Source organism: Lolium perenne, chromosome 3 (assembly GCF_019359855.2).
Source record: "Lolium perenne isolate Kyuss_39 chromosome 3, Kyuss_2.0, whole genome shotgun sequence".
NCBI classification, from domain to species: Eukaryota; Viridiplantae; Streptophyta; class Magnoliopsida; order Poales; family Poaceae; genus Lolium; species Lolium perenne.
Genome location: NC_067246.2, coordinates 175,251,858 through 175,323,946, shown reverse-complemented (window position 1 = coordinate 175,323,946; position 72,089 = coordinate 175,251,858). Strand labels below are relative to the sequence as shown.

General features: G+C 43.2%; 3 protein-coding genes across 3 annotated transcripts; 2 read left to right on the top strand and 1 right to left on the bottom strand.

Annotated features, from left to right (window-relative positions):
- Nucleotides 1–23,294: 23,294 nt before the first annotated feature.
- On the top strand, nt 23,295–32,241 carry LOC127342666 (aminopeptidase P1). The gene is made up of 16 exons (XM_051368653.2): nt 23,295–23,513; nt 23,641–23,704; nt 24,434–24,573; nt 25,038–25,322; nt 25,432–25,554; nt 25,694–25,954; nt 26,694–26,780; nt 27,846–27,913; nt 28,384–28,450; nt 28,944–29,078; nt 29,160–29,240; nt 30,040–30,094; nt 30,749–30,853; nt 30,950–31,021; nt 31,167–31,291; nt 31,864–32,241. The coding sequence occupies exons 1-16, from the start codon at nt 23,400–23,402 to the stop codon at nt 32,029–32,031; spliced, it is 1,950 nt and encodes a 649-aa protein (XP_051224613.1). The 5' UTR covers nt 23,295–23,399; the 3' UTR covers nt 32,032–32,241.
- Nucleotides 26,788–27,832, top strand: LOC127342667 (transcription initiation factor TFIID subunit 8-like). Its single transcript, XM_051368654.2, has one exon. The coding sequence runs from the start codon at nt 26,908–26,910 to the stop codon at nt 27,610–27,612; it is 705 nt and encodes a 234-aa protein (XP_051224614.1). The 5' UTR covers nt 26,788–26,907; the 3' UTR covers nt 27,613–27,832.
- A 1,456-nt stretch (nt 32,242–33,697) lies between the features above and the next one.
- On the bottom strand, nt 33,698–35,600 carry LOC127342665 (probable xyloglucan endotransglucosylase/hydrolase). Its single transcript, XM_051368652.2, has 3 exons — nt 35,209–35,600; nt 34,924–35,117; nt 33,698–34,321 (listed from the first exon to the last, which is right to left on the bottom strand). Exons 1-3 carry the CDS (start codon nt 35,506–35,508, stop codon nt 33,922–33,924), a joined length of 894 nt encoding a protein of 297 aa, XP_051224612.1. The 5' UTR covers nt 35,509–35,600; the 3' UTR covers nt 33,698–33,921.
- Between the last annotated feature and the right edge of the window lie 36,489 nt (nt 35,601–72,089).

The following is a 72,089-nucleotide window of genomic DNA, read 5'->3' as shown; positions in this document are numbered from 1 at the left end:
ATCCATGCAAATTAATTAAGTTCTCATCATCTCTAGATACAAACGAAGTGACACCGGCCGCCGCCTACACTAGGATGAAATAGAGTACCGCCGCGACGATGGTGAGCAAGAGCGAGAGCACAAGGAAGGTCTTCATCTTGGTCTTGTTCGCTTGGTGCGCCCTCCACTTGGCAACCGCCTCGTGTCTAGTCGGGTACCCTTTGTAGCAGTTGCCGCTGAACTTGTGCACCTGTTTCTTGCACTCCTCCCACTCCTCACTCCTGGAACCCGCCCCTCGAACACGACGTAGTACGTCATCTCTATGGACACAAGGCATATTAGTATATAACGCAATGGAAAGAGTTAGAGGGTTCACATGCATACATATTCACAAGAATTAAAGCAAGGAAATAATAATAAACCTAAAAGACATATAGCATCGGTATCACATAAGTAATATGGTTCAACGATAACGACTACAATAGTAATTGAAGTCCAACAACGACGACCACCGTTTCGAGCAAATTAATCAAGTTTAGTTTACAACACGGTACAAATTGTCCATCGATTCAAAGTAATGCTAGGCACACCGGCCTCGGTCAACGAGACGTCTTCTTGAGCGGCTTCGGGAACGGCTTGTACAAGTCCTTCGTCGTCCACGTCCTTCCATCATCCTGCCTATGTAGGCGTTCTTCGATATCCCTCTTAGACAACCCTCTGAGTTGGTGTAAGAGCCCCGATGCGTTGGATACATCTTGTAAGATAATTTCCGAGAGCTTTACTTGGATGCGATGGAAGTCTTCTCTAAGATCATCATCATTGATTTGCCTCGACATTTTAATGGGGTCTCTCTTACTAGGTGGCAAAGACATCATCTCTGCATCCTCGACAAACCCTTTAAGGTGATGGAGGACATAGAAGACCTCCTTAATGCTGCCAGCTGGCTGCTTGATACAAGGGAAGTCGATCACGTGCTTGAACCCGGGCTTTTTAGTGTCCGGCCTGATATATTGCCCATTCTTGTCGAAGGTGCCTCCATTTTTGGAGTAGCCAAGGACAGCCTCATCGAGAACACCCCTTATTCTCTTGTAGTCTTTCTTCGTCGTCGTACTCGACGAGTCGAAATACTGGGCTAGTGACCACTTCGGATCTAGGATGATGAGTGTGCAGTATTTGTCCCTGCTCAACACATGCAATTGAAATGGAATGTTGGAAATGATCGGCAATGGAAGAAATATATAAGAAAGCATCAGTTACGACGGCCGTGAGCGGATGTGTACTTACTCGGGAAAGACAGGCAGAAGAACGATGTTGCTCTCTTTGTACATGAGCATGAAGTTCTGGAGGTATCGCACCGCCTTAGTCCGTGTCCTTGAGCCGTCCTGGAGCTGGCTATCGCGCATGTAGTAGGGATCCGCTACCGCGATGTGGCGGGGTCTCTCTCTGTTGATCTTCATCTGAAGATTGATCGCGTATAGGCGGACCAAGTTATAGTCGAGCCGTTTCGAGTGAAATAGGTTGAAGACGTCCTCGAACGCTATGAAGAAGATATCCGCGGGGTCTTCATTGACGAATTTCTGGTCGGACGGCACCTTGACCGAGAACACCGGGTAATTTGGATCCTTTTCTTGAAGAAGGACGCTCTCTAGATAATTAATAGTGTTCTGCAAAGGGAGCATTGGTCCACTTGCGAGGTGTTCCATGTCCGGAGGCAGTATCGGTTTACCAGCTTCATGACACCGGGGCAAGCCATCCGATGTAGGTGGTACCATGTCGTCGGCCCAGATCCTCTTAGGAGCAGGCTGGCTCGAAGATGCGCCCTTCTTGGCTCCTCTCTTCCTTGCCTTCTTCACCTGACCTACTGGGGGTGCTGGTGGTGCTTCGGGTGCTGGAGGTGCTTCTGAGGTCGCTGGGGTTGATTTGGGTGGCTCCCCGATGATCGTCTTACGCAGCGTGTTAGGGCTGAAAACGGTAGCAGGCTTGACTTGAGCTGGATTGCCAGCCTCCGGAGGAGTGTCTTGAGAAAGACCCGTGAAGACCAGGCGCTGCTTCGTCACTGTAGGGGGACGGCCAAGTTGATCGCTGTGTGTGCGGAAGGCTTGTTCATCCATAGGAGGCATGTACATATCTTGGCTGCAGGCGCCAGTGTTGATGTAGGCATCGATGTCATCATCATCATCTGCATCGTTGCCATCAAGTGGCGCCATGTCCTGGACCTTAGGTGGTGGCGGTTGCGATGCCGCCGCTTGGCGTACCGTGCGTCTAGTTGACGGTCGTTGCGGTAGCGCTCCCAACAACTGTTTGTGGCGTGTGGTGGTGGCGGCGATCGTCGGTTCCTTCCGGGTGGCGGCAGCGACCGCCGGTTCCTTCAGGGTAGTGGGGGCAGCGACCGCCGGTTCCTTAAGGGTGTCGTTGGCGCTGGCGATCTTGGGCCGGATGATAGGGGAGGTGGCGCCGGTGCTTTTCTTAGCACTCGGAAGACCCCCCCAGACGAATCTGGTTCTTCGGCCATTTCATAACCCATGAGGTGCAATCCCCAAGGGGCAAAACGTCGCCTTCATCTGTGCCCGGAGGTTGAAAAGGGAGCATGGCGTAGCGGTACTCCGGCACTACCATTACCAACTTGACCTTCGCCACGTCTTCCGCCAATCTAGCGCCGTGCATAACGCGGGAAGCCATGACATGGTCGCTAGCAACTTCCACCAACTTGCCGCCGGGCTCCACCGCTTGCAGAAATATGCATTGTTCATCCTGAGTCAGGGGCGCCATGTTGGGCATCGTGAGATGGCAGTCACGAAAGGCATATATAGTTAAAGAAGATGACGCGAAGGAGTAACTAATGAGTTTACCTCCTTGATGGCGTCGATCTCGGCTACTGTCGATACAAGGGCGGCGGTTGGGGGCGTCGATGCGACCAGTTGGAGCTGCGGTGTCGGGTGGAGCGGCGGCGTCTGGTGAAGCCCCGACGCCGGCGTCGGGTGGAGCGGCTCCGTCAGCGACACGTGGAAGCTTGAGTTGCTGCCGCTGATGCTGGGCACATGTATCGGCCCCACTTGACCTCCCGCATTCCAAGCAGCTAACCCCTCCATCAACCCAGGGGGGATGATCTGCCGGATCTTCTCGTCCAATAACTTGTTCATCATCTCCGTGTTCTCCACAGGCTTTTCGGCCACCAGCTTCTCTAGTGACTCCACCTTCTTCTTCAGCTCCTGAACCTCGGATTTATCCTTAGCCGACAACCTCCTCTCCAGCTTTCTCGTCTTGGCATCCGATCTGTAGTACTCGGATAGCTTCATACTTGTGCCAAAGCCGGACACACGGCCACCCGACGTCGGTGGCTTGTCCAACTCCCTCTCCTTGTATTTGTTCATCGCCCTGTTGAAAGGCGTGTCCCACGGTTCCGTCGACCCCTGGGACGACGGGCCAGCCTTCGTCAACTCTTCATCCTTCAGACAAAGGAACTTAAGGTTAGTGCATTTGGCTTCATTGCCTAATAAGATGAGCGAAATAATATAGAACTATCCTTACCAGGTACTTCTCGAAATCCCTCACGTCTTCGTGATCCGTAATAAATTCCCCCGTCTTCCAGTCTAAGTAGTAGCGGGACCAGACAAAGTTCCTAGCCTGTTCATCCTGGATTTTGTGCCAGGGGTTTTCTTTCCCCAGACGTACCATCTCGGCATCCTCCTTGTCCCAAGTGGGCTGTTTTCCTCGGTAACCGCCACTTCCGCAATGGTGGGTCCCTAAGTTCAAGTCCCGCATTTTCTTCCCCCAGGTGGTCCATTTTTTAACACTGTCAGTCTGTAAGTAAGACTTGAATGCATTAAAGTCTTCTAAGGAGATCGACGGGTCTTTGGTACTTATCCTCTCCCAGCTTTCACCGACATCGATCTTTTTCTTCAGCCGGTTCTTCCAGCTGCTCAAGGCGGTGCTCATCTTCGTGAGAGCTAAAGAGTCCACCTTCTTATTGAACGGCTCCGGGAACGTGTATCGTTGGTGAAGCTTCTGGAGGAGGGATTGGGCGAGAGCCTCGTTCTCCTTGCTTCTGAGGTCCTGAGTTAGGATCGGCACGGTTTCACGGACGATGCACCCTAGTTGCATGCCGTACCCTTTGGCAACCCACGAAGGCTCCAAGGGTAGGCCACTTTCGAAGACTACCTTGACAGCATCGGTGACGTTGGCGAGCACTTGCGGCCTCCGATCCCTCCTTGGCCTCCTCGCCATCCTCTTCTTCTTACCCTCCTGAGGGTTGCCGCCGCTATCACCTTCCGTGCAGTTGGCCGCGTTCTCTTCACCGGTCGTCTCTTCACCGGTCTCGGCGGTGGCGTCCCAGGTATCGTCATCATCGCCGGTGTCGGCGGCGGCCACCCGGCCCTCTCCCTCGGAGGCGGCGTCCCGGCCCTCGTCGGTGTCGTCGGCGGCCTCCCGGCCCTCTCCCTCGGAGGCGGCGTCCCGGCCCTCTTCCTCATCGTCGGGCGACTCGGCGGCGGCCTTCCGGGGCTGCTCGTAGCCCTCCCAGAAGTCCTTGTTGGCCTCTCTCGCTTCTTCGTTCTGGCTCCTGGGCTTAGAAGTGCTGCCCGACATGTTTATTTGCACTTCATTAAAAAGAGGCAAAAGGTTAGTACAAAAGTCAACCAAAAAATTCGGCATGACCTTTGCTATTTTTTCTACGTAGGAGTGCCCATTTCTCAACCGAAACGGAAGTTAATCAACGCTTCGGGAGAAATGGGCAACTCAATGAAATCCCTGCAAAAATATCCACCATATATCCACCATATCCACCATATACACCATATATCCACCATATCCACCATATACACCATATATCCACCATATCCACCATAAACCAGAAAACCTGGACATATATTGCTGGACATATATAGTTCCTATTTTTTTAACCTGGAGCACTACAACAAATTAACCTGAAGCATCTACAATACATCAAACAAAACCTGGAGCATCAATACAGCATGCATTATTAACCTAGAGCATCAATACAACAGATATTATTAACCTGGAGCATCTACAACAAATTAACCTGGAGAATCTACAATACATCAAACAAAACCTGGAGCAATCACCTGGAGCACTACAACAAACCTGGAGCATCTTTTTAACCAACTGTTAGCATATTTAGTGCAGCCAAGGCAGCTAATGACTTAGAAAAATGACTTCAATAGTAGGCAGTAGCATTTCATTCAAAATCAACTAGGCAGTATCATTTCATGATTAGCTTGTTCATTTTTTCATTTGTATTAAAAAACCTAACAAATCCTAGCTAGCAGTAGCAATAAAGAACATCAACATATAAAATTCCAGAGATAATTAAATAGCAGAAGCTTGAGCATCATATGGAAATGCTAGTGACTTCAAATGAAAATGCTATTACTCATAATTACTTAAATTTTTGGTAGATAATTACTTTAATTTAAAAAGGCAGTATATGCTTCTTCATAACCAAGAATACAAGCTTATAGAGCAAGCCAACCAGTAGCTACTGCCAACATGTGAGCATGAGCATCATTTAGCCTTACATTACATACATTATATAAACCCTTTTATTCATCATTGCATGGAAGCATTACATCAACCCTTACATTACATAATTATTCAGACAACCTAGGACACACTAAAACTAGATGGTTGAAACTACAACTAACTACAACAAACTAGGATACCAAATCTTTGATTTTTTTCATGCCCTTCCTCAGCCAGCACAAGATAACTCCAGCTTTAACCTTTTCTTCAAGATTTGGTTCTACATAGTAGGGCAACACCTCTGTGGGTCCTCCTTCCCTCAACTGATGCTTATACTTTTTCAGTTTGATCATGCCCTTAGGTCTGGATTTTGGAGCTGGGAGAACTTGTGTAGTGTATGTGAACACACCTAGCTGGTTCAAGCCATCTGCTGCTTCTTCTTCCCTGAACACAGCGTGAAGCTTCCCTCTCTTGCACACTTCTCCTATGATACACTAGCAACTCCTTGTCTGCCCTACCCATAGAAAAAGTCTTGGAAAGAGTGGCATCCCTAGAGCCAGAGGCACCAAGGGAGCCAGTGCTCCTCCTCTTTGCACTCCAGGACAGGTTGTCCATGTTTGGTGTGGTTTTCAGGTTCACTACACTAGGCATTTATATAGGATGGAGGGCATGCACAGAGGGTATGAGAACACAAGCTGAATAGTTGTGTTACATAGGACAATGCATCAGTTTCTTTTTTTGAATTGTGATGTCAATCCACAAGAGGGATAATATTCTCCAAAATGGGTCAGAGACAAGCCATTGGGAATATTCCCCAAAATGGGTCAGGAGAGCCTGTCCATTTTTGGTTCAGGAATATTCTTCAAAATCTGTCATATTTGGTCAGGAGAGACAATGCATGTACTGATGGTTCTTGCTAGGCGGAGGCATTTTTGGTTCAGAGGAATATTCTTGCTAGGGCAGAGGTGGCCAGAGGTGAACTAAATCCTAGGCAGTAGTAATTGGCAGAGACAGAGAAACAACAACAACATTAGCTTGTTCATTTTTATTTTTATTCCCAAATAGTAGGTTGTAGCTTGTTCATTCAAATAGTAGGCAGTAGCTTTTTTATCTCTAAATTCAAACAGCAGCATTTCATGTACTAGTAGCATTATTATCTTGAAACCCCAAGCATTAATTCAAAATCAACAAATCCTAGGCAGAAATGGTATATCATGACATGTGACCAGTAGCTACTGCCAACATATTCATGAAAGCATCATCCACTGCATTATTTGGGGGAAGCAAAATTGGGCTGCTATAGGATCATAGACATTCATAGGTTTGGGAAGTGGCCCCTAGCATCACCAAGCTATTAAACCACAACCAAAGCATCAATCATCATAATCTTCTAAGATTCAGATTATAATGGATATTTACCAACAATTACTTGGCATCCATTCATTCTATGCAAACAAATTGAATCATTATGAATACATAGTTCATCAATAAATAGTTCCAGAAATTCATACTGACTCTCTGTTAACCCTCTTTTAAACATTGTCAAAATTCTTATCATCTGTCTAAATCAAAATTCATACTGACCATCAAATTTCTATTTGACTAACACATCAAAATTCATAAATTGAATGTCCACATAAGCTATAGCAGCACTACATCAAAATTCATACTGACCATCAAAATTCTATTTGACTATATGTATATGCAACATTGTCAATTGCTCAATCAAAATTAACTACATCACCAGCAAGAAGTTAAGAAAATTGAGAACCAAATTGAGAGGCATAGGGGAGAGGGAGGGAGGCATAGGGGAGAGGGAGGGGCCGGGGCACAGGGGAGAGGGAGGGAGGCACAGGGGAGAGGGAGGGATCTCACCGACGGCGGCGCTAGGCGGTGATGGCGAGCGCAGGCGATGGTCCTCCTCCTCCTCCTGCTGCTCACGGCGCGGGCGGGGTGGTCCTCCTCCTGCTCGCGGCGTTGGCGGGGTGGTCCTCCTCCTCCTGCTCGCGGCGTGGGTGGGGTGGTCCTCCTCCTCCTCCTCTTCCTCCTGCTCGGTGGTGCTAGGCGGCGGTGGCGAGTGCAGGGAAGCGCTAGGGTTCGTCACGCGATACGAATGGGGAAGAGAGAGATGGGGGGAAGAGCGAACCGCTCATTTCACCAAGTTAGTAAATTCTGTGGCGCACCTAGAGGCACATGCGCCATAGAATTCCTTAATTCTGTGGCGCACCAAGTGAGACATGCGCCACAGAATTAAGGAATTCTATGGCGCATGCAGTACTAGGTGCGCCACAGAATATCCACACTTGGTAAACAAACTGGGCTAATGCTGTGTTCTGTCAGAAACACAGCATTAGCCCAGTGGTTAAGCCCACTGGTAGGCTTGGGTAACCCAGGTTCGAACCCTGGTTGCCCCTACTTTTTTCCCTTTTTAAAAATGTTTTTCTTACATTTTCAAGAAACAACACAACATTTAATAATTATTAGGGATTTTCAATTACAAAAATTACTTGTCTCACACATACATGTTCTTGTCTCTCTCACACACACATGCATGTACTTGTCACACACACATACACCAAAAAAAGATCTTCGTCCCGGCTCCGAGCTCTAGCGTATGTTCGCAATGTTCTTGCCCATTCTCACACACACATGCATGCATGTACTTTTCTCATACAAACATTATTTAGTAATTAGTAGAGAATTATAAATTACTTGTCTCATACAAACATGTTCTTGTTTCTCTCACACACACATGCATGTACTTGTCTAACACACACACACTCACACACATGTGATAGACCAAAAAAAGATCTTCTTCGTCCCGGCTCCAAGCTCTAGCGTCTCTTCGCAATCTTCTTGCCCTTTCGGTTGTTGGCGGTTGAATACTTTATGCCGGCCACCTTGAGATTTCTTCGCGTGAACGGACAACCTTTAGAGGGTAGGGAGGTCTTCCTTCTTACTTTACTAGTAGTAGGCATGTCGAAGTGCCTGTCGAATTCCTCCTCAATCTTCGGGTCACCGTTCTTGTCCAAGTCTTCCTCGTTGGCGTCTCCTTGCATTCCTATGATGCTCCTCTTGCCCCTCCTCACGACAACACGGCTAGGCCTCGACGGATCGGTGATGAAGAAGCATTGGTCAACTTGGCTACCGAGTACCCATGGCTCATTTTTCGCGGATGCGTTCTTCGATTTTGCATCGGGTATAACCATGGTTGTGAAATATCGGCCTTCTTTTTCGACCTTCTTGGCCCATCTCACACGAAACATTGGCACCGTCTCTCCACAGTAATTGAGCTCCCATATCTCCTCGATCCTTCCAAAAAATCTTTCCTTGACATTAGTCTCGTCATCGGCGTATGACAGCATAGTTACTCCTGAGTTTTGATTTTCACTATTTCTGTCCTTTTCCTCGGTGTAGAATCTGTAACCGTTGATGTCGTACCCCTGATAGGTCCTTACGTTATGCGCGGGACCCTGTGATAAGGTGTATATGAGTTTTTCATCTTCGGTAGAAGGACTTTTTCTCTGTGCTTCAACCAGTTGAGTTTGCTTGAACCAACGCGTGAAGCTGGAGTTGTGCTTTTTGGTTACGTCTCCCATCTTCCTCGGCCGGCCCATATTGATGTAATTCTGCTCGACCATGCTTTTGTGCTCTTGCACGAAAGGTTCGATCAGTTTTAAGTGTTGTAGCGCGACCTGGTGAGCCCTGTCAAAGTCATCGCGTCGATTTTCAATGCCGACATGGACTGAGCGGTAGCCCTCGCGGTGACCGACTCCAGCGAGCCTCCCGAGGTGCGTCCTTGGGGTAGACCAACATGATCCTCGTCGTCCTCGGTGCTTAGATAATTCTGGCAGAAGGAGATGCACTCGTAGGTTAGAAACCCCTTGGCCATGCTTGCGTCTAGACGGGCCCTATTGCGAACGTATCCTTTCATGACACCGTTCTGCCTTTCGAAAGGCATCATGTTGTGGAGGAACGTTGGGCCGAGCTGCTTGATGTCTTCAACGACATGGAGAAGGAGATGGACGCATATATCACAGAATGCAGGCGGGAAGTAAATCTCGAGCTCACATAGTATCACCACGATCTCATCCTGTAGCATCTTGAGCTGCCTCACGCCGATCGACTTCCTGGTGATAACGTCAAAAAAGTTGCAAAGGCCAAATAGCGTATCACGGACGTGCTCGTCCATTATGCCTCGGATCGCAACGGGAAGTATCTGCGTCATTAGCACGTGGCAATCGTGAGACTTCATCCCGGTGAACCTCTTCTTCGCTACGTCCAGATATCTGCTTATATTCCCCGAGTAACCGTGAGGAACTTTCACTCCTAGGAGGCACCTGAAAAACTGCTCGAGCTCCTCCGGACTCGTTGTGAAGCAGGCAGCGGGAAGCTGCACCGCGTTCTTCTTAGCCCTTTTGCGGAGACATTGAGTCCCTTCCGTCTGATCATCATCATCATCATCATCATCGTCGTCGTCAGTATCGGGGGCTTGAAGATCTTTCCTGACGCCAAAATGTTTAAGATCGTATCTTGCTTTCGGTCCATCCTTGGACTTTTCTGAGTTGCAAAGAGTGCCAAGCAGACTCTCGGTAACGTTCTTCGTAATGTGCATGACATCGAGGCTGTGGGGCGTGTGGAGGACCTTCCAGTACTCGAAGTCGTGGAAAACAGACCTCGCTTTCCATACACCGAGCAGCGGCTCTGGCTTCGGTCGCTTCTTTCTCGGCGCTAGGCACTCCTTCCAATTTTTCAGAAGATCATCGATTTATGCGCCGCTCCTCGGGCGTGGGGGTCCATCGGGCTCATCTTTACCATTGAACAGATCACCGCGTTTCTCCACGGGTGATCCAAGCGAAGCCACCTTCGAGCACCTGGGTAGACGGTTTTCGAGGAACCGGGATCCCTTGGTAGTTGTAGATGCGGGGTCTCGTCCATGCACTTCACACAGCCGTTGAATCCGTGGCCGACACAGGCGTATACATATGCGTAACCAGGATAGTCCGTGACCGTCGTGATCAACGCGGCTCTCATATCGAAATAAGTTCTAGTGTAGGCGTCCCACGTACGGGGTGGCGTCTTCCACAACGTGTCTAACTCCTCTTTCAGCAGCCCGAGATAGAAATGCATGTCGACACCTAGTTGTTTCGGCCCCTGAATGAGAATACTCAGGTGTATGTACCTTTGCTTGGTGCACAGCCACGGGGGTAGGTTGTAAGGCCATACAAACACAGGCCAGGTGCTATGTGATACGTCTCCGACGTATCGATAATTTCTTATGTTCCATGCCACATTATTGATGATACCTACATGTTTTATGCATACTTTATGTCATATTTATGCATTTTCCGGCACTAACCTATTAACGAGATGCCGAAGAGTCAGTTGCTGTTTTCTGCTGTTTTTGGTTTAAGAAATCCTAGTAAGGAAATATTCTCGGAATTGGACGAAATCAACGCCCAGGGGCCTATTTTCACACGAAGCTTCCAGAAGACCGAAGATGATACGAAGTGAGGCCACGAGCTGGCGACACAGTAGGGCGGCGCGGCCCAAGCCCTGGCCGCGCCGGCCTAGCGTGTGGGGCCCTCGTGTGGCCCCCTGACCTATCTCCTCCGCCTATTTATAGCCTTCGTCGCGAAACCCCCAGTACCGAGAGCCACGATACGGAAAACCTTCCAGAGACGCCGCCGCCGCCAATCCCATCTCGGGGGATTCAGGAGATCGCCTCCGGCACCCTGCCGGAGAGGGGAATCATCTCCCGGAGGACTCTTCACCGCCATGGTCGCCTCCGGAGTGATGAGTGAGTAGTTCACCCCTGTACTATGGGTCCATAGCAGTAGCTAGATGGTCGTCTTCTCCTAATTGTGCTTCATTGTCGGGTCTTGTGAGCTGCCTAACATGATCAAGATCATCTATCTGTAATGCTATATGTTGTGTTTGTTGGGATCCGATGGATAGAGAATACTATGCTATGTTGATTATCAATCTATTACCTATGTGTTGTTTATGATCTTGCATGCTCTCCGTTATTAGTAGAGGCTCTGGCCAAGTTTTTACTCTTAACTCCAAGAGGGAGTATTTATGCTCGATAGTGGGTTCATGCCTCCATTAAATGCAGGACGTGTGAGAAAGTTCTAAGGTTGTGGATGTCTTTGTTGCCACTAGGGATAAAACATTGATGCTATGTCCGATGATGTAGTTATTGATTACATTACGCACCATACTTAATGCAATTGTCTGTTGTTTGCAACTTAATACTGGAAGGGGTTCGGATGATTACCTGAAGGTGGACTTTTTAGGCATAGATGCATGCTGGATAGCGGTCTATGTACTTTGTCGTAATGCCCAATTAAATCTCACAATACTCATCATATCATGTATGTGCATTGTCATGCCCTCTCTATTTGTCAATTGCCCAACTGTAATTTGTTCACCCAACATGCTATTTATCTTATGGGAGAGACACCTCTAGTGAACTGTGGACCCCGGTCCATTCTTTTAATCGAATACAATCTACTGCAATACTTGTTCTCTTGTTTCTGCAAACAATCATCATCCACACTATACATCTAATCCTTTGTTACAGCAAGCCGGTGAGATTGACAACCTCACTGTTTCGTTGGGGCAAAGTACTTTGGTTGTGTTGTGCAGGTTCCACATTGGCGCCGGAATCCCTGGTGTTGCGCCGCACTACATCTCGCCGCCATCAACCTTCAACGTGCTTCTTGGCTCCTACTGGTTCGATAAACCTTGGTTTCTTACTGAGGGAAAACTTGCCGCTGTACGCATCACACCTTCCTCTTGGGGTTCCCAACGGACGCGTGCTGTACGCGTATCAAGCTCTTTTTCTGGCGCCGTTGTCGGGGAACTAAAGAAAAGTTGCACCACAGAGATCTCTAACTCCCACGTCAACTGCACGCCAGCAATCTTTTTCTAGCGCCGTTGCCGGGGAGATCAAGACACACTGCAAGGGGAGTCTCCACATTCCAATCTCTTTACTTTGTTTTGTCTTGCTTTATTTTATTTACTATTTTGTTTGTTGCATTATATCAAAATACAAAAAAATTAGTTGCTAGTTTTACTTTCTTGTTTGCACTCTATATCAAAAACACAAAAAAATTAGTTACTTGCATTTACTTATTTCATCATGTTTCCTTTTAATTTTACTGTAAAAGATATACCGGTGGGACAAGGGTCTATAATTGGAAGAGATAATATAGAAGAATTTTTCACCCATGTTAGTATGCATGAAGATCTTAAAGATATACCCCTTGCAAAAGCTGTCCCTACTTATGAAGATGCCTCTGTTTATCTGGTACGCATGATGGAAGCTAGATTTATTAGTCTCAACCCCATGATACAACACATGTTTCTTACACTTTCTGATATGGAGAGGGGAGAGAAGAGAGATTTTGTTCTAAAAGTCCTAGTGCGAGAATTTGAGGATATAGCCAAAGAAGCTAGAAAAGTTTTTAGTAAGCATGATAGGCTTGGTATGATTACCGATTTTAAAAGAACACTTGAAAAGATGGATATGGATAGAATTAAGTACACTAATAATGTTAATGATGGTGGGGAGATTAAAACACCAATACCTTGTAAGCTCCTAGCTATGCATGAAGCTCTAGATGATAATTATGCTTGGCTTATTCCTGAAAATTTGTTTGATGAGAGTAGCAAGCCCAAGACTAATGAAAAGGGAGCCGCTGAAACTTATGTATCCAAAATACAATGCATGGTTGAGAAAACTCCAAACCCCGCTGTAGATGCATCACCTCTTGATAATACTTGATACACACTTTCTGCGCCTAGCTGAAAGGCGTTAAAGAAAAGCGCTTATGGGAGACAACCCATGTTTTTACTACAGTACCTTTTATTTTATATTTGAGTCTTGGAAGTTGTTACTACTATAGCAACCTCTCCTTATCTTAGTTTTGTGCATTGTTGTGCCAAGTAAAGTCGTTGATAGTAAGGTTCATACTAGATTTGGATTACTGCGCAGAAACAGATTTCTTTGCTGTCACGAATCTGGGCCTAATTCTCCGTAGGTAACTCAGAAAATTATGCCAATTTACGTGCGTGATCCTCAGATATGTACGCAACTTTCATTCAATTTGAGAATTTTCATTTGAGCAAGTCTGGTGCCTCTTAGAAATTCGTCTTTACGAACTGTTCTGTTTTGACAGATTCTGCCTTTTATTTCGCATTGCCTGTTTTGCTATGCTTGATGGATTTTTCGATTCCATTAACTTTCAGTAGCTTTGTGCAATGTCCAGAAGTGTTAAGAATGATTGTGTCACCTCTGAACATGTAAATTTTAATTGTGCACTAACCCTCTAATGAGTTGTTTTGAGTTTGGTGTGGAGGAAGTTTTCAAGGATCAAGAGAGGGAGATGATACAATATGATCAAGGAGAGTGAAAGCTCTAAGCTTGGGGATGCCCCGGTGGTTCACCCCTGCATATTTCAAGAAGACTCAAGCGTCTAAGCTTGGGGATGCCCAAGGCATCCCCTTCTTCATTGACAACATTATTAGGTTCCTCTAGTGAAACTATATTTTTATTCCATCACATCTTATGCACTTTGCTTGGAGCGTCGGTTTGTTTTTGTTTTTGTTTTGTTTGAATAAAATGGATCCTAGCATTCATTGTGTGGGAGAGAGACACGCTCCGCTGTTGCATATGGTCAAATTTGTCCTTAGGCTTTACTCACAGTATTCATGGCGAAAGTTTCTTCTTCGTTAAATTGTTATATGGTTGGAATCGGAAAATGATACATGTAGTAATTGGTAAAATGTCTTGGATAATGTGATACTTGGCAATTGTTGTGCTCATTTTTAAGCTCTTGCATCATATACTTTGCACCTATTAATGAAGAAATACATAGAGCTTGCTAAAATTTGGTTTGCATAATTGGTCTCTCTAAGGTCTAGATAATTTCTAGTATTGAGTTTGAACAACAAGGAAGACGGTGTAGAGTCTTATAATGTTTACAATATGTCTTTTATGTGAGTTTTGCTGCACCGCTTCATCCTTGTGTTTGTTTCAAATAACCTTGCTAGCCTAAGCCTTGTATCGAGAGGGAATACTTCTCATGCATCCAAAATCCTTGAGCCAACCACTATGCCATTTGTGTCCACCATACCTACCTACTACATGGTATTTCTCCGCCATTCCAAAGTAAATTGCTTGAGTGCTACCTTTAAACAATTCAAAATTTATCACCTCTGATTTGTGTCAATGTTTTATAGCTCATGAGGAAGTATGTGGTGTTTATCTTTCAATCTTGTTGGGCAACTTTCACCAATGGACTAGTGGCTTCATCCGCTTATCCAATAATTTGCAAAAAGAGCTGGCAATGGGATTCCCAGTCCCAAATTAATTAACAAAAAAATAGACACTCCTCCATGGTATGTGATTGTTGGACGGCACCCGAAGGATTCGGTTAGCCATGGCTTGAGAAAGCAAAGGTGGGGAGGAGTGTCATTATAATAAAACTAAAATAAAAAGGCACTCCTTCATGGTATGAGATTGTTGGCAGGCACCCGAGGATTCGGTTAGCCATGGTTTGTGAAAGAAAGGTTGGAAGGAGTGCCACACAAAAATAAAATAAAATGGGAGCCGCTCTTTGAAGGTTTGTCTGGCAAGGGGGTTAGAGTGCCCACTACCATTCGTTGATAACAACAAACACCTCTCAAAATTTTACTTTTATGCTCTCTATATGTTTTCAAAACCAAAGCTATAGCACAAATATAGCAATCAATGCTTCCCTCTGCGAAGGGCCATTATTTTACTTTCATGTTGAGTCAGTTCACCTATCTCTCTCCACCTCAAGAAGCAAACACTTGTGTGAACTGTGCATTGATTCTTACATACTTGCATACTGCACTTGTTATATTACTTTGCATTGACAACTATCCATGAGATATACATGTTACAAGTTGAAAGCAACCGCTGAAACTTAATCTTCCTTTGAGTTGTTTCAATACCTTTACTTTGAATTATTGCTTTATGAGTTAACTCTTATGCAAGACTTATTGATGCTTGTCTTGAAGTACTATTCATGAAAAGTCTTCGCTATATGATTCATTTGTTTACTCATTGCATTACCATTGTTTTGATCGCTGCATTCATTATATGTGCTTACAATAGTATGATCAAGGTTATGATGGCATGTCACTCCAGAAATTATCTTTGTTATCGTTTACCTGCTCGGGACGAGCAGAAACTAAGCTTGGGGATGCTGATACGTCTCCGACGTATCGATAATTTCTTATGTTCCATGCCACATTATTGATGATATCTACATGTTTTATGCATACTTTACGTCATATTTATGCATTTTCCGGCACTAACCTATTAACGAGATGCCGAAGAGCCGATTCTTTGTTTTCTGTTGTTTTGGTTTCGAAATCCTAGTAAGGAAATATTCTCGGAATTGGACGAAATCAACGCCCAGGGGCCTATTTTCACACGAAGCTTCCAGAAGACCGAAGATGATACGAAGTGGGGCCACGAGCTGGCGACACATTAGGGCGGCGCGGCCCAAGCCCTGGCCGCGCCGGCCTAGCGTGTGGGACCCTCGTGTGGCCCCCTGACCTATCTCCTCCGCCTACTTATAGCCTTCGTCGCGAAACCCCCAGTACCGAGAGCCACGATACGGAAAACCTTCCAGAGACGCCGCCGCCGCCAATCCCATCTCGGGGGATTCAGGAGATCGCCTCCGGCACCCTGCCGGAGAGGGGAATCATCTCCCGGAGGACTCTTCACCACCATGGTCGCCTCCGGAGTGATAAGTGAGTAGTTCACCCCTGGACTATGGGTCCATAGCAGTAGCTAGATGGTCGTCTTCTCCTAATTGTGCTTCATTGTCGGGTCTTGTGAGCTGCCTAACATGATCAAGATCATCTATCTGTAATGCTATATGTTGTATTTGTTGGGATCCGATGGATAGAGAATACTATGCTATGTTGATTATCAATCTATTACCTATGTGTTGTTTATGATCTTGCATGCTCTCCGTTATTAGTAATGGCTCTGGCCAAGTTTTTACTCTTAACTCCAAGAGGGAGTATTTATGCTCGATAGTGGGTTCATGCCTCCATTAAATGCGGGACGATGTGAGAAAGTTCTAAGGTTGTGGATGTGCTGTTGCCACTAGGGATAAAACATTGATGCTATGTCCGAGGATGTAGTTATTGATTACATTACGCACCATACTTAATTTAATTGTCTGTTGTTTGCAACTTAATACTGGAAGGGGTTCGGATGATAACCTGAAGGTGGACTTTTTAGGCATAGATGCATGCTGGATAGCGGTCTATGTACTTTGTCGTAATGCCCAATTAAATCTCACAATACTCATCATATCATGTATGTGCATTGTCATGCCCTCTCTATTTGTCAATTGCCCAACTGTAATTTGTTCACCCAACATGCTATTTATCTTATGGGAGAGACACCTCTAGTGAACTGTGGACCCCGGTCCATTCTTTTAATCGAATACAATCTACTGCAATACTTGTTCTACTGTTTTCTGCAAACAATCATCATCCACACTATACATCTAATCCTTTGTTACAGCAAGCCGGTGAGATTGACAACCTCACTGTTTCGTTGGGGCAAAGTACTTTGGTTGTGTTGTGTAGGTTCCATGTTGGCGCCGGAATCCCTGGTGTTGCGCCGCACTACATCTCGCCGCCCTCAACCTTCAACGTGCTTCTTGGCTCCTACTGGTTCGATAAACCTTGGTTTCTTACTGAGGTAAAACTTGCCGCTGTACGCATCACACCTTCCTCTTGGGGTTCCCAACGTACGCGTGCTGTACGCGTATCACTATGCGTGCTACTCTGGTTGCCGAACGGATTGAGTCCATCGGTGCTCATACCTAGCCTGATGTTCCTTGCGTCGCCCCCGAACCTAGGGAAGGCGATGTCCAATGCTTGCCACTGTCCAGCGTCTGAAGGGTGTGTCAGCATATAGCCCATCTCCGGATCTTCTTCGGGCTTCTGCCTTTCCGCGTGCCATTGCATGAGCTTTGCTTCCTTAGGGTCCACGAAATACCGCTGCAGACGGGGAGTGATAGGAAAGTACCATACCACTTTTTGAGGTACCTTCTTGTTCCCAACCTTGTACCGTCCGTGGCCACACACCGGACATGTGGTTCTGTACTTGTACTCGCACCTATAAATCACACAATCATTAATGCAGGCGTGGTATTTTTCGTGCGGTAGGTCAAGGGGACACACGACTTTCTTGGCCTCCTCGGTACTACTTGGCAATGTGTTCCCCCCCGGGAGACGATCGTGCCAGAATTTTAAGTTCTTGCTGAAGCTGGAATCGGTCCACTTGTTTTGCGTCTTCATCTGCAGGTAATCAAGCGTTACATGCAAGCGCGTATCCTGCGGACGACACCCAGGAAAGATCGGAGTCATCCCGTCTTTCTCCATTTGCGACAGCTTGGCTCTCTCTAGCTGCAACTCTATCGTTGCTCGTCTCCTGGAGGAGAAGATCTTGAACATGAGAGTCCCGCAAGGCCGAAATTAGCGGGGTCGCACCGGAATCTTCTTCTTCATCATGATGATCTTCTCCGCCGGCATCTTCTTCTTCATGATGATCTTCTCCGCCGACTTCTTCTTCATGATGATAGTCCCCGTCGGCATGATGATAGTCTTCTTCATGATGATAGTCATCTCGCTCGACATGGTCTTCATGCGCACCATTTGATGGGGCCGGCCGCGCCTGGTTGTCTTGCATGAAACCGCGCCTCGGCAGTGCTCCTCCGGTTGTCCGGAATCAGGGTTGATCCAGCGCTCGAGTTTGCATGATCGACACGGACATCTTATCTGGCGCCTATTGTTCCGAATCATGTCCTCCTTCGCGTCTATCTTGTATCTAGAGATTCGAGCGGAACTCATCGAGAGGACCATGCTTGCCTGCAAATGGTATACATAGAACAGGAAATTAGAACTGCAACAAATGCACACACATGCATGGGCCGTACCTCTCCTCAAGGTATTACATGGAGAGGAAAAATTCGGCATGACCTCTCCTCAAAGTAGGACATATGGGTAGTGCAAAATTTGCCGAAACGGAAATGAATTAACATTTCGGCAAACATCCATGCACCACACCGGCACACACACAAGCGCTTCACCTGCAACAAGCATCCATACACACGACGACCACACAAGATTTACAAGCATATGCATGTCTCCTCCAAGCATATGTATGTCTCCTCCAACTACTCACCTTGTAGATTCGATACCGAGACGAGACCGCGATCGATGAGTTCGAGAGGAGGAGAGAGTATGGAGACCCTTCTCCTCAACTCCAATTATGTATCAACCAAAGTAAGTGCAATAAATACCCAATCAAGTGAAAAGTAGAGCCAAAATGGTATGAGAGAGAAGGGGGGGACGAGCTAGATGGAGGAAGAAGAATGGCTTGTGTAGTGTGGTAGGTGGGAGGTTGGCTCACTTTTGTATATCTGGTTCGCTAATTCTGTGGCGCACCGAGCACGGTGTGCCACAGAATACCTTATTTCTGTGGCGCACGGTCGTCGTGCGTCACAGAATAAGGAATTTCTGTGGCGCACTGGGGTACGTGCGCCATAGAAATAGTAAAACCAATGATTGGGTGTGACAGGTTGTGGGTCCCACCAAGTTTCTGTGGCGCACGGTTCGCTGGTGCGCCACAAAATTAAGCTATTTCTGTGGCGCACCTTGCCTGGTGCGCCACAAAATTAGTTTCTGTGGCGCATTTTTAACGGTGCGCCACAGAACTAAGCTCCGCCTATAAGGGTTTTCCTACTAGTGTCCCTTGCGGCCAGATCCGTTGGTCTCTCGTGCGATGCCGCCGGCCATCTCTTCGTTGTAGATAGCGGGGTGGAGAGTCCAGGGCGTGGTGGTGGGGTGCTACTGTCGTCTCGTGGTCGTGTTTCCGTGCAAATTTCCCCTTTCTACTACATCAAACCGACATAACCATCCACGCGTCTCCCTCCTGCCGACCTTGAGATTAGCCGCCGCAAAAAGGTTGACGCAACCCGAGCCCAACAAGAGCAACGGGCGAAGCGAACCAGAAGACGCAATCTTCCCAGCGGGTGGGGCCCGCGAAAGAGACTGGACGAACGCTCACGAGCTCTCCCAACACTGGGAGCTTAGTGCTCTTTAGAGATATTATGATATAGATAGAGTTGTTGGTGATGTGTTGTGGGGTTCAAAACATGACGGCCGCCACAACAGTCAGTTTGATTAACCACGATGTCGCCTGCTTCTTCAGACGCACGAAGAATACCTCAGTTTTTTTCATTTGAGGGAGAAGAAGACCACGGTTTTTTTTTGAAATTTAAAACCACTCTATTAAGCAAGCAGCAAGCCGCCTCATTAAAAACCTTCCAGCCCCCTTAGGAACCCTGGAAGGAAAAGAGTGGGTTTGGAACCTGCTGCCGCGATCACAGTATAGTTACATCATCAAGGAGAGGTTGGAGGAGGAAGCTTGGGGGTTCATCGACCCAATTACAATCATCTTTAGAATTAAAATACTGCCTAGCTATAGTATGAGCTACATTATTCATCTCATGTGGATAAAACTTGAACTCCACCTTCCCAATGATACCAACTTTTGCTAGGCAATCCGCATAAATTGCAATAGTGTCATTCCACATCCAACAGTAATGGATTACCTCAGTGCAATCAGACTCGGCTTCAACAAAATTACAATCTTTTTGAATTGCGAGCAAAAGACCCTCTTGCATTGCCATCGCTTCTGCCATAGATGTCGATGGAACTTGTGCAATAAACTTGCTAGAAGCAGCAATAAAATTCCCAGTGTGATCTCTAAGGATAGCACCAGTGGCACCAGTCGAATCATCAATATTGAAAGCTGCGTCTACATTAAGTTTAATATATCTTGATCTTGGTTTCTTCCATACCTTCTTCTCCGGCACATACGATAATGAGACCGATTTTGCAGAGTTCGCAGATATAGCACGAATAGTTGCGGCACATCGATACACAGGAGGAATAGGTTCACTGTGAGATTGGTTTCTCCTAAGCCACCACACATACCAGGCGCCAATAGCAACTATCTCCGGGATCATGATTGAAGAGTATCCAGGAGCAGCAACGGGATTAGCGATTAGCAATTCCTTCAGGACATCAGGCCCAAGGCGATCACCAGTACATGCATTATTGATCAAAGACTCTAATCCCAACGCCTTCCAGTGCTGCCCCATCACATTTGAAAATCATATGGAGAATATCCTCATCATTAGAATTACATAAAGGGCAAATCCCCAAGGTTCCAATATGCCGATTGAACAAAATAGACTTCAGAGGCAGTATACCATGCATGGCCCTCCAACAAAAGATTTTTACCTTTGCAGATACATTTAATTTTCATAGGATTCTCCAAATGAAACTATTAAAATCTGTACCTTGAATAAGAGATCGACATGTAGTGCCATTAAATTGGTGTCGCCATTCAATATGGTATGCGGATTTTACCGAAAAAACTCCAGATTTAGTAGCATGCCAAGAAGTCATCAAAAGAGTTGTAAGCCAAAGGAATCTGGAGAATACGCTGAACATCCACATGGTTAAAAATCGAGGTAAGGATATCATGCTCCCACTGTCCAGTGTAGGGATCAATTAGATCATTCACCATTATAATAACAGTTCCTCTACGCTGAAGAAGACACCCTACAATCAGGGCTAGTTGGAATCCAAGGATCACTCCAGATATTAACCGACCTACCATCACCAACCCTCTAAATATAACATCTTTTAAACATCTGAATGCCGGCAATAATGCTTTGCCATGTGAATGAGGATCCCGATTTTGGCCCTGCTTTCAAGATGTTGCCATCCGAATAGTACTTTTTCTCAACACTTGAGCATAAAGAGAATTTGGATCAGCGATCAACCTCCAAACTTGTTTTGCCAACATTGCCAAGTTGAACGAGTGGAGGTCACGAAAACCCATGCCACCCTCTCTTTTCGAAAAACAGAGTTTCCACCATGCATACCAGTGCATTTTCTTTCCTTGATCATCATCTCACCAATAATGTGCAATAACATCGGTGATTTTCTTGAAATATTCTTTGGCAAAAGAAAGACCCCCATTGCATAAATAGGTATAGCTTGAGCAACAACCTTGAGAAGAATCTCCTTACCACCCATAGAGAGAAACTTTTCCTTCCAACCTTTTAGACGTTGCATAATTCTTTTAACAAGGTGCAGAAAATAGTCACTTTTGTCAGCTCCAACAAGTGCTGGTAGCTCCAAATATTTATCAGAAGAAGACCACAGTTGATCGATCGAGCGCGCAACCAGGTGGAGGAGCTAGACACTTGGTCAATGTTTGGGATATTGGAATGTCCATCATATCATTCACTCAATGATTATTGCCAATGACATGTGTGTCTATGATCGGGAAACCTCGATCATCGATTAACCTCAATGAACAAGTTTGTGAATACTCGCTAGGGAATCTTGGTTTATTTACAATACCACATGTGCAAAAATGTTTCCGATTAATGCAGTTATAGCATGACACGAAACTATAATAAACTATTAATATATAGTAATAAATACTACTCCCTCCGATCCGAAAAAGTGTCAGACTGTTAGTACAATTGCGTTTTTCTAATTAAACCCTTCTAAAAATTGGTTAGTCTAATTGTCTTATTGCTGTCCGGGCAAAGAGGCATGGGCTCCAGATCAGGAGGCTTACCACGGAGGAGACCAGGTAGATCTCCGCCGCCGGCCAGGCGGCAAGTCCGCCCTGCGATGGTGAGCAACTGGGCTGCAACCGACGGCAGGTCGAGGGATTACGTTTCCTTGTGCGTGTGGGTGTGTGGCCGCCGCATCGAGGTGCCCCCCGGCCGTGCGCGCGACGTGGCATGCGAACTCGACGGAGCGGCACGCGGGGATGCACGCACGCGCCGGCGAGCAAGCCCATCACGACAACATGGTTCGTGGGTAGCGCCGCCACCATGGCTGTGGTTTTATTTTTGAGATGATCTCTGTTCGTGGGAAGAAAGCGATTGAGTGGTCCTCGTTAATTGCTCTGCGTGAGTTTCGGCTGCGTTCAGTTCAGTGGAGTGCGGGTTGAATAGAATACAAACACGAGGTTTTTTCTGTAAGAGTCCATCCGACACTTTTTTCGGACCAGAGGGAGTATTTATTATTTGCCTCTAATGCACTATATCCAACACTTGGGCCCTCGACGACGTGGTAAGTACACCCATTACCAAGCATCGCGCCGGCGACGAAGGACACCGAGGGAGGAGAAGAACTTCATCCGCTGCCGAGCCGGTACACGCAGGGGTCTAATCTCGTCGCACGCGGGTAGGCCATCCACGTGCTGCATCTCGCCGTTGACCGATAGCTTCGGCCCAAGCCCGGGAGCTCATGCCGCCGCAATTCTCGATGGGGCGTCGTGCGCCTGATCTGCCCCACACCTCCCCACGTCGCTGCACGTCCCGACCGCTCGCCCCCTCCGCGGATGGTGCCAACGATGAGAAGAAAGAGATGGGCTGGAGAAGAAAGATGAATCTGATATGTGGGCATGTCTTGTCAGTGAGAGAATTTGTATTCCTGGCGGGGATTATCATTTTTTCGTGAGGCAAACAGATCCAGGGTTTGATTTAGATCGGAATTGCAAATTTCAGGTATAAACGACAGAGATTTAAAGTTTTGGTTCATTTGACCGAACCGAACCTCTACGAAAATTCAGGGTTGCTTGTACGTCAGCTCCGCCATTGCTTGTTTCGCTCGGATACCGGGTTTGAGTCGTGTCAGGTCACGACTCTAAATACGGCTCAACTTTTTCTTGCTCAGCGCTGTACTGCGGGCAAATATCAAAACTCCTCGAAACTCGACGCAACAGAACAAACAAACGAACTCCGATATCCCCGACGAGAGTGACGGAGAGGCGGACGATGACGACTTCGGCGGCGGCGAGGGACCAGCACCTGGATGAGCTCCGCGCGCTCATGGCGGCGCACTCGCCGCCGATACACGCGCTCCTCGTCCCCTCCGAGGACGCGCATCAGGTCCTTACCCCCGCCGCCCGCGCCGATCAGATCCGGCCGGGCTAGATTGCGCCGGCTTGAGGGTTTTATGATCTCTTTCTCTTCTGTTCTACTGTGCCTGATGATTGACAAGGATTTTCCCATGCAGAGCGAGTACGTTTCGGAGCGGGACAAGCGGCGGCAGTTCATCTCGGGATTCACTGGGAGCGCTGGTGAGTGCGGGCTTAATTCATCCGTCCTCTTAATTTTTTAGTCGATCGCTCCTTCCCGGATGGCAACCAGTTTAGAGTTTAGACATGGTTAACGCAGCACGAATGGCTATCTTAATGTCATATATAGTAAAATCTTCGAGCCTCTCTTGTTCTTTCTCCATAGCCACAAACCCACGAGGAACCAATGTTCAAAGCTGCACTTCAGTGGTATCCCATCGGCGAGGCTGGTTTTTACCATATCCGTGGTACCTTCATGCTCTGGCATATTATTATTTACTGCACAAGGAAGCATAGTTGCTGCAGTAGGCTTGCTGATCCCAATATCTTTTTGCTCTGCTCATATGTTAAATCGCATTGCATGGGTAGGGTAGGTTAGCGGTTGAAACCTTAAAGCCATAACTGAACTAAAATGTTTCTTCGGACTGGATTATTTGAATATTGCTGAAAGTAAATCAGTATGTGCTTTGCTTGAACCAGCAACAATAAGCTAGCAAGTGGTTCTTTGGGGGGGTGTAGAAGTTTTCTATTTTGTTGGTATCTTCACTCGATCAGATCATGAAACATATTTCTTTGCATCGAGAAGGGCATAACTGATTTGTGTGATATGGTTGTACTTACATGTCTAAGTGTGGTTGCTGCATGTCTGATGTTCATTTATATCCTTTGAATTAGTTATCCTTAGGAGTTGGTTAGTTCCTTAGTTGGTGTGTCACCGTAATTCCTATACAGGGTTGGCTCTTATCACTGCAAAGGAGGCGTTATTGTGGACAGATGGACGGTACTTCTTGCAGGCCACACAACAACTCAGTGACCGCTGGAAACTCATGCGCATGGGAGAAGACCCACCAGTCGAAGTATGGATAGCTGATGTAAGTACTGACCTTCTTTCCTCAGAACGTTTCCAATTCAACTTTGTAATCTACCGCACAAAACCCATAGCTGATGAGGAATCTACCATGTTGCCGGTTTTGAATTCTGCCACACAATGATGTGAAACTACGAATGTAGTTTTCTTTCACCGTTGCAAGCTTGTCTCGTTAGAATTCTTTTATATAGGTAAATGTTGAGTTTCAGCATCTAAGTGAATACATGAAGCGGTCTGTAAACTTTTGCTTGTTATTTCTTCCAGAGTTGAAGGATATATCAAAATTGTGAATGCCTTGATGTCATTGCCATCTCACCATATTAAACTGAAATTAAAAAGCTACTGTACTTGATCTTTCTGTTCTTAACAAATCTTATAGATCGAGATAGTTTTGTTTGTTTCTGACGAGTATTACTATCTATAACTAACCCTGTGAAAAAAATACTAAACCTGCTATCTGGCTGTCAGAATCTATTGGATGGAGCGGTTATTGGAATTGATTCATGGTGCATCTCGGTTGACTGTGCTCAGAGATATGAACAAGCATTTTTAAAGAAGAATCAAATGTTGCTTGAACTTTCTTCTGACTTGATTGATGAAGTATGGAAAGAGCGTCCTCCCAATGATGCTCTACCAGTAAATGTCCACCCCGTAGAATTTACTGGGCGTAGTGTAGCGGAAAAGATAAAGGAGTTAAGAGAAAAATTACAACATGAAAAGGCTACTGCCATTGTAATTACTGCTCTTGATGAGGTATATATGTTTTATTCATTTATTACAATCTATTAAATTTAGTATGTCAATTAATTTCTCAAATGGTCGTACGATGTGTTGCCATTTCAATTTTTTTCTTTCTTTTTAGGTTGCTTGGTTGTACAACGTTCGAGGAGATGATGTGCATTATAGCCCGGTGGTTCATTCTTATGCAATTGTAACCTTGCACAATGCCTTCTTTTATGTGGATAAGAGAAAAGTAACAAACGAGGTCAGTGAATAACATGAATATTTGGGCAACGAATACACCGAATATTTATTCGTTTGCAACTCCCTTGTTTTGGTGTTAATGCTGATCATATTAAATGGGCTGCAATGCAATATACCTTTGTTGTCATTCTTTGGTGCAGGTTGAGAACTACATGGCTGGAAATGGTATTGATATTAGAGAGTACCATATGGTTCAACCAGACGTGAGCTTACTTTCGTCTGGACAGCTACAAGGTTCTGTAGTTAATGGTAACTTGCACGTGGAGAAGGATATCAAGGGGCAGGAGCATTCAAAAATTTGGATTGATTCAAATTCTTGTTGCCTTGCACTCTACTCAAAACTCAAACAAGATCAAGTTTTGATGCTGCAATCACCTATTGCTCTACCAAAGGCTGTCAAGGTTTGTTTTCTTTCTCTTTTAATCACGTGTTGAACAGAAATTTTGTGTGCCTGCAATTGCCTTTAGCTTCCTCAATAGACTATGGCCTAAAATCTCTCTCCCGAAATCTCTCACTGTTGAGAAAATTTATGCTTTACGATCAAGCATGGGAACTTGGCAGTTGCATGTGGGTAGTATGCACTGGATATATGAGCTGAGTAACTTAAGGGGCACTGGGAGTTCGGGAGGCAGCAATGAAGAAAAAGAAGTTTTCATTGAGTCACATAAATGGCTAGTTCATTTGTTATCAAGTATAATGAAGCGTTAAAAGTATTCTAATTGTATGTACAGCTAATTAAAGGCACTGATCTAATCCCTTTTGTTGAGAACATGTATCATCACATAAAAATATCTTTCATGTTAACATAGCTTAGAAGTATTTATGCAGAGCGCAGTTACAATAGTTTGCACTAGAAGTACATCCTTTTAGTATTTATGCAGAGCGCAGTTATAATAGTTCGCACTAGAAGTATATCAATACAATAGTTTGCACTAGAAGTATATCAATACAGCAGTTTGCACTAGGAGCATATCTTGTTCAAGTATTGTTTGTTTGTTTCATACTGCATTTGTAAAAGCTCATAGTGTGCATTTAAGTTAGTATGTGTGTACGTAAGATTAGCAATATATCCTTGCAAATTTAATCATTTAGCATATTGTTTTGCCTAAAGATTTTAGTTTCTTTGTAATGATTATATAGAATCCCATGGAGCTGGATGGTTTGAGGAAGGCACATATTCGTGATGGAGCGGCTGTTGTTCAATACCTGGCTTGGCTGGACAATCAGGTCAGTATAAATATATTTCTTATTTCTTATACTAGTATATACTGCATGAGTTAAAACATGGCATAAACATAGCGCTTCCCAGGATCATACCTATAGGGTTTTAAGCCACCTCGCCTCGCCACCATGTATGGGAACTCCAGCAAGGGATCCTAGTGACGCAGTTGCGCCCCTGCATGGCCCCCAACCTGCAGCTTCCACCATCCTCACTGCGCAGATCCTCCACACATCTGGCTTCTCAGCTGCCAAATCTGCTGCCCTCCATGCCCTCTCCGACATCACCTGCCGCTACATCACCTCCTTGGGCCGCACTGCCGTGGCCTTTGCCGAGGCCCGTGGCCGCACAGAACCCAACCTGCTCGATCTCATCCTCTCGCTTGAGGACCATGCACTTGTTGGTTTCCTGGGTGCGTCTGACCCTACTCGCCCTGTGCTCTGCTCTGGCGTGCTTTTGGAGCTCGTTGGATTTGCACACTTGGTAAGAGAGGTGCAGTTTATGAAGCTGCGGCCGAGGATGGGAGGATGGGATTCTCACAGAAAAGGGTGGGAGAGCTTTGCAGCAGCAGGGAAGGAGCCACCACTGAAACATGTGCCTCGGTGGCTGCCGTGCTTCCCCGAGGAACAGGAGGCGAAGTTGGAGGCCAAGAATGAAGACGAGACTAAGGCAAGGTGGGAAGTACGTAGGGTAGTTGAAGTGGAGGCTGAGCAGATGTCGAAGGTGAATGGTCATTGCATGGAGGGCAGGGGAGCGGTGCCAGAGAAGAGGGGTAAGGTGCAGTTTCTCATGTATGGGAAGAAGCGGAGGTGGGAGTCGAAAAGTGCGGTGGTGGATTAGAATTTCTTATGGAGAACTATGAAAACTTATGGTAAAATTGCTTTGAAACTGGCGGTTGAACTCATGTTATTGCAGTAGACATAGCATGATGAATTTACATCTGAGACTCTGAGTATCTGGCATGGAGCTTGTATAATGATGTAGCATGTTTACTAAGGATCCTGTTCAATATGTTAGCTGTTATTTGCTTTTTCTTATGTTATTAATCTAATTTCGTATTCCTCTGATGGTAGATGCAAGAGCACTATGGGGCCTCTGGTTACTTTAGTGAGGCAAATGGATCACAGAAGAAGGAGCATTTGTAAGTTTCCCCTATTATGCTTGCAGTTTGTTTTTGCGCATCCTGTGAGCTGTTTTAGTATATGCAAATGTAGAGTCAAGCATTATATGTACTTCAAACTTCTATATGTTGAGTATGCTGCTAGCCATGTTACTTACTTTTCTGGAGTTGGAATATGTATAGAAGTGCCTATGTCTTATACTATAAAACTGTAAGCAGCTTCATGATAAACTTGGAACTTATTAACTAGTTCTATAGGTGCATCCCATGTAGTCCAAGTTCCAACTATCAGGATGATTTTTTGCTTTGCATCTTAGTCTTGCATATCTTGCATCTATGCTAGATGACGTATTTGCCAATTTATTTGAATTTCATCTCTGGCCCCACATTGCTTGCGCCCTGCATCTGCTTATTTTTTTACTGTTGTTTATTAGAGACACAGAGACCAGTGTACATTTGATTGTGTTAATCTGTTCTTTTTTGTCTTTCAGGGAAAAAGTAAAACTTACCGAGGTTTCTGTCAGTGATAAACTGGAAGGCTTCCGTGCGGAGAAAGAGGTATGCTGCAGGTTTTTTGGAATTTACCAGCGCAGCAAAAGTCACCTGTAGTAATTATGAAATTTGCTAAATGGAACCACTATTCATGTTCTTGTGAGCCAGTTTTACCGACTTCTCTAACTACACATTATATGGTTTGAAACAATTGTAAACTGGGTCTGAGATAAGGCACCCAGGTGCCTGTTAATTTTATTTGTAACTCTAAGAGTGGTGTTTACTTTCTTTGCGGTAATTCAGTAAACTTTAACTACGAAGTTACTATGTTGAGATGACATTGATGACTAATATGTGGTATTGTTATGTTTTCTTTTGGAACATTGTATCTTGAAGTACTTGTTCATTTGGAACATCATTTCTTGAACAACTTGAACATCTTTTCTTAGCATATTTGTAGATGAATATGTGCATATTTCAAAACCCATTCCTTGTGAGGATTTTGCATTCAGTATTTTGATACATAGCGGCTTTGACCACTCATTATTTGTTTCTGCAGCATTTCAAAAGTTTGAGTTTTCCTACGATTTCGTCTGTGGGCCCAAATGCAGCAATAATTCACTATTCACCTGAGGCAAATACATGTGCTGAGCTTGATGCTGATAAAATATATCTATGTGACTCTGGGGCACAGGTTGAGTACATATCTGTCTCGAACTGTTTCTATTTGCTGACTTCTTAGGATCTAATGACTTCACTGCTGGTATACTTGCAGTACCTGGATGGTACTACAGACATTACAAGAACTGTACATTTTGGTAAACCCTCAGAGCATGAGAAGTCGTGCTACACAGCTGTAAGTTTAATTTTGAATACTTAATTAGTTCTTATAATTTATAATTCACTATGAGATATAATGTCATCCTCTACATTTTTTTTTATATTTATTTCCTCAAGCATTGTGCTTTCACGTGTTCTCTTTGCATGCTTCACATTATGAACTCTCCACTTTCGGAGTGAAAGGATGCCACGCCTGACTAGCCTTTTGACTGTCCAACAAGCAGTTTTGGGCCTTGAGCTTACCGCTTAACCTTGTTATTGCGGTAGTAGTTTAGTCCGTGAGATGGTCATGTTTTTCTAAACACTCTAAACTTGATCGTCATGCAAGAAGCAGACACCATCTAACCTGTTTGCTCAGCTACTATAGTACTTTTACACCAAACTATTTGTTCGACTGAAAATAAAATAGACGAAGAGAAATTCTGAATTTCTGTCCCATTATTCTGCTTTAAAAACACTTTTTAGTAATCTACTAATAAAGTGTCAGGTTGATATTTGAAGTAAGATTGCCTCCTCTCGCCCCCTTATGTATGTATAACAATCTTCAAAAATCTCCTTTTATTAATCACATTTACTGTCTGGGCCTCACCTACAGTTTTCGCTAAAAAATTGAAGAAGGCATGCTATTTATTTCCATAAAGTAAACTAATCCTGATCTTAAAAACTATGCTTATGTTTGATACCTTGCTGATACCAAAGTATAGGCATGCTATGATCATTCACATGTAGATAATTCCTACATTAATGTTGATTATTTGAACTACTTATGTGTGATCCCTTGCTGATACCATAGTGATATTGAATGTTGAAATTAGGTTTTGAAAGGCCACATCGCGCTAGATGCTGCTGTCTTTCCTAATGGGACGACAGGTGAGTTGTTTCTCATTGATCTTACAAATCGTGTATCCTGTCTGAAGTTAGGTCATAGGTGGACACTATCCAAAGTAAAAATAGCGCCTTGCAATTTATGGGGTGTAGTTACTACAAGGAAAACAAAATAATTATCTCCAAAGCTAATTATCTTCCAGAACCTTGCTGGTTAATATAAGTTGTGCTCCAGTTTGTTTGTGGTGAGTCAGAGGTTACCCAGTTATAATGTCCTAAAGTTATGCACATCTTTTGACTCTGTTAACCTTTTTCAGAGATTTATTGATATTGAAACATATCATATTGTGGTAGTAATAATAATTTCTTTACAACTGGGTTGATAAATATGGGGAGAACGAGCACCAAATAATGGACATTTGTACAGTTGAGCATTAGCATGATAAAAAATGTTTTATCATGGATGCTGAAAGCTTCTCCCTCTTTGATACTTCAATCTTCAAATGGGAACTCCATTGACCACACTGAAGTTCTGTAGATAATAATGAACTACTGGCCACTTGAGATTAATCGCTATACTTCCAAAGTTAATTATTTGTACACCAATCCACCTGCATGTTATATGTATGGAAAAGATAATTATTTTATTTTTAAATTATTTGTCACTAGTTTCATTGTAAGACTCAACGTTGCTTGTAGGGCATTCTCTTGACATTCTTGCTAGAACCCCACTGTGGAAAAATGGTCTTGACTACCGGCATGGCACAGGCCACGGAGTCGGATCTTATTTGAATGTTCATGAAGGTCAGATGGGTGGCAGATCCACTTATTTTCTCTTCACTCATCTGAATGAATATGTCATGAATTTTTAAACAAACTTTCTTCTTTTCTTTTAACCAGGCCCTCATCTAATTAGCTTCAGACCTTCTGCTCGAAATGTACCACTGCAAGCATCAATGACTGTAACCGACGGTCAGTGAAGATCTGAGCCAACACTGCTAATTTTTTTACTGAGAGCTGTTTACACTTTGAAAAATGGATACACTTGGTATTCAAGTATTAATCTTGCTGTCTCAAGATTTTAGGGAGCATAAAGTTGCATAATCTTTTGTTGCAGAGCCTGGTTATTATGAAGATGGAAACTTTGGTATAAGGTTGGAGAATGTTCTTATAGTCAAAGAGGCCGACACAAAATTTAATTTTGGAGCGAAGGGTTTCTTGTCATTCGAACATATAACATGGGTAAGCATTGCTCGTTCATTTTCCAGCACAATAGATGTTATTTCCTTTCTCAACTTTGAGGCTTTGAGCATTACTTGTCCTGTGTTATTTCGTTCCAATTGGGACTTTTAATTAAGTAGCTAATATAGCCAACATTGTCATGGGAAAGTAGCTGCTTTCCTAGTCTCAGCTTTGTGATAAGGGTCCTGAATTTCACACTGTTTTGAGCCCGAAAATTCTATCCATTTCTACATTCTCTTAGATGGCTGATTGGCTTCTTATCCAAGTCAGTCTATTCTCTGTTTTTTTTTGTTGGTCTTAAGTATGTAAGATAGGATCTGATACATCATGAAATGGGTAACATGCGTCCTAGCAAGGAATCCCTTAAGAGGTCCCTTTGAAAAGGGAAGTAACGCTTCTATAAATCCTGCAGCGACGAGGCTCACATTATTTGCCAGTGATTGCAAATCTAACGTAGCAAACTCTGCAGGCCCACTGGCATACAAATTGTTGTATCCACCCGTTCACTTGTGCATTAATATGAACCAATAATAATTCCTCGTATATACTGATGAATTCCGTCCGTTATGCAGGCTCCATACCAGACAAAACTGATGAACACTGCCTTGATGACCCCTGCGGAGGTGGAATGGGTAAACTTGTACCACTCTGACTGCCGGAAAATCTTGGCGTCTTATCTGAATGATGAAGAGAAGGAATGGCTGCGGAAGGCCACCGAACCCATCACTATGAGCAGTTAAGCCAGACACTCCATGGCTACCGCTGTTGTGCAGCATGCGTGGATAGATGGCTGCTCCACGACTGCAATCAGTGTGAATACCAGCAAGTCTTGATTCGTTACGTATTTCGTGCTTCCAAGTAGAGTGAGGCCGGAAATGAAAATGATAAATGATACTGTCTGTTGGTAGATCAATTCAATATCTTCCAAATAAAAAGATTAGTTCAGTTCATGCTGGCACACATTTTTCGTCCTTTGATATTTTGGGACACATGAGATCCAAAACAATTCCCCTTAAAACTGAGCGTCCACTGTGTTTCATGTAACCTTCACGTAACCAGGCAGGATAACTAGAATTGACAAGTGAATATGTATTTCTCCTCTGACTAGAGAGAGGACAGAGGCACGTATAGGGACGCGTTTGGTTGCATAGGCCCGATTTGAGTTTGCTTCGTCGCATACTGTTCTTAGTCTCACCTGTATGTCAACATGGTGACTTACCTTACCTACAAGGCCTCGCAATGCCGGCTATCACGAAGCTAGACACTACCATGGCACCGCTGTTCACGTCGATCACAAGCATCACGCCGCCGATGTACACCACTGTTGACGCCGGTTAGAAGCATCAACATGTTGCTGACGATGTCGCCGAACACCACCGGTCACAAGCATCATCATGTCACCGGCCACAAAGACATCATCACCTTTCACGGCTGGTCAAAGCACCATGTCGATGACCACGAAGCATGACGCCATGTCGCCCTCCACGAAGCCTGACGCCACCATTCCGATGTCGTCCACGCCGCATGTCATGACAGCGTGAAAAAGAACACCATGATGTCGTCGTCCACGACGCTGCCGTTCATGTCATCGTTCACGTTAGCCAGACAACACCATGCCATTGCGGCGACGCCAGCGTATCACGGACGGCGCGCAGAAATAACGCCATGCCGCCACCGATGATGAGGATGGTCACCACCATGGATTATCACCTCTCAGTTTTCACCTACCATCACCATGTCAGTCATCCATGAAGTTGGCAAGCGAGAAGTTGAGCAGGGTACTCCAAAATATACTCACACATACTTACGAATTAGAGTATATCAGCGATTCATTTATCTATCAACACCGAAACAAAAATCTTTCAACACAAGAGTCATGCAGAATGGTGAGGTGAACCTGCTCCTCAAAGGAAATTTCAAACGATTGAGTGCGTGCTGACAAATTTGGTAAAATTTGCTCAAAACTTCATACACGAAATTTACGATTTACTACTGGCGTAACTCGAAACCGATTGTCGGAATTGATTCATATCATCGATACACATCCTTTTGATATACAACTAATTTTGATTTGAGGTACGCTTGTGTTGATTTGAACAGAGGGTGTGTGGAGTAGTTTAAGTGAGATTGAGCGGAGGCTATCAACCACACGCATTTTTTTCATATACAGCTTATTATGATTCGAAGTATGGTTATGTTGATTTAAATAGAGGGTGTGTGCAGTAGTTTAAAGGAGAGTGAGAGGCTACAGTAGAAATGACTGATTTGGGCGTTTCTCCCGCACCTGTTCATTCCACAGGTGTGATTTAAGAACGAGTTCATGTCGAAGGAGTCCACTAAACAAAACTGGCCAAAAACTATACCTCGGATGCGAGTCAAGAGAAGCTCAGGATACCAAACAGGCTCTAGACTACTAAACATATAAAATTCATTCCAAAATGAGGCGCACACAATAGTCTCACATAAGTAGTTGATAGCATGCATGGGCAATGAGCCACACATGAGCATACAGGAGTAGCGATACGTTCCCGTACGTGGATGGTCATCACACAAACTGCAGTAGTAGTATCATCGTAGATACTGTACTAGTACAGGCGCGCTGGCTGGCTGGCTGGATGGCTGGATGATGCTCAGACGTCTCTGTCTCGCTTGCACTCCGGCGACATGGCGGCGTATCGGTCGCGGTCGGTGCAGTAGTTGTAGATGGTGTGCTCCTTCCTGACCCATGCGAGGCGGCGGTACTGCTGGGCGTCGAGGTCGCGGAACTCGGCCTGGTCCCACCAGCGCGCGCCCTGGGTGGCGCAGAACTTGGCCTCGGCGGAGGCCTCGCAGCCGTCGACGTGGAAGCCGCGGTAGGAGGCGACGAAGGGCGCCTTGGACCAGTCCGTCTTCTCCCGCCCGCCGCGGGTGGCCCAGTCGTCGGCGTTCCACAGGCTGGAGTAGAGCTTCATCGGCTGGTCGAACGGGTAACGCACCCCGAGGTCCTTGCTGTTCTTGAACACGCGGATCGGGGTGTCGTCCACGAAGAACCTGCGATGCGCGCGAGCCACACAACACAATGTCTGTCAGTGTTATTTCTCGTTGCATTTTACATACAGTATTATAAAGGCTATAAAATCTATGGCGTGCCAATATGTCAGACATCCTGTCGAGCTCAACTTTGCACTACTTTTCAGGTACATGGACGGTGCAGTGAAATGCCCCCCTCTCTACTGCAGTACTGCACAACCCACGAGCCTACTATGGCATGGCATCATTGTCTTGCCTGGAGCAGTGACCCTACCCTTTGGGTACATGTACACGCGCCGCTCATCTACTGCACATGCGCGCCATCTTGCCTCATGTGCTGCTGCTGCTGCCTTCTCTAGGATATTATATATGCTTTGGGCAGTACTACGTACACTATTAAGACAAAAATGAATTTCAATATTGAGTCGCACAAATCTTAGCTAGACAGTGAAATCTACTGATACTAGTATAGTTCTTCTGTCTCAAATATTCCAACCATTATTAACACAACTACTCCAGTGACAAAAGTTAGCGGTCGATACTTATATACTCCAGAAAGAATAACTGTCTCTGCAAGTACCAAGAGTAGCGGAAGCAAAGGGAGGGGATTCGAGATTAGTTACGCGATCATGTAGAGGTTCCAGAGTACGGAGTAGGAGTGGTATTCCTTGGTTGGGTCGAACCAGAGGTAGATCCTCTGCTCCCGGTCGCCCTTCCCGCCGGAGAAGACGTTGGTCTGCAGGATGTAGGGCTGCCCCGTCCTGTTCCCCAAGAACTCGAAGTCGATCTCGTCGTGCTCAGAGTTCTGGGACGACAGCTGCAATCCAATCCACACTTCCATTATCAAGTCTAACAGAGACAGAGCAAGCATAAAAAATAAAGGAAAAGGAGATGCAATAATGGCGTACGTAGAATGCGGTGACTGTGCCGGCGGAGTCGCCGCCGACGAGCTTGATGTGCATGCTGAAGTGGCCGAAGAGGTAGGAGCCCTTGGTCTGGAAGCCCGTGCCGGTGGACTTGTCAAGGGACAGCTGCACCTCCCGCCCGCCGTTCAGGTACTGGATGTGGTCCTCAGCCCACGTCGGGACGTAGTTCTTCTCGAACGGCACGTCCACCGGCTTGCGTGGCGGCGCCGCCGCAGCGCCGTGCAGCAGCACCGCCACGGCCACGGCCGCGGCAAGGAGGAACCCCGCGGTTGCTGCCTTCATTTCCTCCCCCTGTGTTTCCCAGCTCCCTAGGCTTCACTTGCTGGCTGCCTAGTAACAATGGCCAGTGAGTGAGTGGCGGATGCTAAGAGTGGAGGAGTGTGGGCGTATTTATAGCTAGTAAGGCCTCTCGGTTTTATGGTTTTCTAGGAGTACTAGTATATATTGAATTAATTTGTTTTGCCGTGGCACTTCCTAATCGATCAAACAGTGGTAAGGGAGCCATGAGCGAGTGAGCCGACAGCCAGCTGCATCCACCGCATGGGGACGCCGACGAGCTTGCCAGGTGCAGTGCTTGTCTTGTGCGTGTCAGTCAGGTTGGCCCAGCCCCAGTTCAGCCATGGATGATTGATTTGATCGCCGGATCATGCACATCTCACAAGTTGCTGTAGTTGATGATTCGTTTAGAGCATCTCGACGGGTCCTCAAGAGTAGCGGCAGCACAGGAAGCAGATTTGGTGCAAATAAGCTTCCACTTTTCAAAATAATTAAAAATTGTAGTTCTGCATTTCAAAAAAGGTAAATTTCTTCCTTAAATACATACACATTTTATAAATACTTGTGCGAAGTTTTAGTGGAAATTGCATTGTATTTTAAGCTACATAAAAAAACAAATTTATGGTTATGTATAGGGGCAAATATTGGTCAGAATTTTGTATTCTTTTTGTATAACTCAAAATACAACATATATTTTCTAAAACTTCTACCGAACCTTCGCAGAGTATTATATGTACGTGGGTATTTAATTTCAAACATTTTGAACTCCAAGAAACATGATTTTCAAAATTTAGGAGCACTGGTGCTTATGTGCTAAAAGCACTTTTCACGTCACATGTGTATAGAACGCGCAGATAGGGATGAACCGTCCCAGGCAGGCGCTCCATATGGCCAGCCTAAAAAAATGATTAGTTTTGTTATCAAATTATTATATTTTGTGTAGTTTTGAACAATAATTTTAAAAATGCAATGTTTATTCTAAATCAGCGCCAAAAATCCATGGATGTATGTGTTGCGTTATTGTCGAAATAGTCGGAGTCAAGCAGCAATGCGCCCGCTTGCCGATGCCGATCCTTGTTCGACACCTTCCAAACCCTAGAACAGCCAAGCCAAGGGACGTTGAGTATGTGCTATCGAAGGCAGGGGAGGTTGGTCAACATCCGCGGGAGTTGTTGCCGCTCGGCGGTGGCCTCCTCGTGGATGAACATCTCCACCACCATCTAGTCGTCGTTGGCCCTCACGACAATCCGCCAGACACCTTGTGGGCAAGTCGAACAAATGACTATGCCGACCGGCTCCTTGTTTCGGTGAGTTGGGGTGGTCGCTGAGAGGCGCCGCAGAATGGAAGCCCTTCGTCATGTGGTCGCAACATCACCAGGTTCAGGGCTGACAGCACCGCCAGTCTGCACCCTTCGGATGGCGGCAGAACCGACGATACCCTCACAACAATCCGTCGGACACCTCGTGGGCAAGTCGAACAAACAACTTTGCCGACCGGCTCCTTGTGCTGGTGAGTCGGGGTGGTCGCTGAGAGGCGCCGCAGAATGGCATCCCATCGTCATGTGGTCGCAACAACACCAGGGGCAGGGCCGACGGCACCTTCAGACTGCTCCCTTCGGACCCGACAATATACTCAGAACAATCCACCGGACACCTTGTGGGCAAGTCGAACAAACGACTCTGCCGACCGGCTCCTTGTGTCGATGAGTCGGGGTGGTCGCGGAGAGGCGCCACAGAATGGCATCCCGTCGTCATGTGGTCGTAACATCACCAAGGTCAGGGTCGACGACACCGTCAGACTGCTCCCTTCGGATGGCAGCGGAATTGATGATACCCTCACGGCAATATGTAGGACACCTTGTGAGCAAGTCGAACAAACGACTCTGCCGACCGGCTCCTTGTGCCGGTGAGTTGGGGTGGTCGCTGAGAGGCGCCGCAGAATGGCACCCCTGTCGTCATGTGGTCGCAACAACACCAAGGGCAGAGCCGATGACACTGTCAGAATGCTCCCTTGGATGGCGGCGGAACCGCCGATACTGATGGATGTTCCGACCAAACCACGATGGGAGATGGTGGCGGTTTCAGCAGCGATAGTTTCTGGGTGGAAGAGTAGAGATCAAGCACGAGGGAGGGGGAGGGGTTACGACGACGAAGATGGGCATGCACATGAGCGGGAGGCAGATCGGGAGGGGTGGAGGGTGGTAGAGAATGGACGTGTTTGGCTGCCCGAGGGCCCAACGGGATAAAATCCAACGTGAACGGGAGTGTTGGCGCCCCCAACTCAGCTCTTCCTCGTAAGGGTCAGTATGAGGTTACCGGCGATATTATTCAGCTCTAAATTATGACGGCGCTTTATTATATGCGATTGTTTAAGCCTAAAAACACCATTGACTCCCTAAACGCTATAACGGACACTGTGAAACGCGCCGGTGAAGAACTATCGTCCAGGACATCAGCACTGTTTACGTTAACCATGCGTTTGTTCGATACGGGACTTGAGGGAAGTGTCGAAGTTCATTCCTCAGACCAACTTCCCGCATACCAACTTTGTTTATTTTCGTATCATTCTTTTTTATTCCGTTAAACGCTTGTCTAAGTTATAAAATAAATATTTCTTATGTTCCTTGAAAGTGGTCTGAGATTTGTTTAAATCTAGATGTGTCAAACACTAAATAATATCTAGATATATCTAAGTTTTAACAAATCTCAAACAAGTTTGATAAGCTGGAGGAAAATGTTTGAACGAGCTCTTTCCTGTCCGAATGTTGGCAAAAAGTATGTTTTGACAGATATTTATTGTTCGAGGGAGTATGTAGACGAGTGTTTGACAAGCTCTGGGCTCGCCAATGGGCGGGTAGCAAATAGGGGCACAAGTTGATGGGAGTTTTTGTGCAGGGCTGGATTGCTGAAATCACAGCGTCGCTGGCAGGAGTCAATGCAGGTCACATGGGTGTGCATGTTAGAGACTCCATCGCAATCAGGAGCTGTCCCAACCGAGCCCGAATCTTCAAATCCAACGCCACGCGTGCCGCGGTTATGTCCGGCTGGGTCCAGAGCAACGCTACCGACGCGGCCTGTTTCTTCCGATCGAGTAAGGGTATCTCCAGCGGCACGACGCAAACGGACGCTGAGTGATCGTTTGTGTCCGCCGTAATCGGAAATGCGTCTGGGTTCTGTTCCAGCGAGGCGACGCAAAGTGACTTGGCCATCCGCGGAGACGCAAACCTGGCCCAAATATGCGCCAGGTGTGCGTCTCGACGGATGCTGCGCGGACGCGCAAAATGTCCGCTCGGTCCTCGCGCGGGCCCGTCTAGCAGCGGCACAACTGCTTCGTCTTCCGCGGTATTACTTCTGGGCGGCGCGCTGCAGCCTTTGCAGGGGCCGCGTTAATGGCGTGCCTCGATTTCCGCGAGCGTGCGCAGCTAGTAGGCGTTGCACTGGCAGGCCATTGAAGGCGAGATGGCGTCGGAGCCTTAAAGGGACGCTGCCGGTGCCCATTTCCCCGACCAAAACCATTGGCGAAATCCCACAGTAGCCACCACACCGACGCCATGGGGAAGAAATGCTGGCCGTTCCGGAAGACGAAGAACGACCAGGAGGCTAGCGGCTCGCGTTCCGGCAAGAAAGCACGGGTCGGCCGGTACGTCCGCGTTGACCTCGCTCGGCAGCTATGGGAGGAAAACCGGCCGGTACCATGGCCGGACGCGAACTTGCCGGGAGGGGGCTGGTACCTGAACTCGCGGTGCGTGCCGGTCCCCCCCCCCCCCCCGCCGTGCCGCGCGAGGGCCGAGAGCGGCGGGACGAGGTGCGGCGCCGCCGCGCGGTCTTGCCGCCGGATCTGCGGGAGGATCCGGCGTACGCGCTAAACTCCTACAACTGGATTTCCTTCGGGACGTGGGAGTTCGACGCGCGGCGCCGCGCTGCCTACCTCGCCGACGTAGACTATTTTGAGCGCGAGGTCGCCGCCGAAGAAGAAGAGAACGACCACGAGGACGCGGACGAGGACGGCGACGTGACCATGCCGCAGTACGACCACGACGACGGCGGACCGGCGTGGGATCCGGAGACCCAGCCGCCGGACATTTCAAAGGAGGAGGCCATTGCCATGGCACTGGCCAACATCGAGCAGGACGAGCTCAACGAGCTCGCTTTGTAGGACGGGCTCGCAATCCAGCTCCGCGAGTCAGCGCTCGCGCAGGGGAGGCCGGCGACTCCTCCGGCCACGCCGACGCGTTCCAACGTCCGCGCTCCGCCTGCTGCTCCAGCGTGGGATCCCTGGCCACAGCCTCCTGCCCGTGCGGCGGTACCTCCTCCACCGCCGGCGTACGAGCTTCCATGGCCGACGCCGCAGCTGATAAACAAGGTCTAGACATATTCAAACCAGAAAATCGTGTATATATCTGCCCCTAACATTAAACTTTGTCTTAATTATGAAGTCAATCATGAAGAGAAGTGGTTTTGGGTTTCAAACATGAAAATTTCAAGAACATCCTTAAAGCTGCTTCATTTTAGAGTGACTAAGAAGGATTCATGCTTACCTTTTCGTTTTCATATTTTATACTTGTTTAAATCCTGGTCAAGCATAGGATTTGACCAAGATTCAAATGGGCATAAAATTCAAAAAAATAGAATAATGAAAAACAAAAGCACATAGTCTTCTTATGTCATATAGTAAGCATTCAAGTTGATAAACAAGATTTAGACATGTGTTAAAACCAGACAAATCATGTATTCACCCCCTAACCATAAACTCGGTCGATTTTATGAAGTCTAGCATGAAGAGAAGTCGTATTGGTTTCAAACATGGAAATTTCAAGAACCTCCCAAAAGATTCATTTTAGAGTGACTAAAAAAGATCCAGGCTTGCCTTTTGATACGTCTTAAATGTATCTATAATTTCTTATGTTCCATGCTAGTTTTATGACAATACTCACATGTTTTATATACACTTTATATCATTTTTATGCATTTTTCGGCACTAACCTATTAACAAGATGCCGAAACGCCAGTTCCTATTTTCTGCTGTTTTTGGTTTCAGAAATCCTACACAGGAAATATTCTTGGAATTGGACGAAACAAAAACCCACGATCTTATTTTCCACGGAGTCTTCCAGAACACCGAAGAGGAGACGAATAGGGGCCACGAGGCGGCCACACCATAGGGGGGCGCGGCCCCACCCCTGGCTGCGCCGCCATATGGGGTGGGCCCCTCGGGCGTCCCCCGATCTGCCCCTTCGCCTATATAATCCTTCCGTCGCGAAAACCCTAGTACCGAGAGCCACGATACGAGAAAAGTTACTGAGACGCCGCCGCCGTCAACCCCATCTCGGGGGTTCTGAAGATCGCCTCCGGCACCCTGCCGGAGAGGGGAATCATCACCGGAGGGCTCTACATCACCATGCCTGCCTCCGGACTGATGCGTGAGTAGTTCATCCTTGGACTATGGGTCCATAGCAGTATCTAGATGGTTGTCTGATAACCCACAAGTATAGGGGATCGTGTGTAGCCTTTTCGATAAGTAAGAGTATCGAACCCAACGAGGAGCTAAAGGTAGGATAAACATTCTCTCAAGTTCTATCAACCACTGATACAACTCTACGCACACTAAGCGTTTGCAATATCTAAGAAATAAAACTAGAGCGATAACGGGTATGAGAGGTGACTTTGCAGAACAATAAAATACACGGAATAAATGTTAGTGCTGCAGCAATAAAACAAACTAAACTAACAGTACCATGAGTGTGGAAAGGCGGTGGTAATAGTGGTGGCTTTGTCCAAGATCAATTAGTGAAGATCTTGGGTTCAATGTCTTCGATGCAGCTTTCTATGTAGGAGAGGCTAAATATACATGCTCTCCCTCCGGGATTACAAGTACTATATGATTGGCTTGCTAGCAAACATCCGTAAATACTAGCAAGCATTAAGGTTTCCCCAACCATAGCCTTAAGTAAATGGTCCTCTTACTCCCATACATGCAACTATCCGGTTCGCGTCCTTAGGTTTCTGTCACTCCGGCAGAACTTCCCCCTTCTAGTATATACAAGTACTACCAACCCTATGGTGCTTGATCCATGCGTGCACAAATATAATGGGCACCAAGGACGGTAACATATCAACATACAACTCTAATGAACCAAAGAGAAACAACCAATCAATCAAAGAACAAATAAACTATGGCAACATGACATAGATCATAAGATTATAACTTGTAGCATCAAACACCATGTTTACACAGGGCGGTACAGAGGTTTGTCAGACGATGGACCACTGAATACAATGAGGAGTTGGTGATGGAGATGGCGGTGAAGACGTTGGAGGGCTCGGGGAGGAGCCCCGGGAGGCGGAGGCGTGGGCGGCGGCGGCGGCGCGGGGGACTCCTTCCCCGCCGCCGGCATCATGGGGGAGCGCCGCCCCTTAGCCTTCTTCTTCCTTGAGTTGGTGCTGGTGTAGATGATTATTTCCCCCTCCTTGGCTGCTGCCAAGGACGAGAATTTTCGTGACAATGCTTGGGGGCCTCCAAAAATAGGGTTTCCCATCAATATATAGTGTCGGAGATGCAATCTAGGCCATGGGATGGATGCCCCTTTGATCCAAGGGCTCTTGGGCACCTCTAGAACCTTCCTAGGACTCCCCTCTGTCCTTCATGAGCCTCACAACTCGTGGCTGGGCCGAAATATCCAGGTATGGAAAGAGTTTGTGTCAAATACGTCACCAACTTTCGGAGTCCCGAGACTGCACGAACCTCCGCAGTAATTCTGCTTTCCCGGATGCATCAGTTGTCCGTTCTGGACGAATAAGATGTCCAAATTGTTCGGTTTGAAATTCTCTACAACTTTGTAGTTTACGACTTTTCCATTGGACGTCGTTTTGATGGAGTTTCGAAGCGATCTTTGAAAAATGTTCAGCAGGGACAGATTCCGGGAAATTCCAGATTTCACCATAATGAGCTATTTCCTTCCATATTTGCCTATTTCCTGCACAACAAAGTTGAAACCAAAAACTTGTGCACTTTTGCAACTATTAATAGGTTAGTCTCTTAAAACATATAGTAATTGGTGTAAAACAAGCATGGAACATCAAAAATTATAGATACGTTTACGACGTATCAACATCTCCAAGCTTAATTCCTGCTCGTCCTCAAGTAGGTAAGTGATAAAAAGAATAATTTTTAAGGTGACATGCACCTTCAAAGTTCAAAGGATGACTAGATACAAATAATTTAAGAACAATTAGTAACACATTCATGATTCAATCAATAATAATTTTGGGACCATGCACATAGAACTAAGAATGACAACTATGCTCTCATAAGACGGTGCATATAACTTAGAAGATGAAGACTCAACATAAAAGTAAAAGAATGTCCCTTCGCAGAAGGAAGCAGAGATTAAACATGTGCTAGAGCTTTTTATTTTGAAAACATAGAGATATAAAAATTTAAGAGAGGCAATTGTGTCAACGGTAGCAATAAGTAATATAGGTTATGTATAAAACTTCCTATAAGTTGCAAGCCTCATGCATCGAATACTAATAGTGCCCGCACCTTGTCCTAATTAGCTCGGATTTCCATGAATTATCATCGCACTACATATGTTTCAACCAAGTTTCACAAAGGGTTACCTCCATGCCACCTGTACAAAGGTCTAAGGAGAAAGTTCGCATTGGATTTCTCGCTTTTGATTATTCTCAACTTAGACATCCATACGGGGACAACATGGACACCAGACAAATAGACTCCTCTTTAAGCTTTAAGCTTTTGGCAACATAAATTTCTCATAAGAGATTTTTGAGGTTTTAATGTCCATGCTGAAACTTCCACCATGTAAACATGGCTTTGGTTAGCGGCCCAATGTTCCTCTCTAACAATATGCATACCCTAACCTTTTATCATGGTTATCTCCTTTACTTCAGACAAGATAGACATGCATAGTAACTCACATGATATTTATCAAAAATATGATGATGGTGTCCCCATGTCAGCATGGTTGCCACACAACAAGCATCTTATAAGAACTAAGATACATAAGTGACATATTCCTCACCACAATATTTTTTGAGGCTACTTTCTCATGAGCTATGTATTGCAAAAACAAGGAATTATTTTGAAGGTTTTAAAGGTAGCACATGTAAATTTACTTGGAGTGGCGGTGAAATACCACATATAGGTAGGTATGGTGGACACTTTTGACATATTTTGGTTTTTGGTGGTTGGATGCACGAGTAGACATCATACTCAGTACATAATGAAGGCTAGCAAAAAGAAAGATAGCGACCAACTAAGAGAGCAATAATGGTCATAATCATGCATAGCGACAAAACTTATTAATTAAAGCATATGGTGATATTAAAAGTCTAAACTAAATGATCAATTCAACCCAATTGAAACATCAGAGGAGATCTTCCATTTGCATCACTATTAATATGAAATCTTTTTACTCGTATCCAACACCAATCAACTTATTTGAAACTTTCTCTAGAAAGGGTACTGTCAATAAGCCTGTTGGCACAGAAACCATTAAGAGAACGCCCAATAACTTATTGGGTACCGTACGGAGTATTTGAAACACGGGAAAGAAGTACCACTCAGGTAATATTTACAAAGGAGTTGCAAATGGATCCGCCGGTTCACCAACTCTTATTTATAATATTCATTAAAGACAGGGAGCTAATCATGTATAACTGAAGCATACTAACAAGTTCTGAAAAAAATAGGAGTGAAAAACCAGAGCTAAACGCAGTACTAGCAAAAATAAAACGCTCGTTGAACAATAAGAGTGAAAACTAGAGCGTTCATACAATTAAAACGGAGCGTGTCTCTCTTCCAAACAAACATGGTATGATGGTGCCCACTAAAATACACAACATAAAATAAAGACGCTCCAAGAATAACACATAGTATATGAAGCAATAAAAATATAGTGAAGAGAAACAGGACCTGATATTTTTATTGATGAAGAAGGGGATGCCTTGGGCATCCCCAAGCTTTGGCGCTTGTACTTCTTGAATATATCTTGGGGTGACATGGGCATCCCCAAGCTTGAGCTTTTGTCCATTCTTCATCTCATCTCATCATTCTTCTTTCCTACACTTGAAAACTTCCTTCATACAAAACTCATCACAAATCTCATTAGCAGCGTTAGTGCAATGATAATATTAATCAAATCTACAAAGTTCAGTATGACATATGAAAAGCATTTTAATAAGTATTAGCTACTTTAGCACAACTTCAATAAGGTTCTTTGATCAAGAGAACTCAAAAAGGTGGGCAAAAAGATGCAAATGCAAAACAGTGCAAAAATCTGTCAAAACAGAATAGTTCGTAAAAATTGATTTTTGAAAAATAGTTACGCTGCGTAACTCGAAAAACTCTGAACTAATGAAAGTTAGATAAATACCTGGGAAAGATGCTCGTAAATTGGCAGCTCAAACTTACGTTCTGGTGATGTTTGGCGATTTTTCTCGTGATGAACCAGAAACAGTAAACAAGATTGCAAATCCCCCAAATACCACTTTCTTACCATTAGAGGCAATTCTTGGCACAAAAACAAAACAAACATGATAAGGAGCGGTCATTACAGTAGTAATGACTTTCAAGACTCAACAAAGCAGTAAATAACAGAAATACAAACATATTGGGTTGTCTCCCATAAAGCTCTTTCTTTATAGCCATTTAAGATGGGCATGATTATTTGATGGAGCTCTCAAACCCCCTTTCTTTTGTTGTTTTCCAATTATAAGTGAAACTGACAAAGAAACAAGAACCAAATAAAGAACGTAACAAAACTAAATAGGATAAAACCAAAGATAATAAAAGCAACTATATACAATGCTTACATGTGGATGGGTAATATTGAGTTTGAAGGAGACAACCTCATGTTGGTTGATGAATAGGGGGATGCCTTGGGCATTTCCAATCTTAGATATTTGCATCTTCTTGAATATTCTCTTGGGATCCATCTACACATCCCCAAGCTTGAGCTCTTGCATCCTCTTGCTCATCTCATATCACCATATTGATTGGAACTTAAAAACTGCATCCACATAAAGCTTCACAAAACTCATTAGTAGGTTAGTACTCATTAAATAAAATCTACAAGTGTTCAAGTATCCCTAATTTCTATAAAATCTGTCAAATATTTAGCCACTGTAATACTGAGGTTTCTTATTATTTCAATCATACGTCGAAAACGAAGGAAACTTTTGAATCCTAAGTATAATATTTAAACAAAGAGAATAGAAATCTGTCAAAACTAAACACTCTGTAAAGATGTTACTCAATGAGATAGTTACGTAACTCAAATCGAAAAACTCATGATTAATGAAAGACAGATCATAACCTCAGGTCTATGCACAAAAAAATTTCAGATCAAAATGCCATACTGAGATTTTTCACGAATTTTTTCAGCACAGCACAGGGAATCTGTCTCAACAGAATCAGTCCGTAAATATTGAATTATTAGATCTGTCTACGTACCTCAAATCAGAAAAATCAGAACTAACGAAAGTTAGATAGCAAGCACTACTATGCAGTCAAGAAATTTCAGATCAAGATCACGTTCTGGTGATTTTTAAAATTTTGTACAGTGGAGCACAGGAAATCTGTTTTCTAGGCAGCATAGTGACAATCTTGCATAACAAACTAGGGGTTATCTATACATTCTATTTGCAGCGGGATATGTACACTATATACACTATATACACTATTTACAAGTTTTTAATGAAATGCTTCCATGGAAAGAATTGTTTTGGTTTCGCAGGCATGAACACAAATGTTCAAGGTTGACCCCCACTTCACCATTACTCATCTTTCCAATCACTTTTCTTTTCTGAAAATATTTTTTTATTTTTTTATATAAGAAGTACAACTAATTTTTTTGTAATTCGCATTCCCTATCCATACAAGAGATAGAGAACAACTAGGTACAGGAAGTAAAACTACTTAGAGATAAAGCAAACAAGTGCACACGAAAATATTCACCTACGCTATGGCTCCCCGGCAACGGCGCCAGAAAAGGTCTTGATAACCCATGAGTATAGGGGATCACGTGTAGCCTTTTCGATAAGTAAGAGTGTCGAACCCAACGATGAGCTAAAGGTAGGATACACATTCTCTCAAGTTCTATCAACCACTGATACAACTCTACGCACACTAAGCGTTTGCAATATCTAAGAAATAAAACTAGAGCGATAACGGGTATGAGAGGTGACTTTGCAGAACAATAAAATACACGGAATAAATGTTAGTGCTGCAGCAATAAAACAAACTAAACTAACAGTACCATGAGTGTGGAAAGGCGGTGGTAATAGTGGTGGCTTTGTCCAAGATCAATTAGTGAAGATCTTGGGTTCAATGTCTTCGATGCAGCTTTCTATGTAGGAGAGGCTAAATATACATGCTCTCCCTCCGGGATTACAAGTACTATATGTTTGGCTTGCTAGCAAACATCTGTAAATACTAGCAAGCATTAAGGTTTCACCAACCATAGCCTTAAGTAAATGGTCCTCTTACTCCCATACATGCAACTATCCGGTTCGCGTCCTTAGGTTTCTGTCACTCCGGCAGAACTTCCCCCTTCTAGTATACAAGTACTACCAACCCTATGGTGCTTGATCCATGTGCGCACAAATATAATGGGCACCAAGGATGGTAACATATCAACATACAACTCTAATGAACCAAAGAGAAACAACCAATCAATCAAAGAACAAATAAACTATGGCAACATGACATAGATCATAAGATTATAACTTGTAGCATCAAACACCATGTTTACATAGGGCGATACAGAGGTTTGTGAGACGATGGACCACTGAATACAATGAGGAGTTGGTGATGGAGATGGCGGACATTGGAGGGCTCAGCGAGGAGCCCCGGGAGGCGGAGGCGTGGGCGGCGGCGCGGGGGACTCCTTCCCCGCCGCCGACATCATGGGGGAGCGCCGCCCCTTAGCCTTCTTCTTCCTTGAGTTGGTGCTGGTGTAGATGAGTATTTCCCCCTCCTTGGCTGCTGCCAAGGAGGAGTATTTTCGTGACAATGCTTGGGGGCCTCCAAAAATAGGGTTTCCCATCAATATATAGTGTTGGAGATGCAACTAGGCCATGGGATGGATGCCCCTTTGATGCAAGGGCTCTTGGGCACCTCTAGAACCTTCCTAGGACTCCCTCTGTCCTTCATGAGCCTCACAACTCGTGTCTGAGCCGAAATATCCAGGTATGGAAAGAGTTTGTGTCAAATACGTCACCAACTTTCGGAGTCCCGAGACTGCACGAACCTCCGTAGTAATTTTGCTTTCCCGGATGCATCAGTTGTCTGTTCTGGACGAATAAGATGTCCAAATTGTTCGGTTTGAAATTCTCTACAACTTTGTAGTTTACGACTTTTCCATTGGACGTCGTTTTGATGGAGTTTCGAAGCGATCTTTGAAAAGTGTTCAGCAGGGACAGATTCCGGGAAATTCCAGATTGCACCATAATGAGCTATTTCCTTCCATATTTGCCTATTTCCTGCACAACAAAGTTGAAACCAAGAACTTGTGCACTTTTGCAACTATTAATAGGTTAGTCCCTTAAAACATATAGTAATTGGTGTAAAACAAGCATGGAACATCAAAAATTATAGATACGTTTGCGACTTATCATTGTCTTCTCCTCTTGTGCTATCATGTTTAGATATTGTGAGCTGCCTATCATGATCAAGATCATCTATTTGTAATGCTACATGTTGTGTTTGTTGGGATCCGATGAATATGGAATACTATGTCAAGTTGATTATCGATCTATCATATATGTGTTGTTTATGATCTTGCATGCTCTCCGTTGCTAGTAGAGGCTCTAGCCAAGTTGATACTTGTAACTCCAAGATGGAGTATTTATGCTTGATAGTGGGTTCATGTCTCCATTGAATCTGGGGGAGTGACAGCAACCCCTAAGGTTGTGGATGTGCTGTTGCCATTAGGGATAAAACATCAATGCTTTGTCTAAGGATATTTGTATTGTTTACATTACGCACAGTACTTAATGCAATTGTCTGTTGTTTGCAACTTAATACTGGAAGGGGTGCGGATGCTAACTCGAATGTGGACTTTTTAGGCATAGATGCATGCTGGATAGCGGTCTATGTTCTTTGTCGTAATGCCCTAAGTAAATCTCATAGTAGTCATCATGATATGTATGTGCATTGTTATGCCGTCTCTATTTGTCAATTCGCAAATGTAATTTGTTCACCCAACATGTTATTTATCTTATTGGAGAGACACCACTAGTGAACTGTGGACCCCGGTCCATTCTTTTACATTTGAAATACAACCTACTGCAATCATTGTTCTCTGTTGTTCTTTGCAAGCAAACATCATTCTCCACACCATACGTTTAATCCTTTGTTTACAGCAAGCCGGTGAGATTGACAACCTCACTGTTAAGTTGGGGCAAAGTATCTTGATTGTGTTGTGCAGGTTCCACGTTGGCGCCGGAATCCCTGGTGTTGCGCCGCACTACACTCCTTCACCAACAACCTTCCCGTGGCCTTCATCTCCTACTGGTTCGATAACCTTGGTTTCTTACTGAGGGAAAACTTGCTGCTGTACGCATCACACCTTCCTCTTGGGGTTCCCAACGGACGTGTGCTTCACGCGTCATCAAGCTATTTTTCTGACGCCGTTGCCGGGGAGATCAAGACACGCTGCAAGGGGAGTCTCTCACATCCAATCTCTTTACTTTGTTTATTGTTTTGCTTTATTTTATTTTCTGTCTTGTTTGCTTTCTTTATATCAAAAACACAAAAAATTAGTTACTTGTTTTACTTTACTTAATTCGGTTTGCTTTACTTATTTTTATTATTGTTAAAATGAATACTCCTGAGAACACTAAGTTGTGTGACTTCACTAGCACCAATAATAATGATTTCATATGCACTCCTATTGCTCCACCTGCTGCTACAGCAGAATTTTATGAATTTAAACCTGCTTTACTAAATCTTGTTATGAGAGAGCAATTTTCTGGTGTTAATACTGATGATGCTGCTGGCCATCTTAATAATTTTGTTGAACTTTTTGAAATGCAAAAGTATAAGGATGTAGATGGGGACATTATAAAACTGAAATTATTTCCTTTCTCTTTAAGAGGAAGAGCTAAAGATTGGTTGCTATCTTTGCCTAAGAATAGTATTGATTCATGGACTAAATGTAAAGATGCTTTCATTGGAAGATATTATCCTCCTGCTAAAATTATATCTTTGAGAAGTAGCATTACGAATTTTAAGCAATTGGATAATGAACATGTTGCCCAAGCATGGGAAAGAATTAAATCTTTGGTAAAGAATTGCCCTACCCATGGACTCACTACTTGGATGATCATCCAAACCTTTTATGCAGGATTAAATTTTTCTTCAAGGAACCTATTGGATTCAGCTGCTGGAGGTACTTTTATGTCCATCACTTTGGGTGCTGCAAACAAAGCTTCGTGATGATATGATGATCAACTACTCTGAATGGCACACTGAAAGGACTCCTCAAGGTAAGAAGGTAAATTCTGTTGAAGAACCTCCTCCTTGAGTGATAAGATAGATGTTATTATGTCTATGCTTGTTAATGGTAGATCTAATGTTGATCCTAATAACGTTCCTTTAGCTTCATTGGTTGCTCAAGAAGAGCATGTTGATGTGAACTTCATTAAAAATAGTAATTTCAACAACAATGCTTATAGGAATAATTTTGGTAACAACAACTATAGGCCATATCCTTCTAATAATGGTAATGGTTATGGTAATTCTTATGGTAGATCTCTTTTGCCTAGTGAGGAAAAGATGCTAGAAATTGAAAGAGCTACTAAGAGCTTTATGCAATCGCAATATGAGAAAAATCAATTGTTTACTAAAACTATGAATGAACAATCTGCCTTGTTGAAAAATATAGGGAATCAACTTGAAAATTTGAATATGGAAATTTCTGGTTTGCAAACTAAGCTTTCAAATGCTGAAAACTGAATCTCATACATGTCTGAGTCACAAGCTTCTTTAATTAATAAAATGGCTGCTAAACCTGAGGATAATGATAACAAAATTCTTACTACAGCAAACGCTATCCAAGTTTGAATTAATGACAATATTAGAATGATGGCTGAATTGCATGCTAGGTGGGAAAGAGAAGAAAAACTTGCTAAAGAGAATAATGTAGCTAAAGTTTGGACTATTACTACCACTAGTAATGTTGATGCTTCACATGTTGCTAAACCTCCTACTATCAATGGTAAAATATTTGGTGTTGCCAATGTTTCTACTTCTAATACAAAGCATGCAAAATTGCCTGAAACTGTTTGTGATAAAAGTGCTGAAATTTTTCAGAGTATTGGGGACAATGATCCCATTGCTTTAGATCATAATGGTTTTGATTTTGATAATTGTCATATCTCTGAAGTTATTAAGTTCTTGCAAAAACTTGCTAGAAGTCCTAATGCTAGTGCTATAAACTTGGCCTTTACAAAACATATTACAAATGCTCTCATTAAAGCTAGAGAAGAGGAATTAAAACTTGAAGCTTCTTTTCCTAGGAAGTTGGAAGATGGTTGGGAGCCCATCATTAAAATGAAGGTCAATGATTTTGATTGTAATGCTTTATGTGATCTTGGTGCAAGTATTTATGTTATGCCTAAGAAACACTATGATATGCTTGACTTGCCACCTTTGAAATATTTTTATTTGGATGTTAATCTTGCTGATAATTCTATAAAGAAACCTTTGGGGAGGATTGACAATGTTCACATTACGGTTAATAATAACCTTGTCCCCGTTAATTTTGTTGTTTTGGATATTGAATGCAATGCATCTTGTCCTATTATTTTGGGAAGACCCTTTGTTCGAACTGTTGGTGCTATTATCGATATGAAAGAAGGAAATATTAAATATCAATTCCCTCTTAAGAAAGGTATGGAACACTTCCCTAGAAAGAGAATGAAGTTTCCTTTTGATTTTATTATTATAACAAATTATGATGTTGATGCTTCTTCTCTTGATGTTACTTGATTTACACTTTCTGCGCCTAGCTAAAAGGCGTTAAAGAAAAGCGCTTATTGGAGACAACCCATTATTTTATTTTCTGCAATTTTTGTTTTATATTTGAGTCAAGGTGCTTGTTACTACTGTAGCAATACCTTTGTATCTTTACTTTATTGAATTGTTGTGCCAAGTAAAGTCTTTGATGGAGAGTTGATACTAGATTTGGATTTCTGCGCAGAAACAGATTTTTATCTGTCGCGAATTTGAGATGTTCTCTCTGTAGGAGAATCTAAAAATTCTGTAAAAATTCATGAGTAATCCTCAGATATGTACGCAACTTTCATTCAATTTGAGCTTCTTCATATGAGCATGTTAAGTGCCTCGAAAATTTTTGTCTTTACGGACTGTTCTGTTTTGACAGATTCTGCCTTTTATTTCACATTGTCTCCTTTACTGTGTTTGAGTAGATTTCTTTGCTCCATTAAATTTCAGTAGCCTTGGGTAATGTCCAGAAGTGTTGGGAATGATTGTGTCCTTGCTGAACATGTGAATTTTTGATTATGCACTAACCCTCTAATGAGATTGTTTTGAGTTTGGTGTGAATAAAGTTTTCAAGGATCAAGAGAGGAGGATGATAGAATATGATCAACAAGAGTGAAAAATCTAAGCTTGGGGATGCCCCCGTGGTTCATCCCTGCATATTCCAAGAAGACTCAAGCATCTAAGCTTGGGGATGCCCAAGGCATCCCCTTCTTCATCAACCACTTATCAGGTCACCTCTAGTGAAACTATATTTTTAGTCCGTCACATCTTATGTACTTTATTTGGAGCGTCTGTGTACTTTTATTTTTGTTTATGTTTGAATAAATTCGGATCCTAGCATTCCTTGTGTGGGAGAGAGACACGCTCCACTTTTTCATATTGAACACTGGTGTTCTTAGTTTTACTTTTAATGTTCATGGCGAAAGTTGAAAGCCGCTTCATTTATTGCTATTTGGTTGGAAACAGAAAATGCTTCATGTGGTAATTGGTATATTGTCTTGAATAATTTGGTACTTGGCAATTGTTTTGAGCTCTCAAGTAGATCATGTTTAAGCTCTTGCATCATGTGGTTTAAACCTATTAGTGGAGAACTACCGTAGAGCTTGTTGAAATTTAGTTTGCATGATTGGTCTCTCTAAAGTCTAGATATTTTCTGGTAAAAGTGTTTGAGCAATAAGGAAGACAGTGTAGAGTCTTATAATGCTTGCAATATGTTCTTATGTAAGTTTTGTTGTACCGGTTCATACTTGTGTTTGCTTCAAACAACCTTGCTAGCCAAAGCCTTGTACTGAGAGGGAATGCTTCTCGTGCATCCAAAACCTTGAGCCACAACCTATGCCATTTGTGTCCACCATAACTACCTACTATGTGGTATTTTTCTGCCATTCCAAAGTAAATTGCTTGCGTGCTACCTTTTAAAAAAATTCATTCCTTGTCTTTGCAATACATAGCTCATGGGAAAGTAGCCTAAAAAACTATTGTAGTAAAGAATATGTCGCTTATGTATCTTAGTTCTTATAAGTTGCTTGTTGAGCGGTAACCATGTTTCTGGGGACGCCATCAACCTGTCACACCTTTTTTGAATATCATGTGAGTTGCTATGCATGTTCGTCTTGTCTGAAGTAAGGGAGATTTGCCATGAGTTAAATGGTTTGAGTATGCATATTGTTAGAGAAGAACATTGGGCCGCCAACCAAAGCCATGTATCATGGTGGAAGTTTCAGCTTGGACATTAATCCTCAAATCTCTTATGAGAATATTATCTGTTGTTGAATGCTTAAAGCATAAAAGAGGAGTCCATTATCTGTTTTCTATGTTGTCCCGGTGTGGATGTCCTCAAGTTGAGATCTATCAAAATTGAGAGATCAAATGTGATCTATCTCCTTGGACCTTTGTACAGGTGGCATAGAGGTACCCCTTTGTGACACTTGGTTGAAACATATGTAATGCAATGATAATCCATGGAAATTCGAGCTAATTAGGACAAGGAGCGGGCACTATTAGTATTCGATGCATGAGGCTTGCAACTTATAGGAGGTTTTATGCATAACACATATGAATTATTACTACCGTTGACAAAATTATTTCCATGTTTTCAAAATAAAAAGCTCTAGCACATGAGTAATCCCTGCTTCCCTCTGCGAAGGGCCTTTCTTTTAATTTATGTTGAGTCGGTTTACCTACTTCTTTCTATCTTAGAAACAAACACTTGTGTCAACTGTGTGCATTGATTCTTACATACTTGCTTATTTGCACTAATCATATTACTTTGTGTTGACAATTATCCATGAGATATGCATGTTGAAAGTTGAAAGCAACAGCTGAAACTTAAATCTTCCTTTGTGTTGCTTCAAAACCTTCTATTAAGAATCTATTGCTTTATGAGTTAACTCTTATGCAAGACTTGTTGATGCTTGTCTTGAAAGTACTATTCATGAAAATTCTTTGCTATATGATTCAGTTGTTTAGTCATTATCTATTTTTTAACAAACTATAGACCATTGCTTTGAATCACTTCATTCATCTCATATGCTTTACAATAGTATTGATCAAGATTATGATGGTAGCATGTCACTTCAGAAATTATCCTTTTTATCCTTTACCTACTCGAGGGCGAGTAGGAACTAAGCTTGGGGATGCTTGATACATCTCAAACGTATCTATAATTTCTTATGTTCCATGCTAGTTTTATGACGATACTCACATGTTTTATATACACCTTATATCATTTTTATGAATTTTTCGGCACTAACCTATTAACAAGATGCCGAAGCGCCAGTTCCTGTTTTCTGTTGTTTTTGGTTTCAGAAATCCTACACAGGAAATATTCTCGGAATTGGACGAAACAAAAGCCAACGGTCTTATTTTCCACGGAGTCTTCTAGAACACCGAAGAGGAGACGAAGAGGGGCCACGAGGCGGCCACACCATAGGGGGCACGGCCCCACCCATGGCCGCGCCGCCATATGGGGTGGGCCCCTCGGGCGTCCCCCGACTCTGCCCTTCGCCTATATAATCCTTCTGTCGCGAAAACCCTAGTACCGAGAGCCACAATACGAGAAAAGTTACTGAGATGTCGCCGCCGTCAACCCCATCTCGGGGGGGTTCTGAAGATCGCCTCCGGCACCCTGCCGGAGAGGGGAATCATCACCGGAGGGCTCTACACATCACCATGCCCGCCTCCGGACTGATGCGTGAGTAGTTCATCCTTGGACTATGGTGTTGGAGATATGCCCAAGAGGCAATAATAAAATAGTTATTATAATATCTTTGAGTTTATGACAATGTTTACATACCATGCTATAATTGTATTAACCGAAACATTGATACATGTGTGTTATGTGAACAACAAGGAGTCCCTAGTAAGCCTCTTGTATAACTAGCTTGTTGATTAATAGATGATCATCGTTTCATGATCATGAACATTGGATGTTATTAATAACAAGGTTATGTCATTATGTGAATGATATAATGGACACACCCAATTAAGCGTAGCATAAGATCACGTCATTAAGTTATTTGCTATAAGCTTTCAATACATAGTTACCTAGTCCATATGACCATGAGATCATATAAATCACTTATACCGGAAAGGTACTTTGATTACATCAAACGCCACTGCGTAAATGGGTGGTTATAAAGGTGGGATTAAGTATCCGGAAAGTATGAGTTGAGGCATATGGATCAACAGTGGGATTTGTCCATCCCGATGACGGATAGATATACTATGGGCCCTCTCGGTGGAATGTCGTCTAATGTCTTGCAAGCATATGAATAAGTTCATAAGAGACCACATACCACGGTACGAGTAAAGAGTACTTGTCAGGAGACGAGGTTGAACAAGGTATAGAGTGATACCGATGATCAAACCTCGGACAAGTAAAATATCGCGTGACAAAGGGAATTGGTATCGTATGTGAATGGTTCATTCGATCACTAAAGTCATCGTTGAATATGTGGGAGCCATTATGGATCTCCAGATCCCGCTATTGGTTATTGGTCGGAGAGAAGTCTCAACCATGTCTACATAGTTCGCGAACCGTAGGGTGACACACTTAAGGTTTGATGTCGTTTAAGTAGATATGGAATATGGAATGGAGTTCGAAGTTTTGTTCGGAGTCTCGGATGGGATCCAGGCCATCACGAGGAGTTCCGGAATGGTCCGGAGAATAAGATTCATATATAGGAAGTCACTTTCCAAGTTTGGAAATGATCCGGTGAATTTATGGAAGGTGGTTTCTAGAATTATCCGGAAATAAATTACTATGGAAGGAGGAGTCCCGGAGGGACTCCACAAACCCTAACCAGCCAACCAAGTGGGAGGGTGGAGTCCATGGTGGACTCCACCTCCTTGGCCGGCCAAGAAAAGGGGGAAGGGGAGAGTCCCTGTCCCTCTAGGTTTCGTCCATAAGGCAGTTTTTCTGTTGGGGTCTTATTCGAAGACTTTGGGCAAACCCTTGGGGTTCCACCTATATAATGTGGAGGAGAGGGAGGGGCAGCCCATGGCTTGGCCGCACCACCCCTGCCCCCTTGAGGCCGGCGCCCATGGCACCCCCTCTCCCCAAACCCTAGCACCCCTCCTCCACTACTTCTCCCGCATATGCTTAGCGAAGCTCCGCCGGAGATCTCCATCGACACCGCCACCACGCCGTCGTGCTGCCGGGATTCCGAGGAGGATCTACTACTTCCGCTGCCCGCTGGAACGGGGAGAAGGACGTCGTCATCAACACCGAACGTGTGACCGAGTACGGAGGTGCTGCCCGATCGTGGCACCGTGATCAAGATCTTCTACGCGCTTTTGCAAGCGGCAAGTGATCGTCTACCGCAGCAATAAGAGCCTACTCTTATAGGCTTTGGAAATCTTCAAGGGTTAGTCTCGTTCATCCCCTCGTTGCTCCCATCTTCTAGATTGCATCTTGGCTTGGATTGCGTTCTCGCGGTAGGAAATTTTTTGTTTTCTATGCAACGTATCCCAACAGTGGTATCAGAGCCGTGTCTATGCATAGATGGTTGTACGAGTAGAATACAATGGTTTTGTGGGCGTTGATGCTCTTGTTGTCTTTAGTTTGAGTACTTTGCATCTTTGTGGCATAGTGGGATGAAGCGGCCCGGACTAACTTTACATGACCGCGTTCATGAGACTTGTTCCTCGTTCGACATGCAACTTGTATTGCATAAGAGGCTTTGCGGGTGTCTGTCTCTCCTACTATAGTGAAGATTCAATTTACTCTTCTATTGACAACATTAGTATCACCGTTGTGGTTCATGTTCGTAGGTAGATTAGATCTCTCTCGAAAACCCTAAACCACGTAAAATATGCAAACCAAATTAGAGACGTCTAACTTGTTTTTGCAGGGTTTAGTGATGTGATATGGCCATAATGTGATGATGAATATGTATGAGATGATCATTATTGTATTGTGGCAACCGACAGGAGCGTTATGGTTGTCTTTAATTTTCATGTTGAGGAGTATTTCTAAGTAGTTGTAATAGTTGCTACATGAGGTGAACAACCATGAAGACGGCGCCATGGACCTTGACGCTACGCCGACGATGATGGAGATCATGCCCGTTGATGATGGAGATCATGTCCGTGCTTTGGAGATGAAGATCAAAGGCGCAAAGACAAAAGGGCCATATCATATCACATATGAATTGCATGTGATGTTAATCCTTTATGCATCTTATTTTGCTTAGAACGCGGCGGTAGCATTATAAGATGATCCCTCACATTAATATCAAGATAATAAAGTGTTCTCCCCTCGTATGCACCGTTGCCAAAGTTCGTCGTTTCAAAGCATCTCGTGATGATCGGATGTGATAGATTCAACGTTCATATACAACGGGTGTAAGCCATGTTGCACACACAGAATACTTGGGTTTGCTTGACGAGCCTAGCATGTACAGACATGGCCTCGGGACAACGGAAACCGAAAGGTTGAACACGAGTCATATGGATGATATGATCAACATGTTGATGTTCACCATTGAAACTACATCATCTCACGTGATGATCGGTTTTGGTGTAGTGGATTTGGATCGTGTACCACTTAACAACTATGAGGGATGTTGTATTAAGTGGGAGTTCATTAGTAATTAGATTAAAACATGAACTCATTATCATAAACTTAGTCTGAGTAGTATTTTGAATTAATTTTGTAGTTTTGGCATCCGTTTTTCTACCATGCGCTAGTCTTGTTATTGAGATAGAAATACTGTTAAAATCTGACAAGAAACTTTACGGACTGGTACCGTATTGTTAAAGAATAAAGAAGTGATTAAGTCCTTGATGCGTGTGGTTGGCACGTCCGTTGGGAACCCCAAGAGGAAGGTGTGATGCGCACAGCGACAAGTTTCCCTCAGTAAGAAACCAAGGTTTAATCGGACCAGTAGGAGTCAAGAAGCACGTTGAAGGTTGATGGCGGCGAGATGTAGTGCGGCGCAACACCAGGGATTCCGGCGCCAATGTGGAACCTGCACAACACAACCAAAGTACTTTGCCCCAACGAAACAGTGAGGTTGTCAATCTCACCGGCTTGCTGTAACAAAGAGTTAACCGTATTGTGTGGAAGATGATTGTTTGCAGAAAACAGTAGAACAAGTATTGCAGTAGATTGTATTTCAGTAAAGAGAATTGGACCGGGGTCCACAGTTCACTAGAGGTGTCTCTCCCATAAGACGAACAGCATGTTGGGTGAACAAATTACAGTTGGGCAATTGACAAATAAAGAGAGCATGACCATGCACATACATATCATGATGAGTATAGTGAGATTTAATTGGGCATTACGACAAAGTACATAGACCGCCATCCAACTGCATCTATGCCTAAAAAGTCCACCTTCAGGTTATCATCCGAACCCCTTCCAGTATTAAGTTGCAAAGCAACAGACAATTGCATTAAGTATGGTGCGTAATGTAATCAACAACTACATCCTTAGACATAGCATCAATGTTTTATCCCTAGTGGCAACAGCACAACACAACCTTAGAACTTTCATCCTTTGTCCCTGTGTCAATGCAGGCATGAACCCACTATCGAGCATAAGTACTCCCTCTTGGAGTTACAAGCATCTACTTGGCCAGAGCATCTACTAGTAACGGAAAGCATGCAAGATCATAAACAACACGTAGATATAACTTTGATAATCAACATAACAAGTATTCTCTATTCATCGGATCCCAACAAACGCAACATATAGAATTACAGATAGATGATCTTGATCATGTTAGGCAGCTCACAAGATCCGACAATGATAGCACAATGGGGAGAAGACAACCATCTAGCTACTGCTATGGACCCATAGTCCAGGGGTAGACTACTCACACATCACACCGGAGGCGACCATGGCGGTGTAGAGTCCTCCGGGAGATGATTCCCCTCTCCGGCAGGGTGCCGGAGGCGATCTCCTGGATCCCCCGAGATGGGATCGGCGTTGGCGGCGTCTCTGGAAGGTTTTCCGTATCGTGGTTCTCGGTACTGGGGGTTTCGTCACGGAGGCTTTAAGTAGGCGGAAGGGCAAGTCAGGAGGGGGCACAGGGGCCCCAGATGACAGGGCGGCGCGGCCAGGGGGTGGGCCGCGCCGCCCTAGGATTTGGGCACCCTGTGGCCCCACTTCGTTTCGTCTTCGGACTTCTGGAAGCTTCGTGGAAAAATAGGCCCCTGGGCGTTGATTTCGTCCAATTCCGAGAATATGTCCTTACTAGGATTTCTCAAACCAAAAACAGCAGAAAACAGAATCGGCACTTCGGCATCTTGTTAATAGGTTAGTTCCAGAAAATGCACGAATATGACATAAAGTGTGCATAAAACATGTAGATAACATCAATAATGTGGCATGGAACATAAGAAATTATCGATACGTCGGAGACGTATCAGCATCCCCAAGCTTAGTTCTGCTCGTCCCGAGCAGGTAAAACGATAACACAAATAATTTCTGGAGTGACATGCCATCATAATCTTGATCATACTATTTGTAAAGCATATGTAGTGAATGCAGCGATCAAAACAATGTATATGACATGAGTAAACAAGTGAATCATATAGCAAAGACTTTTCATGAATAGCACTTCAAGACAAGCATTAATAAGTCTTGCATAAGAGTTAACTCATAAAGCAATAATTCAAAGTAAAGGCATTGAAGCAACACAAAAGAAGATTAAGTTTCAGCGGTTGCTTTCAACTTGTAACATGTATATCTCATGGATATTGTCAACATAGAGTAGTATAATAAGTGCAATAAGCAAGTATGTAGGAATCAATGCATAGTTCACACAAGTGTTTGCTTCTTGAGGTGGAGAGAAATAGGTGAACTGACTCAACATTGAAAGTAAAAGAATGGTCCTCCATAGAGGAAAAGCATCGATTGCTATATTTGTGCTAGAGCTTTGATTTTGAAAACATGAAACAATTTTGTCAACGGTAGTAATAAAGCATATGCATCATGTAAATTATATCTTATAAGTTGCAAGCCTCATGCATAGTGTACTAATAGTGCCCGCACCTTGTCCTAATTAGCTTGGACTACCGGATCATCACAATGCACTGTTTTAACCAACTGTCACAAAGGGGTACCTCTATGCCGCCTGTACAAAGGTCTAAGGAGAAAGCTCGCATTGGATTTCTCGCTATTGATTATTCTTCAACTTAGACATCCATACCGGGACAACATAGACAACAGATAATGGACTCCTCTTTTATACATAAGCATGTAACAACAATTAATAATTTTCTCATTTGAGATTGAGGATATATGTCCAAAACTGAAACTTCCACCATGGATCATGGCTTTAGTTAGCGGCCCAATGTTCTTCTCTAACATATGCATGCTTAACCATAAGGTGGTAGATCTCTCTTACTTCAGACAAGACAGACATGCATAGCAACTCACATGAAATTCAACAATGAATAGTTGATGGCGTCCCCAGTGAACATGGTTATCGCACAACAAGCAACTTAATAAGAGATAAAGTGCATAATTACATATTCAATACCACAATAGTTTTTAAGCTATTTGTCCCATGAGCTATATATTGCAAAGGTGAATGATGGAATTTTAAAGGTAGCACTCAAGCAATTTACTTTGGAATGGCGGAAAATACCATGTAGTAGGTAGGTATGGTGGACACAAATGGCATAGTGGTTGGCTCAAGTATTTTGGATGCATGAGAAGTATTCCCTCTCGATACAAGGTTTAGGCTAGCAAGGTTATTTGAAACAAACACAAGGATGAACCGGTGCAGCAAAACTCACATAAAAGACATATTGAAAACATTATAAGACTCTACACCGTCTTCCTTGTTGTTCAAACTCAATACTAGAAATTATCTAGACCTTAGAGAAACCAAATATGCAAACCAAATTTTAGCATGCTCTATGTATTTCTTCATTAATGAGTGCAAAGCATATGATGCAAGAGCTTAATCTTGAGCACAACAATTGCCAAGTATCACATTACCCAAGACATTAATAGCAATTACTACATGTATCATTTTCCAATTCCAACCATATAACAATTTAACGAAGGCGAAACTTCGCCATGAATACTATGAGTAGAAACCAAGGACATACTTGTCCATATGCTACAGCGGAGCGTGTCTCTCTCCCATAAAGTGAATGCTAGGATCCATTTTATTCAAACAAAACAAAAAACAAAAACAAACCGACGCTCCAAGAAAAAGCACATAAGATGTGATGGAATAAAAATATAGTTTCAGGGGAGGAACCTGATAATGTTGTCGATGAAGAAGGGGATGCCTTGGGCATCCCCAAGCTTAGACGCTTGAGTCTTCTTAATATATGCAGGGGTGAACCACCGGGGCATCCCCAAGCTTAGAGCTTTCACTCTCCTTGATCATGTTGCATCATACTCCTCTCTTGATCCTTGAAAACTTCCTCCACACCAAACTCGAAACAACTCATTAGAGGGTTAGTGCACAATAAAAATTAACATATTCAGAGGTGACACAATCATTCTTAACACTTCTGGACATTGCATAATGCTACTGGACATTAGTGGATCAAAGAAATTCATCCAACACAGCAAAAGAGGCAATGCGAAATAAAAGGCAGAATCTGTCAAAACAGAACAGTTCGTATTGACAAATTTTAAAATGGCACCAGACTTGCTCAAATGAAAATGATCAAATTGAATGAAAGTTGCGTACATATCTGAGGATCATGCACGTAAATTGTCTTAATTTTCTGAGCTACCTACAGGGAGGTAGACCCAGATTCGTGACAGCAAAGAAATCTGGAACTGCGCAGTAATCCAAATCTAGTACTTACTTTTCTATCAACGGCTTAACTTGGCACAACAAAACACTAAACTAAGATAAGGAGAGGTTGCTACAGTAGTAAACAACTTCCAAGACACAAAATAAAAACAAAGTACTGTAGGTAAAACATGGGTTGTCTCCCATAAGCGCTTTTCTTTAACGCCTTTCAGCTAGGCGCAGAAAGTGTGTATCAAGTATTATCAAGAGACGAAGTGTCAACATCATAATTTGTTCTCATAATAGAATCAAAAGGTAACTTCATTCTCTTTCTAGGGAAGTGTTCCATACCTTTCTTGAGAGGAAATTGATATTTTATATTACCTTCCTTCATATCAATGATAGCACCAACAGTTCGAAGAAAAGGTCTTCCCAATATAATGGGACAAGATGCATTGCATTCAATATCCAAGACAACAAAATCAACGGGAACAAGGTTATTGTTAACGGTAATGCGAACATTATCAACTTTACCCAAAGGTTTCTTTGTAGAATGATCAGCAAGATTAACATCCAAATAACAATTTTTCAAATGTGGCAAGTCAAGCATATTATAAATTTTCTTAGGCATAACAGAAATACTTGCACCAAGATCACATAAAGCATTACAATCAAAATCTTTAACCTTCATCTTAATGATGGGCTCCCAACCATCCTCTAGCTTTTTAGGAATAGAGGCTTCGCGCTCTAGTTTCTCTTCTCTAGCTTTTATGAGAGCATTTGTAATATGATGCGTGAAAGCCAAATTTATAGCACTAGCATTAGGACTTTTAGCAAGTTTTTGCAAGAACTTTATAACTTCAGAGATGTGGCAATCATCAAAATTCAAACCATTATAATCTAAAGCAATGGGATTATCATCCCCAATGTTGGAAAAAATTTCAGCGACTTTATCACAGGCGATTTAAGTAGCTTTAGCGATTTCAGTGTTTCTCGCTTTGCATTAGAAGTGGAAACATTGCTAACACCAATTCTTTTATTAGTATTAGTAGGAGGTGCAGCAACATGTGTAGCATTAACATTACTAGTGGTGGTAATAGTCCAAACTTTAGCTATATTCTTCTCTTTAGCTAGTTTTTCATTTTCTTCTCTATCCCACCTAGCACGCAGTTCAGCCATTAATCTTATATTCTCATTAATTCTAACTTGGATGGCATTTGCTGTAGTAAAATTTTTATTATGATGATTCTCATTAGGCAAAACTTTCGATTTCAAAAGATCAACATCAGCAGCAAGACTATCGACTTTAGAAGCAAGTATATCAATTTTCCCAAGCTTTTCTTCAACAGATTTGTTAAAAGCAGTTTGTGTACTAATAAATTCTTTAAGCATGGCTTCAAGTTCAGGGGGTGAACTCCTATTATTATTGTAAGAATTCCCATAAGAATTACCATAGCCGTTGCCATTATTATAAGGATATGGCCTATAATTGTTACTAGAATTATTCCGGTAAGCATTGTTGTTGAAATTATTATTTTTAATGAAGTTTACATCAACATGTTCTTCTTGTGCAACCAATGAAGCTAATGGAACATTATTAGGATCAATATTAGTCCTATCATTCACAAGCATAGACATAATAGCATCAATCTTATCACTCAAGGAAGAGGTTTCTTCGACAGAATTTACCTTCTTACCTTGTGGAGCTCTTTCCGTGTGCCATTCAGAGTAGTTGATCATCATATTATCAAGAAGCTTTGTTGCTTCACCAAGAGTGATGGACATAAAGGTACCTCCAGCAGCTGAATCCAATAAATTCCGTGAAGAAAAATTTAGTCCTGCATAGAAGGTTTGGATGATCATCCAAGTAGTCAGTCCATGGGTTGGGCAATTTTTAACCAAAGATTTCATTCTTTCCCAAGCTTGAGCAACATGTTCAGTATCTAATTGTTTAAAATTCATTATGCTACTCCTCAAAGATATAATTTTAGCAGGGGGATAATATCTACCAATAAAAGCATCCTTGCATTTAGTCCATGAATCAATACTATTCTTAGGCAGAGATAGCAACCAATCTTTAGCTCTTCCTCTTAATGAGAAAGGGAACAATTTTAGTTTAATAATATCACCATCTACATCTTTATATTTTTGCATTTCACATAGTTCAACAAAATTATTAAGATGGGCAGCAGCATCATCAGTAACTAACACTGCAAAATTGCTCTCGCATAACAAGATTCAAGAAAGCAGTTTAATTTCAAAGAATTCTGCTGTAGTAGCAGGTGGAGCAATAGGTGTGCATAAGAAATCATTATTATTTGTGGTTGTGAAGTCACACAACTTAGTATTTTCAGCGTTGGCCATTTTAGCAACAGTAAATAAAACAAACTAGATAAAGTAAATGCAAGTAACTAATTTTTTGTGTTTTTGATATAGCAAACAAGATAGCAAATAAAGTAAAACTAGCAACTAATTTTTTTGTATTTTAGTTTAGTGCAGCAAACAAAGTAGTAAATAAAACTAAGCAAGACAAAAACAAAGTAAAGAGATTGAGAAGTGGAGACTCCCCTTGCAGCGTGTCTTGATCTCCCCGGCAACGGCGCCAGAAATTTGCTTGATGCGTGTGGTTGGCACGTCCGTTGGGAACCCCAAGAGGAAGGTGTGATGCGCACAGCGGCAAGTTTCCCTCAGTAAGAAACCAAGGTTTAATCGGACCAGTAGGAGTCAAGAAGCACGTTGAAGGTTGATGGCGGCGAGATGTAGTGCGGCGCAACACCAGGGATTCCGGCGCCAACGTGGAACCTGCACAACACAACCAAAGTACTTTGCCCCAACGAAACAGGGAGGTTGTCAATCTCACCGGCTTGCTGTAACAAAGAGTTAACCGTATTGTGTGGAAGATGATTGTTTGCAGAAAACAGTAGACCAAGTATTGCAGTAGATTGTCTTTCCGTAAAGAGAATTGGACCGGGGTCCACAGTTAACTAGAGGTGTGTCTCCCATAAGACGAACAAAGATGTTGGGTGAACAAATTACAGTTGGGCAATTGACAAATAAAGAGAGCATGACCATGCACATACATATCATGATGAGTATAGTGAGATTTAATTGGGCATTACGACAAAGTACATAGACCGCCATCCAACTGCATCTATGCCTAAAAAGTCCACCTTCAAAGTTATCATCCGAACCTCCAGTATTAAGTTGCAAAGCAACAGACAATTGCATTAAGTATGGTGCGTAATGTAATCAACAACTACATCCTTAGACATAGCATCAATGTTTTATCCCTAGTGGCAATAGCACAACACAACCTTAGAACTTTCTGTCACTGTCCCAGGTGTCAATGCAGGCATGAACCCACTCTCGAGCATAAGTACTCCCTCTTGGAGTTACAAGCATCTACTTGGCCAGAGCATCTACTAGTAACGGAAAGCATGCAAGATCATAAACAACACGTAGATATAACTTTGATAATCAACATAACAAGTATTCTCTATTCATCGGATCCCAACAAACGCAACATATAGAATTACAGATAGATGATCTTGATCATGTTAGGCAGCTCACAAGATCCGACAATGATAGCACAATGGGGAGAAGACAACCATCTAGCTACTGCTATGGACCCATAGTCCAGGGGTAGACTACTCACACATCACACCGGAGGCGACCATGGCGGTGTAGAGTCCTCCGGGAGATGATTCCCCTCTCCGGCAGGGTGCCGGAGGCGATCTCCTGGATCCCCCGAGATGGGATCGGCGTTGGCGGCGTCTCTGGAAGGTTTTCCGTATCGTGGTTCTCGGTACTGGGGGTTTCGTCACGGAGGCTTTAAGTAGGCGGAAGGGCAAGTCAGGAGGGGGCACAGGGGCCCCAGATGACAGGGCGGCGCGGCTAGGGGGTGGGCCGCGCCGCCCTAGGGTTTGGGCACCCTGTGGCCCCACTTCGTTTCGTCTTCGGACTTCTGGAAGCTTCGTGGAAAAATAGGGCCCTGGGCGTTGATTTCGTCCAATTCCGAGAATATTTCCTTACTAGGATTTCTGAAACCAAAAACAGCAGAAAACAGCAACTGGCACTTCGGCATCTTGTTAATAGGTTAGTTCCAGAAAATGCACGAATATGACATAAAGTGTGCATAAAACATGTAGATAACATCAATAATGTGGCATGGAACATAAGAAATTATCGATACATCGGAGACGTATCAGTCCTATAGCAAACTTTTAGTAAACCTCACATTGTTGATTCAAAGAACTATGGTTTCAATTAGTACATAAAGTTATCTTGTCTCCGTGAAAATTGAAGTTCAAATCTGTTTGAAAAGTAAGGAGCTGAAAATTTAGTTTTCAGAAATAATCAAGGTATGAGATATATGTGATATCTAAGACCTTATTGCAAGATGATAGAATATAATTTGGTGAGACTACATAAACTCATAAGTTTTATGGGAATGTACGAAGGTTGAAGACGCAAGGCGTCCCAATCCTCCAACTATTGGGGCACTAATAATATTCGCATATCCATGAAGTTATCATCCTTAGTATGCACCGTTGCTAAGACTCGTCGTATCGAAGCATCACGTGATGATCGGGTGTTATAGATTCTACTTGTGCATACAATGGGTGCAAGCTAGATTTGCACATGCGAATACCAAGGTTAAAACTTTATGAGCCTAGCATGTACAGACATGGTCTCAGAAAGTCATCATGATACAATGGATAAAATTATGAGTGAAATTGTTCATCATATTACAAGGTTACTAATAGTGAAATCCGGAACACTTGTCATATGATGATCAACTTCAAAGTAAGAACCTCAAGGTTATTGGTATTTGACTAACAAACCGAGAAGTTATTGAAGTTGATGTGTTTTCTGAATAATGAGGAAAGCTAAAAGAGAAACTACAAAAGATTATTGGCAGAAAGAAAGAAAAGACTAGAATGTCTAGCTCAGGTGTATATAAATGATATACATGTTATGGTTATATTCCTAGTTAGGTCACACAATGAAATTCTTGGGTATTTGTACCATAATGGTTGGTATGAAGTGTCATACAAAACAACGCAATACAAGAATACAATGGCCTAAGTGACTGACAAGGAATATGATAGGAATGCACGACTGGAACAAAATAAAGTGTTATTATGTTCGTCATTAGCATTCTATCTAGCCCTTAGAATTTATAATAAAGAACTTAATAATTGTTATTTTGCTCTGGTCAAATGAAAACAAAGAGTTGTTCAAATTATGACATTACTCCATATACGATGGATAAGTTATTATAAATGGTGAAACACACATACATAACACTGACGCTAAAATGCCATAAGGCAAATGATTTGAATTCCACTTATTTGTGGAACCGCTATTTAGGTCATGTTAGAAAGGAACACATGAAGGAACTCCATGCATATGGATTTTTGGAGTCATTTGATTTTTGAATCATTTGGCGCTTGCAAATCTTTTCTAAAGAGAATGATTAAAATACCGTTCATAGGCCAAGAGTTGAATGGGCAACTAACTTAGTGAAAACATACATGATGATATATGTGGTTCACTAGGCATAGTTGTGTGCGGGAGATTCTTCTACTTCATGAAAACTTCCAACAATAAATTGAGTATATATATGTGGATATATTCGATAAGGAAGAAGTTTGAAACATTTGAATGGATTCAAATAAATTTCAGCATGAAGTGGAAATCATTGTAATAGAAAAATCAAATATTTATGATTGGATCATTGGGAAAATATTTGAATTACGAGTTTTAGCGAACATCTAAGAGAGTCATGAAATTGTTCTAAAACTCACATTTCTTGGAGTATGATAATGATGATATAGTATCCGAGAGATGTATCCAAACCTTGTTGGATCAATGATGAGATAAAATATTGATGTCATTATATTTTTTGTGGATTATGCTTTAGTGACTACCGCTTTTACACTTAATGGAGCATCATCATGATCCGTTGAAATGACACCATACGAGTTATGGCATGGGTATGAATCCTAATAGTCTTTTCTTAAAATTTTGGTATGCATAGCATAAGTAAATAAGTTTACAACCAAAATCGGATGAATGTCTTTGTTGGTTATCCCCGAGAATTGATTGGGAATTCTTCCCACTATGTAGACAAAGACAAAAGTGTTTGTCAATGTTTCTTATTTCCAAGAAATTGTTTCTAGCGAAGTATTTGAGTGGGAGGACAATAGAACTTGATAAGGTTTATGAACCTGAGCATAATGATCAGAGTAGCGCAGCATCGGAATTGGTTCCGGAAGCGGCCACGACAATCATGGCTCCCATGACTACAAAGTGTTTTAGCCATGGAGATCGAAGTACTTATTGAACCTTGTAGGTATGGTTTACTTTGTGATCAAATAAATGATTTGTGGACAAAGGATTGATTTTGAACAATGATAAACCAACTACAAACAAAGAAGTTATGATGGGCCCTGACTCCGTTTAAAATGGCGATACACCATGAAATCCAAAATAGATGAATATTTATTGAAAGTAAATAGATCTATAAAATAGATGAAGCTTGACTTGTCGAAAAGTTGTTTGCGACAAAGTTCAAAGAGTTGAATACAATAAGATTAGATCTTCTGTAGCAATGCTTATAGTCTATGTGGATTATTCTAGTAATCACTACATTTTACTTTTATGAGATATGATAGTAGGATGGCAAAATACATTACTTATCAGAAGTGTGTATTAAAGGTGTATACAAGATACAACCAAGAGTTTTGCTGGTCCGTGGAATACTAGATAGGTATACAAACTTCAATTGGATGAAGTAAGTATCATGGAGTTGGAATCTTCACCAGATGAAATAGTCAAAGAGTTTTTGATTTCATCAGAGACGATGAAGAGACTTGCATTTGCAAGAAATTAAGTGGGAGCGCTGAGACATATTTATAATACTTTATGTAGATGACATATAGTTGGTTATAAATGATGTAATTATATACTTGATTAAAAAGGTTTCATTGAGAAATTAACTTCAATGAAAGGATATGGACTGAAACAAATTTAGTGTCAAGATCTATGAAGATAGATTGAAACACATAATAAGTTTAAGTCAAAGTACATAGAATGGATATTGAAGTAGTTCAATATAGAAATATTAAGAATATGTTCTTGTCATGTGAATGTTTAACAAGATTTGAGTGTACCTGACACTCGATGAGTAAAAACACGTGAGTGATTTTAGATCATGAATAATATGTACATAATCAAATATCTTGTGCTCTAAAAAGTTAGGAGCATATACCAGAATGATTCATGTGATGATCATTGAAAAACAGTAAGAATATTCTTGAGTACTTAAGAAGAACCAAGAATATATATATATATATAGTTTTTGTATGAAGAAATGACAAACAAATCGCTGTAAAGTGTTGCACCGATATTTGTTTTGTCACATATGTAAATAAAATTTCAATTTCAAATTAGACTAAGTGTTGTTTAAAAGGTAGCACAATGAGCTAGAAGTTGTCTATGCTAGATTTAGAAGAGTTCTAAATATTGTGACGGATTCTACAAAAGAAGGCAGAGTATGTCATTGTTTTGACAATGACAAAGGATGTTAAGTCAAGAGGTTCTTTTAGAACTTGGTGTAGTTCCGACAGAGCCAGAACTTTGAAGCTATATTGTGTGTGACAATATTAGTGACATATTTCAGACCGCAGAATTAAGGTTCCACCAGAAGACCAAACATATTTAATGCCGACTCATTTGGAAATGAGTGATGCGTTGAGACGCAAATGAATTACAAAATACATACGGTTCTGAGCATGTCAGATCCGTTGACTAAAACCTCTCCCGTGAGCAAAACATGATAAAGCACCGGAAGGCCAAGGTGTTATATCTTTACAAATGTAAACTAGGTTATTGACTCTAGTGCAAGTGGGAGACTGTTGGAGATATGCCCAAGAGGCAATAATAAAATAGTTATTATAATATCTTTGAGTTTATGATAATGTTTACATACCATGCTATAATTTTATTAACCGAAACATTGATACATGTGTGTTATGTGAACAACAAGGAGTCCCTAGTAAGCCTCTTGTATAACTAGCTTGTTGATTAATAGATGATCATCGTTTCATGATTATGAACATTGGATGTTATTAATAACAAGGTTATGTCATTATGTGAATGATATAATGGACACACCCAATTAAGCGTAGCATAAGATCACGTCATTAAGTTATTTGCTATAAGCTTTCAATACATAGTTACCTAGTCCCTATGACCATGAGATCATATAAATCACTTATACCGGAAAGGTACTTTGATTACATCAAACGCCACTGCGTAAATGGGTGGTTATAAAGGTGGGATTAAGTATCCGGAAAGTATGAGTTGAGGCATATGGATCAACAGTGGGATTTGTCCATCCCGATGACGGATAGATATACTCTGGGCCCTCTCGGTGGAATGTCATCTAATGTCTTGCAAGCATATGAATAAGTTCATAAGAGACCACATACCACGGTACGAGTAAAGAGTACTTGTCAGGAGACGAGGTTGAACAAGGTATAGAGTGATACCGATGATCAAACCTCGGACAAGTAAAATATCACGTGACAAAGGGAATTGGTATCGTATGTGAATGGTTCATTCGATCACTAAAGTCATCGTTGAATATGTGGGGGCCATTATGGATCTCCAGATCCTGCTATTGGTTATTGGTCGGAGAGAAGTCTCAACCATGTCTACATAGTTCGCGAACCGTAGGGTGACACACTTAAGGTTTGATGTCGTTTAAGTAGATATGGAATATGGAATGGAGTTCGAGGTTTTGTTCGGAGTCTCGGATGGGATCCAGGACATCACGAGGAGTTCCGGAATGGTCCGGAGAATAAGATTCATATATAGGAAGTCACTTTCCAAGTTTGGAAATGATCCGGTGAATTTATGGAAGGTGGTTTCTAGAATTATCCGGAAATAAATTACTATGGAAGGAGGAGTCCCGGAGGGACTCCACAAACCCTAACCAGCCAACGAAGTGGGAGGGTGGAGTCCATGGTGGACTCCACCTCCTTGGCCGGCCAAGAAAAGGGGGAAGGGGAGAGTCCCTGTCCCTCTTGGTTTCGTCCATAAGGCAGTTTTTCTGTTGGGGTCTTATTCGAAGACTTTGGGCAAACCCTTGGGGTTCCACCTATATAATGAGGAGGAGAGGGAGGGGGAAGCCCATGGCTTGGCCGCACCACCCCTGCCCCCTTGAGGCCGGCGCCCATGGCACCCCCTCTCCCCAAACCCTAGCACCCCTCCTCCACTACTTCTCCCGCATATGCTTAGCGAAGCTCCGCCGGAGATCTCCATCGACACCGCCACCACGCCGTCGTGCTGCCGGGATTCCGAGGAGGATCTACTACTTCCACTGCCCGCTGGAACGGGGAGAAGGACGTCGTCATCAACACCGAACGTGTGACCGAGTACGGAGGTGCTGCCCGATCGTGGCACTGTGATCAAGATCTTCTACGCGCTTTTGCAAGCGGCAAGTGATCGTCTACCGCAGCAATAAGAGCCTACTCTTATAGGCTTTGGAAATCTTCAAGGGTTAGTCTCGTTCATCCCCTCGTTGCTCCCATCTTCTAGATTGCATCTTGGCTTGGATTGCGTTCTCGCGGTAGGAAATTTTTTGTTTTCTATGCAACATATCCCAACATATGGGTCCATAGTAGTAGCTAGATGGTTGTCTTCTCCTCTTGTGCTATCATGTTTAGATCTTGTGAGCTGCCTATCATGATCAAGATCATCTATTTGTAATGCTACATGTTGTGTTTGTTGGGATCCGATGAATATGGAATACTATGTCAAGTTGATTATCGATCTATCATATATGTGTTGTTTATGATCTTGCATGCTCTCCGTTGCTAGTAGAGGCTCTGGCCAAGTTGATACTTGTAACTCCAAGAGGGAGTATTTATGCTCGATAGTGGGTTCATGTCTCCATTGAATCTGGGGGAGTGACAACAACCCCTAAGGTTGTGGATGTGCTGTTGCCACTAGGGATACTTAATGCAATTGTCTGTTGTTTGCAACTTAATACTGGAAGGGGTGCAGATGCTAACCCGAAGGTGGACTTTTTAGGCATAGATGCATGCTGGATAGCGGTCTATGTTATTTGTCGTAATGCCCTAAGTAAATCTCATAGTAGTCATCATGATATGTATGTGCATTGTTATGCCCTCTCTATTTGTCAATTCGCAACTGTAATTTGTTCACCCAACATGTTATTTATCTTATTGGAGAGACACCACTAGTGAACTGTGGACCCCGGTCCATTCTTTTACATCTGAAATACAACCTACTGCAATCATTGTTCTCTG

Coding starts and splice junctions, on each gene's coding strand:
- LOC127342666 (XM_051368653.2), top strand. CDS start 23,400: ATGACGACTTCGGCGGCGGCGAGGGACCAGCACCTGGATGAGCTCCGC. Junction 23,514..23,640: donor CCTCCGAGGACGCGCATCAG/GTCCTTACCCCC, acceptor TTTCCCATGCAG/AGCGAGTACGTTTCGGAGCG. Junction 25,555..25,693: donor AGAGAAAAGTAACAAACGAG/GTCAGTGAATAA, acceptor TCTTTGGTGCAG/GTTGAGAACTACATGGCTGG.
- LOC127342667 (XM_051368654.2), top strand. CDS start 26,908: ATGGGAACTCCAGCAAGGGATCCTAGTGACGCAGTTGCGCCCCTGCAT.
- LOC127342665 (XM_051368652.2), bottom strand. CDS start 35,508: ATGAAGGCAGCAACCGCGGGGTTCCTCCTTGCCGCGGCCGTGGCCGTG. Junction 35,118..35,208: donor GCACAGTCACCGCATTCTAC/GTACGCCATTAT, acceptor ATTGGATTGCAG/CTGTCGTCCCAGAACTCTGA. Junction 34,322..34,923: donor TGGAACCTCTACATGATCGC/GTAACTAATCTC, acceptor CGCGCATCGCAG/GTTCTTCGTGGACGACACCC.